Genomic DNA, 72,089 nt, shown 5'->3' with positions numbered 1-72,089 from the left:
GCATCACAATTCTGGACTGCAAGTTACATTACAAAGCTGTAGTGATCAAGACAGTACGGTAGTGCACAAAAAACAGACAAATCAATAGAACAGAAGAGAAAACCCAAAATGGACGCACAAGTCTATGGTCAAGTAGTCTTCAACAAAGTGGGAAAGAATATCCAGTGGAAAAAAGACAGTTTCTCCAACAAATGGTGTTGGGAAAACCGGACAGCTCCATGCAGAAGAATGAAACTGGACCACTTTTAACAGCACACATACACACAAATTCAAAATGGATGAAAGACCTAAATGTGAGACAGGAGACCTTCAAAATCCTAGAGGAGAGCACAGGCAACAACCTCTTTGACGTCTGCTGCAGCAACTTCTTACTAGATGTGTCCCCTGAGACAAGAGGAAGAAAAGCAAAACTGTGCAATTGGGACTTCATCAAGACAAAAAGCTTTTGCACAGTGAGGAAAAAAATTAACAACATTAAAAGGCCACTTTCAGAATGGGAGAAGATATTTGCAATTGACATATCGATAAAGGGCTAGTATCCAAAAATCTATGAAGAACTTACAAAACTCAACACCCACAAAACAAATAATCCAGTTTCAGGGGTGCCTGGGTGGCTCAGTGGGTTAAGCCTCTGCCTTCAGCTCAGGTCATGATCTCGGGGTCCTGGGATCGAGCCCCGTGCCAGGCTCTCTGCTCGGCAGGAAGCCTGCTTCCCCCTCTCTCTGCTTGCCTCTCTGCCTACTTGTGATCTCTGTCAAATAAATAAATAAATAAATCTTTAAAAACAAAACAACAACAACAAAAACCCAAATAATCCAATTTCAAAGTGGGCAGAAGGCACGAATAGACATTTTTCCAAACAAAACATACAGATGACTAGCAGAGGCATGAAAAGATGTTCAACATCACTCATGATCAGGGAAATGCAAATCAAAACCACAATGAGATACCGCCTCACACCTGTCAGAATGGCTAAAATTAACAATACAAGAAATAACAAGTGTTGGCAAGGATGTGAAGACAGGTGAAACATCTTGCACTATTGGTAGGAATGCAAACTGGTGCAGCCACTTTGAAAAACAGTATGAAGTTTCCTCAGTAAGTTACAAAATAGAGCTACCCTATGACCCAACAATTGTACTGCTAGGTATTTATCTAAAGGATACCCAAATACTGATTTGAAGGGATACATGCACCCCAATGTTTATAGCAGTACTATCAACAATAGCCAAATTATGGAAAGAGCGCAAATGTCCGTTGACCAATGAATGGGTAAAGATGGAAATATTATGCATCAAAAAGAATAAAATCTTGCCATTTCCAACAACATGGATGGAACTAGAGTGTTTTATGCTAAGTGAAATAAGTCAGTCAGAAAATACCATATACCAAATAGCATATGGTTTCACTCATAGGTGGCATTTAAGAAACAAAAGAGATGAACATATAGGAAGGGGAAAAAAGAGAGAGAGGAAACAAACCACAGGAGAGTCTTAATGATAGAATACAGTGAAGGTTGATGGAGGGAGGTGGGCAAGGAATGGGTTAAATGAGTGATGGGGATTAAGGAGGGCACTTGGGATGAGCACTGGGTGTTCTATGTAAGTGAGGAATCACTGAATTCTATTACTGAAAACATTACAGTCTATATTAACTAATTAGAACTTAAATAAAAAATTTGAAGACAAGAATATATATATATATACATATATATATGTAAAATAAAAAGCAAAACTTCTAGAGAAAAATGAAGTAGCCAAAAATATTGTGGATTCACTAAACAGACTTCCACCATTCTCCCTAGGTGAAGTAAAAAAATCTTTTGAGGTTTCCCAACCTGTACGTCCTAGGTATAAAATTTCTTCAAAAGCACAATGTACTGGAAGATCTTTTCCAGAATTTAATTTGCTGAGAACAGAAAGGGTAGTGCTTTTACTTTGGTGTTGTTTATGTAGGCATTTGGACATGTGGAAAAACATGGCATCTTTAAGTTTGACAGATCTGTGGAATAATAATGACTAAATTGGGGTGTCTGGTTGGCTCAGTTATTAAGCGTCTGCCTCTGGCTCAGGTCATGATCCCGGGGTCCTAGGACTGCTCAGCGGGAGGCCTGCTTCTCCTTCTCCCATTCCCCCTACTTGTGTTCCCTCTCTCGCTGTGTCTCCCCAAATAAATAAACAAAATATTTTTTTAAAACTGACTCTATCAACTCTCCTCCTTTCCTTGGTGGTTGAGATGATTACGGATCTCCTGAAAACTAATAGAACAGTGGATCTGATTGATGAAACACTAATAGTGTTTAGGTGTTGTGCAATTGTCACTGCATGGAACACACAAGATAAAGAATGATTAAGGAATCACAAACATTCAATGTTTCATTCCCATCCTTTAGCTATATATTCAATAAGGTAATTACAGTAAAGCGTAATATAACAGGATTACTAGCAGAGGGTTAAACAATGGTGGGCCACCTCATCATTTTTCAGCTAAGAACAAGCTACTGAACACATAAGAGATTTAGATACTCTCTTTGACTTTGTATTAAAGATGCTCAGGTAAGATGGAATAGTAGCTGCTACCTGTTTTTAAGGCATTTGTACAAAAGAAAGCCTCGATGCCCTCCACAGAAAACAACAGCAACAAAGCAGAGCTTAGCAGCAGAGCAGATTGATAGCTGCTTCCAGAAAAAGTGCTTCATTTGCTGGGACCTGATGAAGAAATAACCAAACTGATGCACCTTATGAGTTCAGCTACAGCCTTTCTTCTTCAATACCTACTGCAGAGATCCTCATATCACTCTTCCAGGTAAGATACTGAAACTGGCATATGCACAATGACAACTGAAACACAGGTGGATATTCAACCACTATTTGGTTACTGCAAAAGCCAGTTCCATTCTTCCCTTGCTCCAGGGTTCAAGAAATTCTTTTTCCATGTCACTGTGTGAAACAGTGAGTGAATGCTAAAACATGAGAAGCAAAAAATATAAGGAAGGATAGGAATGTTGAGCCTTTTTCAACATTCTGAATATTCTGAATATTCTGAAAATATTCAGAAAACATCCTCTTGGGGCACCTGGGTTGCTCAGTGAGTTAAAACTTCTGCCTTCGGCTCAGGTCATGATCCCAGGACCCTGGGATGGAGCCCCACATTGGGCTCTCTGCTTGGTGGAAAGCCTGCTTCTCCTCTCTCTCTGCCTGCCTCTCTGTCTACTTGTGATCTCTATCTGTCAAGTAAATAAATAAAATCTTAAAAAAAAAAAAAAGAAAAGAAAAGAAAAGAAAACATCCTCTTTAAGACTGCTCAAATTTTCCGATCATGGGATTGCTCCAGTAAAATGCCATCATCACAAGTGCTCAAATCTCCAATCCAGGAGTAGAAAGAGAATTCATGTTTACAGTAGTCAGCCCCTATTGGATGTGAAGAAAGAAAGGATTAATAATATCAATACCTGTAGACTTTGATAAGTTATGAACGTATATTAGAATACCTAGAGCAACCATTAAGAAAACTACAAAGCCATATGCCTGAAAACACTATAAGTAAACCAAGAAGAAACCCTTAAAAGTGTTCAAATAAAAGAGAAACGGAGGAGGGACACCTGGATGGGGCAGTCATTTAAGCATCTGCCTTCTGCTCAGGTCCTGATCCCGGAGTCTGGAATGGAGCCCCACATCAGACTCTGCACAGCAGGGAGTCCACTTCTCCCTCTGCCCCTCCCCAACCCTGTTTATGCTCTCTCTTTCACATAAACAAATAAAATCTTTTAAAAAAAAAGATTTTTTTTTTAAAAAGATTTAAAAGATTTTATTTGTTTATGTGAGAGAGAGATCACAAGTAGGCAGAGGCAGGCAGAGAAAGAGGGGGAAGCAGACTTCCCGTGAACAGAGAGCCTGATGCAGGGCTGGATCCCAAGACCCTGAGATCATGACCTGAGCCAAAGGCAGAGGCTTAACCCACTGAGCCATCCAGGCTCCCAAACAAAATCTTTAAAAAGAGAGAGAAAGAGAAACATAGGAATGAGAAATAGAGAAAACAACAGAGAATTTATAAAAAGTCAAACATATCAATAGTTACCTTAAATATAAATGGTTTAAGCTTACCAATTTAGCTGAAAGAAACTCATTTCAAATACAGTGACATAGATGAGTTGAAAGAAAAAAGGATGGAAAAAGTTGTATCATGCAAACATTAATCAAAAAATCTGGGGCACCTGGGCGGCTCAGTTGGTCTCAGGGTTGTGAGTTCAAGCCCTGCACTGGGCTCCACACTGGATCTGGAGCCTATTTACACAAGAAAATTTGAGTGGCTCTATTAATATCAAAGAAAGTAGACATTAGAGCAAAGAAAGTCACTAGAGACAAAAAGGGACATTACGTAATGATAAAAGGTGAAAGGATAAGTATTAGTCTACCAGGAAGACGTTACAATCTTAAATGTGATTTCACCAAGCAAATGAAGCTCATAGTATATACATAAGCCACAAAACATACGAAGCAGACACTGATAGAGCTGAAAGGAGAAATAGACAAACACACAATTATAGTTGGGGAATGCAACACTCCATTCTCAACAACTGATAGAACTATTTATGCAGAAAATCAGCAAGGATATAGAAGGACTCAACAACACAATCAACCAGCAGATTCTAATATACAACATTCAACAACAAAAGAGTACACGTTTTTGTCAAATACCTATAGAACATTCGCCAAGATAAAAGAGATCTCTAGCCATAAAAAAAATCTCAACAAACTTGGGAGTTAAAATCAAACAGAGCATGTTCTCTGACCATATGAAGTCAAACTAGAAATCAATACCAAGAAAATCTCCAAACATTTAGAAATTAACACACTTCTAAGTAATGCATGGGTAAAAATAGAAAATCTCAAGCCAAAAACACATAATTGAATGAAAATGAAAATATAACAAATCCAAATTTGTGTAATTTAGCTAAAGCAGTGCTGAAATCAGGATATTTCATAACACTAAATGTTGTGTAGGAAAAAAGAAAAGACTTCTTATCAAATCAATAATCTAAGTTCCTACAGCAAGAAACTAGAAAGAGAAGAAGAAACAAAAACCCAAAAACATTCAGAAGAAAGAAAATAAGAGCATAAATCAACAAATTTGAAACAGAAGAAGAAAAGAGAAAATTAATGAACAAAAAAAGTTGGAACTTTGAAAGAATCAATAAAGTTGATAAATCTTTAGCAAGACTAACAAGGAAAAGGGAAGAAAAAAATGAATTACCAATATTAAGACTGGAACAGGGAATACCGCTACAGATTCTGCAACTACTAAAAGGGAGATAAAGAAATACTGTACTTTTATAAGATTGACAACTCAGAAGAAAGGGAATAAATTGTTTAAACACCACAAATAACCAAAACTGTCCCAATCTGCAGATGGCATGACTGTCTAGGTAGAAAAGCCCAAAGAATCTACAAAACACAAACAAAACAACACGCACACAAAACCTCCCAGAACTAAGTACAGTAAGATCACAGAATACAAGATCAACACATGAAGACTGATTGCATTTCTATATGCTAACAACAAGCATGTGGAAACTGAAACTTAAAACATAACACTATTTATAATCACTCCAAAGAAAATGAAATACTAAGATATAAATTTACAGGGGCGCCTGGGTGGCTCAGTTGTTAAGCATCTGCCTTGACTCAAGTCCTGATCCCAGGGTCCTGGGATCAAGCCCGGAATCAGGCTCCCTGCTCAGCAAGAAGCCTTCTTCTCCCTTTCCCCCTGCATGTGTTCCCTCTCTCACTGTGTCTTGCTCGCTGTCAAATAAATAAGTAAATAAAATCTTAAAAAAAAAAAAAAAGCTATACAGTTACAAAACATGTACAGGATCTGTATGCTGTAAATTACAAAATGATGATGAAACAAAAAAACCTAAATAGAAGGGGAGACATACCATGTTCATGCCCTGGAAACTTAATACAGCAAGCACTATAAACACTCCGTAAATTTACCCATGCAATTTCTATAAGAATCCTAGCAAAGCTTTTTGTAGAAATAGACAAGCTTATTCTAAAATTTATATGGAAAGATACAGGCCCTCGAACAGTTCAAACAATCTTGAAAAATAAGAATCAACATAGAGGAATCACTGTATCCAATATTAAGGTTTACTATTTAGATGGCAATTTATAGAATGAGATGCTGGTGGAAGGATATTCACATAGAACAATGAAACAGAATTGAGAACCCAAAAATAGACCCACATAAGTATGACCAATTGATTTTGATAAAGGTATAACAGCAGTTCAGTGGGGGAGGGATAGCCTTTTCGACAAATAATGCTGGAGCAATTGGACATCCAACGCAAAAAAAAAAAAAAAAAAAAAAAAAAAAAATTAACTTACCTAAACCTCACATCTTCTACCAAATTTAACACAAAATGGATCCTGGACTTAAATGTGAAATATAAAAACATAAAACTTTTAGAAAAAAAAAATGAAAGTTTTTGGGAGCTCAGGCTAAGGAAAGAGTTCTTAGACTTGACACCAAAAGTGTGATCTATAAAAAGGAAAAATTGATAAATTGCACCTCATCAAAATAAAAAATGTTTTTTTTTTTGCTCTACAAAAGACTCTCTTAGGAGGATGAAGAAACAAACTACAGACTGGAGGAAAATGTTTCAAAGCTTTGAATCTGGAATGTGTAAAGCATACTCAAGACTCAACAGTAAAAATACAAACAATCCGATTAACACGTGAGACAGGGGGCACCTGGTGGCTCAGTCGGTTAAGCATCTGCACTCAGCTCAGGTCATGATTCTGGGGTTCTAGGATGGAGTCCTGTGTTGAGCTCCTTGCTCGGTGGGAAGCATGCTTTTTCCTCTGTCCCTCCCACAGCTGGTGCTCACTCTTTCAAATAAATTTCTATAATTTTTTTTAAAAAGAGAGAGAGAGAGAATATGAGGCAGGAGCAACACATGAGAGAGGCCGGAATCTAAAATGATTCCTTAGCTTAGGTGAATAGGGGTTACCATCTGAGGCTGAGAATTTAAGGTTTCATATCTTAAAGTATATGTTAAATGTGATTTCATAAATATAATGTGAAAGGGGACTGCATAGATCAGAATGGGGCATAAGACATGAACAAACGGGACGCCTGGGTGGCTCAGTTGGTTGGACGACTGCCTTCGGCTCAGGTCATGATCCCGGAGTCCCGGGATCGGGTCCCGCATCAGGCTCCCAGCTCCATGGGGAGTCTGCTTCTCCCTCTGACCTTCTCCTCGCTCATGCTCTCTCTCACTGTCTCTCTCTCAAATAAATAAATAAAATCTTTAAAAAAAAAAAAAAAAAAAAAAAAAAGACATGAACAAACATTTCATCAAAGAGAATATTCAGAAGGCGAATAAAAGTACATGAAGAGAGGGTCAACAGCATCAGCCATTAAAGGAATTCAGACCGAAAGCACAATGGAATGTCACCACACATCTCAGAATAACCAAAATACAATATAGTGACAGAACCAAATGTTGGCAGACATGCAGAGAAACCGGATCACTCACACATTGCCAGTGGGAATATAAAATGATGACAGCCACTCTGGAAGACAGTTTGGCAGTTTCTTACAAAATTAAACACGCAACCATTCAACCCAGCAACTTCCCTCCTGGATTTTTAACCCAGAGGAAGGAAAACTAATGTTTACACAAAAACCTGTACCCAAATGTTATAGCAGCTTTATTTACCATAGCCAAAACCTATTGTGTCTTTCAACAGGCAAACAAATTATGGCACTGTCGAAGTCTACTCAGGAAAAAAATGAAATTAACTACGGACACACGCAACTCGAATGCATCTCCAGGGGTGTTGTCGGCATTAGAACACTATCTCAGCAATTTGCACTCAAATGGTTCAAGGAAAAACTCTTTGCCCTATTCTTGCAAACCTGAAATTATTTCAAAAGGAAAAAAAGTAAGTGATGGAAAGATCCCAGATTTCTAGTTTAAGCCACAGGGATGAGACTGAAATGTAAGGCTTCATAGCTTAGTGACAGTATATATTAAATAGCATTTCATAAATTGAAAGTAAAGGAGGATTGAAGAGATTGGAGATTCTCTTTTACTACTGCATATTCATTTATTAAGTTTATCTTGACAGATTTCCATATCCTCAGCTAACTTCTAGGAGTTGCCTGTGGTCAGATGGTTTGGTGCCAGAAAAAGATCCAGAAATCCTAAGTCTCATTCCTGGCTTTAATTCTACACAGAGCACTTAATTTCTTCGATGTTTGCTTTTTCATTTATGAAGTGGGACTAATAATTCTAGTCTGCAAAGTACTTTCCTCAGGAGGGTCATAATTTGAGTGCAATTAACTGATTCTAATTTTTCAAAAAATAAAATTCTACCTAATAGTGGAGACACAATATCCTAAACTAATTGTTTCTACAAGCAATAATTTTTTTTAAAGCCATCAATTCATTTTGTACTGATTTTATGAAATGGAGATAAAATTGGAACTAACTCATATAAAAATAATATCCTTTAATATTAGCCATAACAACAGCTTGATATTAATGAGAAAGTTGTGCAACATGAGGAGAAAGGGGAGAAGAGATAAAAACAACAGAAAGTCTGTTCCTACATAAACCTCCAATTTTAACAATCTTCGGTATCCACTCCTTCTGTAAATCTTCTCAGAAAGCAGCAGACAAGAATTACAGGTAGTCCCAGCATGAAGCTAATGAGCTCAACACAAACAATACACTAGATGTGATAAGGGATTCTGCCTTGGGGTATTATTGTCAGACTTTCATACTGAAGACCAAACTTGGGGCCATACCTTAATCTAAAGGGACTAGGCCTGAAGAAGATGCTTTCCTTTGCTCAACATTAAGCCCCTTCCCCCCACCTCTTCAGAGTGTCTCCAGGTTGTTCTTTGGAAGAAAAGACCAGGAAAGCTGAGAAAGAAAAAACAGTTCATACATTCATCTCTCCTCACAGAGAAGCAATGATTTTTATAGCACTGTACAGCAGTTTCTAAATGGTCCCCTTTTCGATGTTAATGTGGGTCTTTAGTTTAAACAGGCAGATTCATAAAATGAAAATAGTCATAAAAATCATGAAATATGCCTATAGTAGCAGAAATAGAAGAAACTAGTGCTTAGAACATGTCTAAATAAAATCCTAGTCACTATTCAGGGTTTGAGGGACCACATGTCACAGAATCATTAAATTTTTTAAAATTCTTAACAAATATAACATACATACAGTGAAGACATAAATTCTAAGTATACAGATTGATGAATAATAAAAAGTGACCACACCTATGTAATCAACAATCAGTTTAAGGTAGTAGTAATACATGAAAAACTAGTTCTTGGTACAAATAGTTCAGAATAGTGGTTAATGGTGGAAGTTATCTGGGTGAAGGATATGCCTCCTGGGGCCTTGAAAGCATTGTATATCTCAATCTAGGTGACAGTTATCACCATGTAAAATTTATCCTGTACATTTAAGATTCATGCATTTTCTCTAAGTTATAATTCAATAAAAAGTAAAAAATGTTAAAGGATTAGTTTTGCCTATTTTTGAACAGTATGTAAATAAAAATCATACTGCATGGTTCTTTTGTATCTTGCTCAAAATTATGTTTGTATGGAAATTCATCCAGGTGGTTGAATATAGTTACCATTCATTCATTTTTGTCAATAGTGTTCAATTGTACAAATATGCCACAATTCATCCATTCTACTTTTCAGATGTATCCAGTTAGAGGCTAAGATGAATACTATTTCTGTACATGTCTTTTGGTTTGTTTTTGAACACATTCCTGCAGGGCATATATTTAGGAATAACATTGCTGGATCTCAGGGTGCATGTATATTCAATTGGATATGCTGTGGAAGAATTTTCTGGCATAGTCATTCAACTTACATCCCCACCCCCTCAATGTATGAGAGTTCCCACTAGCCCCACACCCTTGCCAGTGGTTGATATTGTCAGTGTCTGTAATGTTAGTCATTCTGGTAGAAATGTACAGTGCATTTTATTGTTTTCATTTGAATTTTATTGATTGCTAGTGAGTTTCAGTACTTTTTCATGTATTAGTAGTCATTTTGTGAAACCTGTCCAAACATTTATCCCTTTTAAAGTAGCTGGTCTATATTTTGTCTTACTGATCTGAATGATTTTTTTTAACATTTTAGGTGAAGTCTACACCCAGCTTGGGGCTCAAACTCATGGCCTGAGATCAAGAGTCATATGTTCTGTTGACTGAGCCAGCCAGGTGTCTCTGAAACAGTTCTCTATATATTCTGGATATAAATCCTTTGGCTTGCCTTTTCAGCTTCTTAATGGTATCTTTAGTGAATAGATGTTATTAGTATGAATTTGATCCATCTTATCAATCTTTTCTTTCATGGTTAGTGCACTTTTTGTGTCCTATTTAAGAAATATTTTTCAGGAGAGAGTCCGAGATGGTGGAGGAGCTTAAGTCCTCAGTTTTGTCTGGTCCCAGGAATTCAGCTATCAAATTATGTTGAACACCTGTGTGCTCAACAGAGATCTAAGAGAAGAGTTGCTGCAGTTCTACAAATAGAAATGTGACCACTTTCTGCAAGGCAGGAGATGTGGAGAAGTGAATCCAAGGCAATATATGGGAAGAAAAACCAGGGGGAGGGGAGGGAGCCTCTGTAAGCCAGCTACTAGAAAGTGATACAGCAGCAGAGTGCAAGATCAGAACTTTTAGAAGTCTGCTCCTGGGGGGGCGCCTGGGTGGCTCAGTGGGTTAAAGCCTCTGCCTTCGGCTCAGGTCATGATCCCAGGGTCCTGGGATCCCAGGGTCCCGCATTCATCATCCATCCGGCTCTCTGCTCAGCAGGGAGCCTGCTTCCTCCTCTCTCTCTGCCAGCCTCTCAGCCTACTTCTGATTTCTGTCCATCAAATGAATTAAAAAAAAAGAAGAAGAAGAAGTCTGCTCCAGTAAAGGATGTCCCTGTCTGAAAGGCACTCAGGGTGAAGCAAGGATGGAACCCTCATTGGGACAGTGTGGTCTCAGAATCCTCAGAGTCACAGAAAGAATGGGGCAGGGGTGGGGTGCCTGGGTGTGGCAGAGTTCCAAGCCATGGGAAACCGGCTGCAAACAGCCCAGGAGAGGGCTCTCAGCTCAGTGTTCTCATAAATTACAAATCAAAGCACAGTCAGGCAACGTATCTTTGAGCAAATGCCCAACAAGCAGCAGAGCTGCCTCCAGACCCCCCTTTCCTCCCCACAAGGAATGGCACAAATGCACACCACAGAAGTCTGCAAGGTTTGGAGACCAAAGCAGGGTTGAGCGCTTGAAATAGAAACGCTCAGTCACAGGCTAGGTGAGCACGGAGCTCAGCCAGTGATGGACTGCTTTTCCCTGAGGAGTGATGGACTGCATTGAGGAGTGCAGTCCCAAGTTCTCAGCTCCTCCAGGGTGAGAGACTGAGAGGCCGCCATTTTCATTCTAGTCCTTTAAAGCTGTGCAGAAGCACCTTCAGGGAACAAAAGCAACAGAAAGCAAACTCAGCAGACTACTTAGCCTGGCCCCTGGCAAGGGTGGTACAATTCCACCTGGGGCAAATACATTTGAGAATCAATGCAACAAGCCCCTCCCCCAGGAGATCAGTAAGAACATCCAGCCAAGACCAAGTTTACTGATCAAAGAGAACTGCAAAACTCCAGCGTTAGGAGAAAAGATTATATAGAATTCATGGGGGTTTTTTTTTCTAATGATTCTTTAGGATTTCATTTTAATCTTTTTCTCTTTCCTTTTCAACAAATTTCCTATTTTATCAACTCTTTTTAAAAATATTTTTTAATTTTCGTTTTTACAGGTATATTCTGTCCTTCCAATGTATCTAATTTTATTTTTGTATTTATGTGTTTTTCTTTCTTTACAATTCTGAAGTGTAGTTTCTTCTTATAAACAGACCAAAATACACCCAGGCTCCAGTGTATTGCTCTGTTCTGTTCACCTGTCTGATTATATTCTTTTTATTTTATTTTATTTTATTTTATTTTATTTTATTTGGTTTCAGGTCTCTTCTGATTTGTCTGAGGTATATTTCTCTGTGGTCACTGTTGCCATTTTAGTATTTTGTTTTCTCCTTCATCTGTTCTTCTCTGGACAGAATGACAAGATGGAAAAATGCACCTCAAAAAAGAGAAAAAAAGACAGTACTAACTGCCAGGGACCTAATCAGTATGAATATAAGTAAGATGTCAGAGCTAGAATTCAGAATAATGATTATAAAGCTAATAGCTGGGCTTGAAAAAAGCAGAGAAGACACTAGAGAATCCCTTTCTGGAAAAATAAAAGAACTAAAATCTAATCAGGTTGAAACGCAAAAGGGTATTACTGAAGATGCAATCAATACTGGAGGCTTAACTGCTACGAAAAATGAGGCAGAAGAGAGAATCAGTGATATAGACTCTATTATCTCCATATAAAATTATGGAGAATAGAGACACTGAAGAAAAGAGAGATAAACAACTACTGGATCACAAGGGGAGGATTCGAGAGATCACAAATACCATAAAGTGAAACAATATTAAAATAAAGAGATAAAGAGAAAAGAGGGAGATGGTATATTTGTACAGATTATAACTGGGAACTTCCCTAATCTGGGGAAGGAAACAGACATTCAAGTCCAGGAGGCACAGAGAATTCCTCTCAAATATCAATAAAAATAAGTCAACAACTAGATATATAATAGCAAAGCTTTCAAATTTCAGCGTCAACAAGAAAATCCTGAAAACAACTCAGGATAAGAAGTCCTTAACCTACAGAGGTGGAAACATAAGGCTGGCAGCAGACCTATTCACAGAGGACTGGCAGAGCAGAAAGGACTGGCATGACATATTCAGGGTGTTAAATGAGAAAAATATGCAGCCAAGTATACCAGAATAAAAGAGATTAAGAATTTACAGAACAAACAGAAACTAAAAGAATCTGTGATCACTAAACCAAGCTTGCAAGAAATATTAAAGGGGATCCTTTAAGTGAAGAGAGGGACCAAAAGTAACATAAACCATAAAGGAACAGAGACAACATACAAAAGCAGTGACTTTACAGGTAATATAATGGTACTAAATTCATATCTTTGAGTAGTTACCCTGAATGTAAATGGGCTAATTCCTCCAATCAAAAGACACAGGGTATCAGATTGGATTAAAAAAAAAAAGGGCAAGACCCATTGATATGCTGTATATAAGAGATTCATTTTAGACCTAAAGACACCTCCAGATTCAAAGTGAGGGAATGGAGAACTATTTATCATGCTAATGGACACCAGAAGAAAGCTGGGGTAGCCATTCTTACATTAGAAAAATTCAATTTTAAACCAAAGACTGTTATAAGAGATGAATAGGGATACTACATCATACTTAAAGTGTCTATCCAAAAAGAAGATATAAAAATTATAAATATTTATGCCCCTAACATGGAAGCAGCTAATTATATAAACCAATTAATAACAAAATTAAAGAAACACATTGATAATAATACAATAATATAGGGGACTTTAATACCCCAGTCATAGCAATAGACTGATTATCAAAGCAGAAGATGAACGAGGAAACAAGGGCTTTGAATGACATACTGGACCAGATGGACTTTACAGATATATTCAGAGCATTCTGTTCTAAAGCAGCAGGATACACATTTATCTTGAGTGTATATGGAACATTCTCCAGAATAGATCATATACTGGGTCACAAATCAGGTCTCGACTAATACCAAAAGACTGGAATTATTCCCTGCATATCTTCATACTACAATGCTTTAAAACTTGAACTGAGTCACAAGAGAAAATTTGGCAAGAATACAAATGCATGGAGGTTAAAAAAAAAAAAAATCCTACTAAAGAATAAATGGGTCAACCAGGAAATGGAAGGAGATTTTTTTTTTTTAAAGATTTTGTTTATTTGTTTGACAGAGAGAAATCACAAGTAGACTGAGAGGCAGGCAGAGAGAGAGAGGGAAGCAGGCTCCCCGCTGAGCAGAGAGCCCAATGCGGGACTTGATCCCAGGACCCTGAGATCATGACCTGAGCCGAAGGCAGTGGCTTAACCCACTGAGCCACCCAGGTGCCCCTGGAAGGAGATTTTTTAAAAATCATGGAAACAAATGAAAATGAAAACACAACTGTTCAAAACCTTTGGGATGCAGCAAAAGCAGTCCTAAAAGGGAAGCATATAGCAAGTAATACAAGCCTTTCCCAAAAAACAAGAAAGTTCTCAAATACACAGCCTAACCCTACACCTAAAGGAGCTGGAGAAAGAACACAAATAAATCCTAAACCAAGTAGGAGAAGAGAATTAATAAAGATTAAAGCAGAAATCAATGATATAGAAATCAAAAAACAATGAGGGGAACAGATCAAGGAAACTAGGACCGAACTCTTTGAAAGAATAAGACTGATAAGCCCCTGACCAGATTTATCAAAAATAAAAGAGAAAGGACCCAAATTAATAAAATCATGAACGATAGAGGGGAGATCATAACCAACACCAAAGAAATACAATTATAAGAACATATTATGTACAACAATATGCCAACAAATAAGGCAATCTGGAAGATGGATGCATTCCTAGAAATGTCTAAACTATCAAAACTGAAATAGGAAGCAATAGAAAACCTGAATAGACCCACACCCAGCAAGGAAACTGAAGCAGTAATCAAAAATCTCCCTACAAACAAGAGTCCAGGGCCAGACAGCTTCCCAGGGGAATTCTGCCAAACATTTAAAGAAGAATTAATATCTATTCTTCTGAAGCTGTTTCAAAAAATAAAAATGGGAGGAAAACTTCCAAACTCACTCTATGAGGTCAGCATTACCTTGATCCCCAAAACTGGCAAAGATTCCACCAAAAAGGAGAATTACAGAACAATATTCCTAGGGAACATGGATGAAAATATTCTCACCAAGATACTAGTCAATAGGATCCAACTGTACATTAAAAGGATTTCACGACGACCAGGTAGGTTTAGTCTTGAGCTGCAAGGATGGTTCATCATCTGCAAATCAATCAATGTGATACCCCACATTAATGAAAGAAAGGATAAGACCCATATGATCCTCTCAATAAATACAGGAAAGCATGTGACAAAATACAGTACAATTTCTTGGTTAAAATTCTCCACAGTGTAAGGATAGAGGGAGCATACCTCAATATTATAAAAGCCATATATGAAAGGCCCACAGCAAATATCATCCTCAATGGGAAAGTCTGAGAGCTCTTTCCCTAAGCTCAGGAACATGACAAGGATGTCCACTCTCACCACTGTTGTTCAACATAGTACTAGAAGTCCTAGCCTCAGCAGTCAGACAACAAAAAGAAATAAAAGGCACCCGAATAGGCAAAGAAGTTAAACTTTCATTCTTTGCAGAAGACATGATACTCTGTGTGGAAAATCCAAAAGACTCTACCCCCAAATTGCTAGAATTCATACAGGAATTCAGCAAAGTGGTAGGATATAAATCAATGCATAGAAATCAGTTGCATTTCTACACACTAACAACAAGACAGAAGAAAGAAATTAACGAATCGATCCTATTTATAATTGCACCAAAACCCAGAAGATGCCGAGGAATAAACCTAACCAAAGAGATAAACAATGTATATTCAGAAAACTATAAAACACTTGTGAAAGAAATTGAAGGGTGCCTGGTTCAGTGGGTTAAAGCCTCTGCCTTTGGCTCAGGTCATGATCCCAGGGTCCTGGGATTGAGTTCCGCATCAGGCTCTCTGCTTGGTGGGGAGCATGCTTCCACTTCTCTCTCTCTCTGCCTGCTTCTCTGCCTACTTATGATCTCTGTCTGTCAAATAAATAAATAAAATCTTAAAAAAAAAAAAAAGAAATTGAAGAAGACATAAAGAAATGGCAAAACCTTTCATATTCATGGATTGGAAGAACAAATATTGTTAAAACGTCTATGCTGCCGAGATGGGGCACCTGGGTGGCTCAGTGGGTTAAAGCCTCTGCCTTCACCTCGGGTCACGATCCCAGGGTCGTGGGATCAAGCCCCGCATCGGGCTCTCTGCTCAGCGGGGAGCCTGCTTCCCTTCCTCTCTCTGCCTGCCTCTCTGCCTACTTGTGATCTCTGTCAAATAAATAAATAAAATCTTTTAAAAAAAAAAAGTCTATGCTGCCTAGAGCAATCTATACGTTCAAAGGAATTGCTATCAAAATACCATCAACTTTTTTTCACAGAGCTGGAACAAATAATCCTAAAATTTGTATGGAACCAGAAAAGACCTCAAATAGCCAGAGGAATGATGAAAAAAGAAAACCAAAGGTGGAGGCACAATAATTTCAGATTTCAAATTCTATTACAAAGCTGTAATCATCAAGACAGTATGGTACTGGCCCAAAAACAGACACATAGATCAGTGGAACAGAAAAGAGAACCTAGGAATGGACCCTCAACTTTATGGTCAACTAATCTTTGACAAAGCAGGAAAGAATATCCAATGGAAAAAAGACAGTATCTTCAACAAATGGTGTTGGGGAAATTGGACAGCCACATGCAGGAGAATGAAACCAGACCATTTCTTCACACCACACACAAAAATAGACTCAAAATGGATGAAAGACCTCAGTGTGAGACAGGAATCCATCAAAATCCTGGAGGAGAACATAGGCTGCAACTTCTTGCTAGACACATCTCTAAAGGCAAGGGAAACAAAGGCAAAAATGAACTGTGGAGACTTAAAGATAAAAAGCTTTTGCACAGCAGTGGAAATAGTCGTCAAAACCAAAAGACAGCTGACAGAATGGGAGAAGATATTTGCAAATGTCGTATCAGATAAAGGGCTAGTATTCAAAATCTATAAAGAACTTATCGAACTCAACATCCAAAGAACAAATAATCTAATCAAGAAATGGGTAGAAGCCATGAACAGACATTTCTCCAAAGAAGACATGCAAATGGCAAAGAGATACATGAGAAAATGCTCAGCATCGCTCAGTATCAGGAAAATAAACTCAGAACCACAAGGAGATACCACCTCACCCAATCAAAATGGCTAAAATTAACAAATCAGGAAATGACAGATGTTGGCAAGGATGCAGAGAAATAACAGTCAGGAAACGACAGATGCTGGCAAGGATGCATCTCTTACACTGTTGGTGGAATGCAAGCTGTTGCAGTCACTCTGGAAAACAGTATAGAGGTTCCTCAGAAAGTTGAAAATAGAGCCACCCTATGACTCAGCAATTGCACACTGGATATTTACCCACCAAGTTACAAATGTAGTGATTCAATTTATAGCAGCAATATCCACAATAGCCAAACTACGGAAAAAGCCCAGATGTCTATCAACAGATGAATGGATAAAGAAGATGTGGCAATGGAATACTATTCAGCCATTGAAAAATTGAAATCTTGCCATTTGCAACAACGTGGATGGAACTAGAGGGTATTATGCTAAGCAAAATAAGTCAACCAGAAAAAGACAATCATCATACACCTTCACTCATGTGTGGAAATTAAGAAACAAAACAGAGGATCACCGGGGAAGGGAAGGAAAAATAAAACGTGATGAGATCAGAGAGGGAGACAAACCATCTCCCTTAATCATAGGAAACAAGCTGAGGGTTGCTGGAGGGGAGAAGAGCAGGGTCTGGGGTAACTGGGTGATGGACATTAAGGAGGTCATGGGATACGATGAGCAGTGGGTGTTATATAAGACTGACAGATCACTGAACTCTACCTCTGAAACTAATAATACACTATACATTAATTAATTTAAATAAAAATAAAATAAAATCTTTTTTAAAAAAAGGCAAGCAAGAAATATCATCAGTATGTTAAAGCAAAGCTATCATGTCTCTTACTGCCAGGAATGAGGCATAGCGTTATTCGTATACATAACGCTATGTATACGAAACTGCATTGCAAAATATTAGACCTGAAGGGGATTTCTTTGATATGAAGCCTCTTTGAGAGAGAATCATCAAGGTCCAGCATATTTGTGTACATGACAGAAGCTCACATTGAAGAAAAGCTGCAGTGGAATGGAGTCTGTGTTCCTCAGTTCAGAAGACAGAATTAGGAGCTCGGAGTAGCAACTACCTCATCTAAAGAATTTACTCCAAAATCTGAATTAATTTTCACCATTCCATCAGATAAAGGCTATTTTGATTCCGTAGCTACGAAGAATGAGCATAGCAGCATCCTTTGTAAAAAAAAAATAAAATAAAATACTTTGGAAGCATTCCTAATTTATTTAAAATGCGAGGGATGCATTCAGCAACAAAATGCTATGACAAATCATGACAAAGAACCTAAAGAATTGTCACCAGAGACTTTCGTGAAATCCAGAGCAGCAGCAATTCCTGGTAGGACTGTCTTTTCCTGCATTGTACCTGACACTGGACAAGGAAACTATATACCTGATCGATTCAGGAAATCAAAGTAGTAAAACTGCCAGCAACAATGCGGCCAAGTGATTAAAAGAAGGCTGGTTGAAAATTTAAACACCCTCTTTACTCATTAATCTCCAACTGCTAAAGACAAACAAAAAGCAAAATTAACATGATTGTAAACTAAGCACTTGTGTCCTGTGGCTACCGTGTTAGCCTGCTGAGAGGGAATGGGCTGATCAAAGCCGGGGAGTCGGCAGAGAACTGTGGATAAGAGCTGCTTCAGCGCACAGCCAGGATCCATTACCGACCTGGTTCAGGAACAGGTGAGGACCGTAATTAATCCTGCCTTCAATTTGGAGAGAAGCAGGAAACCTACATGCTCTGTCCACCGAGTTTATATGTTAATCCCCCGAGCTCTGGGAAGAAGTTTTTAAATTGGCGTAAAGACTTTTCCTGCCTTTCCGAACATGTAGGAGAGAAACAGCTGGGAGGGGTTGCTGAGGTCCCTAACTTTAGGCAGTTAAGCCGCATCCCAGGAAAGCCATAGATTGCTACCTTGTTTGGTTTGCCACTCCTAAACGCATAGAGTTTAGGTTCTTCCAATGAAGCTAACAGGTTTTATAATGCAAGAAAAAACTTGGAAACACAGGGGACCTCACCCCACAAACATAAACCATGAAAATCCAGATACTTGGAATTGGAATTGCTCTTCAGAGCAAACTCATCTAATCAATGGACTCTTGAATTGCTTAAAGCATATCCAGGACTTTACATATTATTCTAGATACAGAGAAATGAACATGTACCTGCCTTGTCTTATCTTTGGATCAAATTCATATTAAAAAAAATAAATTATACAAACAAGAGGTGCCAGGGTGGCTCAGTTGGTTAAGCGTCTGCCTTCCGCTCAGGTCATGATCCCAGGGTCCTGGGATTGAGCCCCACATCAGGTTCCCTGCTCTGTGGGGAGCCTGCTTCTCCCTCACCCTCTGCCTGTTGCTCTCCCTGTTTGTGGTATCTCTCCCTCTGTCAAATAAATGAATAAAATCTCCTTTAAAAATTGTACAAACAAAATATCTGCACTGGCAATAGATATTTCACATTAAAAACACTGAGGACTTAAACTAGTAGCAAAATAAAGTGGAACCACAGAAAGAAATCTTTCTTCTACAAGCAGGCAACAAATTATGGTTGTAAGCAGAAGATGCTAAAAGATGCCCTCTGACACCCCTAATGTGCAGTAGTAGAGGTCACTCTGTGACAGAAGGCTGAAAGCAAAGAAGTTTGAGAGGTCTGTTAGAAAGGGCAATGCTTGGGTGCCCGTCCCTCTGAGACATCCTCGGTGATGGGCTGAGGCCCCAACAGGGCATCAATTAGCTATCCAAGCACAAGACCTTAAAGAGTAAGGTCCTTTTCCCAAAGAAACTGCACACAGTGGTAGAGATGAAGCTTCACTAGGACTACATCCCCCATTCTTCTCTGCCACCCCCCGCACAATTCTATAACAAAATGATTCTACATTTTTGAGATATCATTACTGCCAGCTTCTTTCCTCTTTATCAGGATCTGATGTCCTACTATTAATAATTTGGTTGGGATCTGTCTTAATTAGTTTGGTCTTTTGTAACAAGACCATACACTGGGAGGCTTAAAACACAGATATTTGTATCTCACAATTCCGGAAGCTGGGAAGTACAAGATTAAGGTAGTGGCAGATTCAGTGTCTGATAAGAGCCCTCTTCCTGGTTTTACAGATGGCTGTCTTCTCACTGTAACCTTGTATTGCAGGGACCAAAGACAGAAGCAAGCACTCTCCCGTCTCGTTTTAAGCGCATAATCTCATCATGAAGGCTCTACTCTTGTGATCTAATTACCTCCTGAAGGCTCCATCTCTGGAATTGGAGGTCAGGGTGGGGAGTGGAATCAAAAAGGCACTTTGTAACATGACCCATGTCAATTTCTGAAAACTTCCAACTCCTATTTGTTCAAAATCAACTGAGCAGGACTGGACATGATGAATTCATTGACAGCAAATTCAACCACCTACTTTATTTTTGTTGTTCAACGTGGGTAGGAGTCTCTGCGTGGTCACTATCTACCACAAGACAGGGCTTAGGGTGAATTCCACATGGTCATTCATCTTAAGTTAAGGAACAGGCGTTAATGGGGGAAATTATAAGCCAAGAGTCAGAAAGAGAAGATAGCATAGTCTAGGGTTTTCCAAACATCCCAGAGAGAGGGATGCTATGGCTAGGCGTTCTGTGTGTTCCGATGGAAGAACGTGTCCCCAAGGTGGTATCTTCTTAGAGTAAACTTGTGAGAAAGCAGCCTCGTCAGAATTCAGAGCCAGGGTAACTGAGCTTAGGGGCTAGCTGCCCAACACCTGGGGATCTCAGGAGCCCTTAAGAAGTTGTAGCCCCTTTTGCAAGGGGTAAAAGCCCTCCTGGGAAGCTGAGTGTGGGCACAGCCGCTCCTGCTGGTAGAAGGGTAAACCCTAGTTCTTTCTGGCACAATATGTGGGCCTCCCCAGCCTCAGTCCCCAAGGTCATTTCTGGATGATCCTACCTGAAGTACCATACTCTTTAAGTTATATTTTATTAGGTATTAGTCATAACCTGCTGATGACCAGTGTGAACAATACTCTGCTACAACCATCTGCCAGGTTGAGTTAATAAAGGTGGTTCAGAGATGAACGCTTTCCAACGGAATACTTACATAACATTCAGAATATTAACTTAGAGACAAAAGGAAAAGTGGAGATTGTCTACCAACTGGGACAAAAAGATGAAGAGATGATGAGATGAATAAAGACATAAGGGAAAATAATACTGGAAATCAATTCCCTCAACAAATCTTTATTAAAACTTAAGTTCTGAGGATGAGCTGGTGAGGAAGACCGATATGCCCTACTTACTTGTTCTACAGGCAGCCCAATAGATGTTTAAAAAGCTAAAATAATAATTTTGAAAGATTTTTCCCCTGAATTACTTGCATGAACATGTTAACATTCTCCCAAGTTGCAATTCTGTTTACCTGAACAAACAAACAAAAGAGCTGACTGATGGATGGAACAGAAGAAATTTTTAAAGTAAAAAAAAGAAAAAAGGACTTAATCTGATCTTTTAAAAAGTACTCAGAAAAAAAAATTTGATGTTTATTATGTTCGAAACACATTTTAGGGAAAAGACAATCATACAAAGGCCTATCTGAACAGAATTTTTAAACTTCAAAAATAAGAATTTTACAAGTGTTTAAGACTCACCAGGTAACAATAAAGCACCATCTACTAAGCTTTGAAGGACATGTTTTCAAATATGCCAAAACTAGGAAAATGCACCTCTTTTCTGAATAACCTATTTTAAGCTCATTCTAGAGCAAGAGATGATCAGAAGGAAAAACTCAAGCAAAGGGAGGTTGCAGCTGAAAGAGACCAGCAATAAGTCACGAGAATATTTCATTTGTAGGGGCGAATCTGGATTACTGGTGTAAAGACAGTTATGCTACAAGAGAAATGGACAAAACATTTGAATTCCCTGAGTAAGAAATATAAATGGCCAGTGATATACCACTGATCAGGGATGTGTGAAACCACAAAGAAATACCACTTTCCAAGCTATCATACTGATTTAAAAATAATTTTTTTTTTTAATACTAGCCAAGGAACCAGCTTGACAGAGGAACCCAAAGAGCAAAGTTGGGCCAATTTTAGCATCAAAAGAACCATGACTGTAATTGAAATATGCCAACATATTAGAAAAAGGAATAAAATAAGCTAGCAAATAAATAAGAACTTCTTTGAAGGTGGCCATTAAATAACAACAACAAAAAAGGAATAAAATAAGCAAGCAAACAAGTAAGAACTTCTTTGGAGGTGGCCATTATACCAAGTTCTTAACTCTGGAAGGGAAAGGACTGTTTTTCCTTTGCAGTAGGAATCATATTGCAGAATAACCTAATAGTCCTAGTCAATGAGGAAAAGCTCTTCTCTCCAGAAAAATGCCCCCTATAAATGTAGACAGAGTTGGAAACTCACAATTTGCAACCCCTAAGGAAATGATTAAGGTAATATTATCAACAGGTGATGAAACCATTAGGTGAATGGTGGATGGACATCAGGATATTCACCTAGTGTCAAAGTTATCACCCCACGGATTACTATGTAGTTCCAAGATGACTATCAGCACATAAACCCTGTGGTCAATCTTACTATCATCAATGATGAGATTACCAGAGGTTCATAACGTGACTCTTGGTGTGATGCAGTGTTTAGCCTGAGTCTAATCAAGTCTTCAGATTCAGCTTCCAATAGGTGGTCCTCTTTAAGCTTCCCCAAATCTCTTGGCCCCAACTATATTTCAATGATCTCTGTGTATGTTTGTCCTCCTCCACTAGACTGTGAACTGTGAAGGGCAGGAATTAAGTTTCCTTAGTGCCTTACACACAGTAGGTATTTTTAGTTCTACAACAGAAGAATATCATTTATATTTGATTGTTTCCTCACTAAATTCCAAACTTCGTAAGGTTAAAGATTACATCTGGTTTTAGGCTCCATTAAAGCACTGGTGCCTAATAACGTTTGGTTTTCAATAAATATTTTTGAATGAATGAATGAATGAATAATTTTATAAGTAATCGCCTCTATGGCTCTGAGTCACATTCCGAGAAAAGGCAGCTTCTTGACATCCTTTTCTTTGTAATGATTTAGTATATTAAATTATTTCTTGGATTAATCCTCCTATCGCAAACTGCTAGCGATTGTCCTTTCAACCCCCACCTCAACTGCCAGAATGTCATAAATCAGGGGGAGGTAGAGATGAAATGAACAGATTAGCCTCCCATTTACAAGCTTGGTTTTCCCTGGGATGATTGTAAAGTCACACGTTCCTTGGTGTGACCCTATCACGACAAAATCTCCACGAGTTGATTGATTACGTATGATTATGACTAATTAAAGGTGAAAGATAACGGAAGAGTTAAACTAGTATTTGCTAGGCAAGGTTGTGATCTTTTAAAAAACATAGTCTTTCATTAGTGAAACAAGGAAAATATGTTCCTAATCACATTCCAAGCGGTTTGCTTGGATTGACAGTCCCACGGACAAAGGAGGGGACGAAACGCTCCCTTTCGACCGGCGTTTGCAGCCAGAGCTCGCGCCCCCTGTGGGCGGGGCCACCGAAGCCTCCCGGGACCCAAAGGAGGAGGGGGCGGGGTCGAGGGCGGGTCCAGGCCTCCAGGGGCGGGGCCGCAGCGGGCGAGGGGCAGGCTGGGAAGCGGCGCCATATTGGCGTCGGCCGCGCTGTATTGTCATAAATAGAGCCGGTTTTGTGGTGTTTTCACTACTCGGTTGGATGCCTCGGCCGTAGTAAGTGAGAAAGTGAGCGAGCAAGCGAGCTACAAGCGACCGGGGGAAAGTCGACAAGAGGAGAAGGGAAGAGCAAGAACTTGACTCCAGAGAGAAAGATACTCGCCGGTGTGGGAGACGCAGGAAGCGATGAAAGAGATGTCTGCGTAAGTGGTGGGGGACGGCGGTTGGGGGCGAAGCAGAGAGGGGTGGGTTGGGGTGGTCGGCCCGGGACCCGGTGTCCGTTCCCTCCCCTCGCGCCTTGTCGGGAGCTCGCCCGAGTGGTCTCCTTCCCCGCTTCTGGCCGGTCGGCAAGGGCACCTCCCCTACACCCGGCGGCTCACCTGGCCACCCCTGCACAGACTCGGGGACTCCTGGAGTCCCCATCTGCCTTCTCCTGTCCCACCTTGGATGACGCCCCCAGACGGGGGAGCGGCCGGAGAGACGCGGGTGTCCGCGGGGAGAAATTGTCGGTCACTCTCCTGCCCCCAGCACTGTCTGAGCCCGTCTCTGCTCCTGTCTGCATTGGCGCAAATACCATCCCCCTACCTCCCCCTCCTCCCTCCGGACCGGCTGTCTCCTGGTCTTCAGGAGTGAATGACCTATCCCAGCCCATGCGTTTCGTTTTAATAAAAAGCTAGGATCTTTTCGCCCCCCCAAGCTTCCCCCACCGACCCACCGTATACTAGCGGTCTATACCTCCTGCTCACACTTTGATAAGTCAGAAACGGTTTCCGTGTTTGGCAGGATTTTGTTGTCGCTCCTAATATTTTGGTTTATTAGGAAATTATTTAATTTAACCAGAAAAATGCAGAGAATAACATAATCATCATTTGTGTAGCCACCATTCATTCTATTCCCAAAGCATAGAATTCTTTATGTGTGGGGGGGTGTGTGTGTACATACATATCTTTATTTAAAAGAACTCAAGCATTACAGATACCGTTTTAAGCATTCTCTTACCTCCTCCTATTCCATTCACCTCTCTTCCCAGAGTTCCACACAGTCTTGAACTTGATGTTTATTACTGCTTTTTAAAAAATGCTATTACAACATATGTAAGTGTCCATAATAATGGCATTGTTTTACTTGTTTTTAAGCTTTTTATAGCTGGTTTCATACTTGTCATTTTGCAACTTCTGTAGTGCAACATAGTATCTTTGAACTTTGTCCGTGTTAATATTTTCAACTCTCATTAATTCATCTTAACGACTGTATTGTATTCCATTGTAGGGATACACTTTAGCTTAGTCCCTTTTCTGTTAGTGACTGTTTGAGGTTGTTTCTGAGTGTTTACTGTTACAGTATGGCAGTGAACAATCTTGTACATGTTTCCTTGTACACTTGTACTAGAATTTCTCTAGGGTGTTTACTTATAAGTGAAATTGATGAGTTGAAGGGAATGTGGGATTCTTTTGGTCGGCTTTCCCTCCTATTCCCCTCCAGATGAGGGAGGTTCAGAACCATAGATTTGGAATTTATGCGCTATCTAGTACCGGTAGGGTAGGAAGCTTGATAACCAATTTTTTCATCACATAGATAAGAAAGGGGGACCCAAGATCATAGTAGCAGAACAGACGTATTTGTTGAAGGGAGAATGGAGTGGTAGAAAGATCTTCGGTCTTGGAGTTCAGATTTTGGCTCTTCCTATCTCTTGGATCTTGGGTGCTTACTTATAATCAGTCTGTCCCATCCATTTACCATACATATTTAAACACACACAGACAATACTAAAATAGCTCTCTTAGAGGCAAAAAGCTAAATCTTTAAAAAGAAGTTACTTGAAATAGCTAATTGAAATTTTGTTTGTTCCACAGGAAGATTAATACCAGAAAGAAATGAAAGTCACTGGTATTGGTGTTTCCCTTTTGTTTCTTTGAATCTTTTCAGAGGATATATAGGTTATTTTATCTTCCATTTGATTCTCCCTCCTTACCTAATGAAATCTTTAGCTAAAGAGCATGCCTAAGAACTTCATAGCAATAAGATTTTTGACCAGTTAAAAATTAAAAAATAATCACTACTGTATTTTTGTGTGTTATTTATTATTATTATTATTATTTATTATTTTGTGCTAATTTATTCATTTAAAAGACTTCTTTTATATTTTGAGATTACATTCTTACCGTTGTTAATGGTCCTCAGCATCTAATGGTGAAGATAGATGGTAGGTTTAGTTGGTTATTGCGTATGTTTATTTTTGCTTTACTTTCTTAGCAAAATAAAAAGTTTTACTAACCCATGTTGGTCCCAAAATTTATTTGGAAATTATTGAAAGCGATTGTACTTTATTCAAGACTATAATTTCCTGATAGCTAGAATGTTTTGGAGGTTGGCTTGTATTGTGCCGATAAAAGTATAAAGAATGTCGTAGTTATTTAGTGTGAAAATGGTCTGAGTACCAATCTAAATGAAGAGGACAATTAACTAGAGTTACAAAATGTTAGGACTATAAATTCTGATTTGAGCAAAGGATGTTAATATAAGTTTCTAAAGGACAAATAGAGTCGCGATTTCTTTTTAAAAGCCAGGATATTTCACAAGGACCTTCTAATGGGATGTTTTTGTTTCTTTCCTGAGGGGGAAAGAACATTGTTATTACTCAGAGCTTTCTTTCAAGTGGCTGACTGCTTTTCAAAGATTGAATATAGATGGTACTTGACTTAAGTCCACAGGGTGTAGTGGAGGTGGCCCTGGCCCAGCTCCCATTCAGGCTTTTTGCATTTGAGCTAAGTGGTGCTGGCACAGTTGTCCTGATGCCAACACATGCTGCTTTTGGCTTGAAAAGACATCCTAACCATGAAAGCTGGAGGCAGTATGAATAGCCCTTCATCAAAATAAACACAAAATACCCTTTTTTCCCCTTAAAAAAAAAAACGCCTGCTGCAACTGTTAATACTAAGTAAACTTTTAAGGTAGCTAAATTAATGAGTGTATTGAGAGATTAACTATATCAGTATGATATGATACTTTAAATTTTTTTCTGCTGTTTCATTTTTCTTGAACAGAAACACCATGCTGGACAGCCAGCGTCAACAAAAGCATTATGGAATCACTTCTCCAATTAGTTTGGCATGTCCCAAAGAAATTGATCATATTTACACACAGAAATTAATTGATGCTATGAAACCATTTGGAGTGTTTGAAGATGAGGAAGAATTGAACCACAGGTATGTCATTTAAAAATGCAAAATATTTCATAGTACGTTATTTAATCATTAATTCTGCAAATGTAAAGTACTTCCCATGCCCCTGCCAAGGGATGCAAAAAAATGACAAAATGAAGAGAAATTTTGGCCCACTTAGAGCTTATATTTTAGGTGGAGGTTATGGGAAAAGACTGACAATAAGCCAGATAAATAAAATAAACAGAGTGTTACAGATGACATATGCTGCTGAGAAAAATGAAGCTGGAAGTGAAGGTTATTTGAAAGGCCTTATTGACATTTAAGGAAAAATTTCAAAGTGAGAGAGGGAACTATATAGATACCTGAGGGAAGAGCACTCTAGCAGAAGATGAGAGGCAGGAGTGTACCTGCTATATGTAAGGAATTACCTAGTAAGGTAACCTGGGTATCCAGAGCAAAGTAAGTAAACGGGTGAATGTGGGCTCAAAGAACTTGAGGTGGGAAGTTGTTTGGAGGGAGAGCTAGGTCACTTAGGACCTTGTAAGTCACTGTATAAGTTTTGGCTTTTAGTCTGAGTGAAATCAGAAGCCATTAGGTTTTTGAGCAGAAGATTAACATGATTTACTCATGTTTTAACGCAGTCACTCTGGCTGCTATATTGAGAATAGCCTGAGAGGGATTGAGGGCACAAGTCAGGAGACTGGTTAGGAGGCTATGATAAAAACCCAGGGAGGAAAGGATGGAGGGTTAAATTAAGGGGGATATTAGTGGAGGTGATAAGAAATAGAATTCTGGATATATTTTAAAGGTAAGGTTGTTTAATGACTGGAATATATGTGAGAGACAGAGGTTAAGGATGATGCCAAGGTTTTGGATCTTAGCACCTCAAGGGATAGAGTTCCATTACCCGGAGAAGGCTGAGGGAAAAGCAAGTTTGGACATCTCAGGAATTCCATTTTTCATATGTTATCCTTGAGATGTCTAAACTCTACTTTTCTTCTTTCTTCTTTTTTTTAATGTGGATTTAGATATGCTATTGGTTGAAAGTTTGGTTTAATATCAAACTGCTGTTTTTAAGTAATATTTTTTTCTTTTTTTTAAAAGATTTTATTTATTCATTTGATAGAGAGAGAGATCACAAGTAGACAGAGAGGCAAGCAGAAAGTGGGGGGGAAGCAGGCTCCCTGCTGAGGTAGAGAGGCCCAATGCAAGGCTCTATCCCAGGACCCTGACATGATCTGAGCCGAAGGCAGAGGCTTAACCCATTGAGCCACCCAGGCACCCAAGTAATATTATTTCTTAAAAATTAGTCAATATTTGAAGCTGGGGTGGCTCAGTCCGTTAAGCGTCTGCCTTCGGCTCAGGTCATGATCCCAGGGACCTGGGATCCAGTCCTACATCAGGCTCTCTGCTCAGCAGGGAGGCTGCTTCTCCCTCTCCTTCTGCCTCTCCCTCTATTCATGCTCTTTTTCTCTCTTAAATAAACAAATAAAATCTTTTTTAAAAAATTAGCCAATATTTAATTTACCTGTTTTTATTATCCAAAGATCTCTGACTATAGATGGGAGAATGCTAACCTCTATCACCACATTGAGTTTATTTTATTCCATAGTAAGGGCAAGAAAGTTGACAATGCAGTTGGCCTCTGCAGACTTATTGAAGGCAATTTTGATTTTTTATTAAACTTCTTGAATTTTCAGGGTAGCTCAAAGACCCACATAGTATCACAATCGTCATTTCTTTGGAACTCTTGGGGACCCAAAGCATCAAAGAGATGTGCCATGTATTGACAGATGTGACAGTATTAGCCTATTTATAATGTGCTTTTACTCTGGTGCCAACATAAAGATTCTGCCTACAGTTTAACTACTTTTTTAAATACTGTTTTTGGGTTTTCTTAGTTTTGATCTAAAGCATGTTGTTTTTTATTATAGGCTTGTTGTTCTTGGTAAATTGAATAATTTAGTAAAAGAATGGATTTCTGATGTCAGTGAGAGTAAGGTAAGACTCTAAACTCGTTGGATTCAGTTTCATTATGTCCTGATCATTAGTCCTAGTAATAAGATGCAGGAGTTGAGAATAATCTGAAATAGACTTTTTGGTATACTTGGTAATGAATTGTTCTAGACAGTTAAGTCTCTAAATAATGATAATGAGATAAATAAATGAGAATTTACCCCAGTGTCTAGCTACAATCCTACATAGATTTCCTGCTTGAATTACATGTGGTGTACCAAAATTTAAATATCAAGGGATTTTACTTTAAAAGCCAGATTTCAGACATCTTGTGAAATACCAGATCTGGCAACATTGGGCCTGCCTTGTGCAAGGCAGGAATAGGCTTGAATGGTTTTGGGCTCCTGCCCTCCAGTCCCTTGTGGCCCCACCAGTCCTGCTCTCTCTGACATAGCACCTGTCATATATCAGTCAGTTTCTGGGTTTCTTATGTGTACCCTCCATTTGCATACTTGCCTGACCCCTGAGATATAGGAGTTTGCAGATCCTAATTTATAATTATGCAACCTTTTTTCCCTCTAGTAGCTTATTTTTCTTCTAAAACAAGTTACATATTTCCTACTTTCTTAGAGATTTTGGATGTAATTGAATTTTCATATGTTTGGGAATCATCACTGAATATTATTTTAGTGGCTGTACTTAATCAAAGTAGGGTGTATGCAACTGGGTGATACCATTTGCCCCTTCACTGAGTGACCCAAACTGTTGTATTTTAAGTTTTGTTTGCTTTTTATCATTTTTATAGTTTTCCCATCTTTTTCCCTTAACAGTTAGCTGAAAGTTAATATATCACAGCAGTCAGTGTGTCTCTCTGTAAACTCTCTGCTCCTTAATCTACCTGGATTTAGAAATTAAATAAACACCTGTTAGAATTCTTTCTTTTTCAAATTTTAGTATTTCTTTCTGTGCCTATGGCACATGTTTAAAATTGGTTCTTTTCGACAGAATAAGGTCATGAGGGACTCTGCTAAGTCTGCAGTCATCAGGTTTAAATAAATGGTCTTTATGTTGTTTACTTTTGCTGCCAAACAGCTCTCTGACTCATTTCTGAACTCTCAGCAGGGTTATCAGTAGTTGAGATTTTCAGATAAGTTGAATTCTGAGCAGGTGAAATGCTAGTCATGAGAAACAAAAAAAAATTCATGTTTGTTTTTCTGCTACTAGGTAATCAGCTCCATAAGAAAAAAACCTGTCTTGGTCACCTACATAATCTCAGGACAGAGCTCAGGCATTAAATAAATGTTAAAGAAATCTGTTGTCCCTCTCTGATCAGCCCGTAAATACTATGGGTGTGCAAACACTCAAATTGCTAGAATTATTTTAAAATCATAAGCTTTATGACTTTGTGTAGTCTTTATGTCAACTATTTTGGTTCTAGCAAGGTCTTTGCTTCCATCCCTATTCTAGAATGCATTTGAAATAAATGAAGTAGTATTATTCACAAAAGAGACTATATTAATTTGTTGAGAGATGTACCTAACTAATTTTATTCAGGGTTTCTTCACACTTAACAGAAAATTCTGGTAATATTCTGTTTCAAGGTCAAAAGGTGGTTTTTTTTGTTTGTTTTTTGTTTTTATTAAATTGCTTTTTCTCCCATGTTACTCATATTAATACTTAAATCTGCAGAAGGCAATCGCTGGCTTACATTTAGTTTCTAGGCATAAAAATTTAAGACTTTGCCATAATTTGGATTTTCTTTTTAAGCAAAGTGAATAAAATATCATTAAAAATATTTTTTTAATTGTTTTTTAATCTTCCACTGTGGATAAAGTGATTTTTTTTTCATTTTCTGTATCAACTATTCCTTTGATTTGTGCATATTTTAGTCCAGAAAATATCAGAAGGGTTTGAGTTAGAGCAAAGATCATTTGACTGTTACATGTACAACTGGGATATTTAAGCTATAAGCCATCTACAACTCAAACAGATCATTTTAGTTAAATACTGTGGTTTGTGGTAAAAATATTTTACTTTGATCGGTGTACCACTTTCTCATTAATTATGCAAGAATCTTGCTTTTCAAAGTAGGAAAGTAAACTAAGATAGAAATTAGGAAGGTAAACCAAAAGGTCCTATCTTCTCTATCCTTTTGATTCATATTAATACATTTACTGACTTCTTTCTAGTTCTAAAATAATGTGTGGTAGTCATAAACATTAATATCCATTCAACAGAAGAAGTAACAAATATAATATCCTGTTACATAGTTAGTTTTATTAAGTTAATTAAGGGATATTATTCTTTGAAGCTCGCACTGGGCATTATAAAAAACAAGTGAGATAGTAGATACAGTTCTTATTTTCAAGGAGTTTAAATATAGTTGAGGGGATGGAACATGTATTCAGGGGGATAAGGTCAGTAATAAATGTAGTATAAAAAAGTTAAAGATAATAGTGCAGGAGCACAGAAGGAAAAGAGCTTCTTACGGAAGGGGTGGATCATCAGAAGGCTTCATGAAAAAGGTGGAACTTGAACTTTGTAAAAACAGATGGTATTGAGATACCCAGAGAAGATGGGCAAGCATTTGAGGTGGGGAGAATGGCAAGTGCGGTGGAAAGGATACTGGATTATGTAACATGTCGGCAGTTGGAGATTCAAAAGGGAGTATCAGGAGACAAGGCAACAAAGATCCTGTAAGAGTACATTGTGGAGATTCTCAGGATCCAAGGATCAGTTAGTCAGAGAAGTAGTCAGAGAAGAATGTGTTAGCAGTGTTTGAGCAGAAGTCAAAGAAGAATGCATTAGCAATGTTTGAGCAGAAGAGTTATATAATAGAGTAAGAACATCAAGTGAATTTTCTAAAAAATGGAATAGGAGAAAATAAACGAGGTCAAGAAGGTAGCTTAAGATTCTATTAAAGCCTAGAATTAAGGGCACAGTAGTTGAATAAAAAGGAGGTGACATGTAGGGATATAAGCTAAGAATTGGTAAGCCAAGAAGAATAATGACTAGGTACAGGTATTAAGGAAAATGAGGAACAGAAAGAGAAATCAGAAGAGATACTTGGTTTATCATAGGAAGAATATTTTGTTTTAAGCAGGATATTGAAGTGGACCAGGATGTATGAGTAGAAAATACCTGATGGGAAGTTAGAATTGGCTCCAGAGAAAAATGAAGAGTAGCCTTATAGTTCTGGTACAGTCCAAAAGCTTTCATTAAAGATGTTAAATTACCTCGTACAAGGAGGTCTTTTCAAGATGACCACTTTCTTGCAGAAAGGTTGCATAAGTTCAATCAAGAAATTAAGTGTATTTTTCCCAGAAACTAATGGGGAAGTGGAATGAGTTAAGTGTATGATACTATAGAGAACTGAAAGTGCATTAGTTTGGTAGTTAAGAGCTCCTTGGTGACAGAAGGATGGAGTCAAAGACAGGCAATTGGAAGGGGACAAGTAGGGTCAAGTGATAAAAAATGGTTTTCTTAAGAGAGATGTGTGCATGTATAGTAGGTATGAATTTGTTTTGTCTTCCCTCTAGGAATACTCTCATTACTTCAAGCTGCAGCCCAAAGAGCTCTGAAGTACTTTCAGAAATCTCAGTTTCCCAAAGTTGACAAATATATTATATATTGGTAGTATTTAGGCAATTTTTATGCTAAATAATTTCAACAATCAAATGCCATTTGTTTAATTTAATTTAATTTAATTTAATTTTAGAATCTCCCACCTTCTGTTGTGGCTACTGTTGGTGGTAAAATTTTCACGTTTGGCTCCTATAGGCTTGGAGTACACACCAAAGGTAACTGCTTTTCTGTGTTCTGATAAAAACTTTCAGTAACAAATTCTTGTTATTCATAATTAGAAGTACAGAAGAAAAACCCATTATCTCACTACTCAGAGCTAATCATTGTTAATATTTTCCTGTATTCATCTTACATATTCTGAACATAATGTTTTTATGTGTTTTAACAAAAATATAATGCATACTTAATATAGTCTTAATTAGAAATACTTTGATTTACAGGAGCTGACATTGATGCACTTTGTGTAGCTCCAAGACATGTGGAGAGATCTGATTTTTTTCAATCTTTTTTTGAAAAACTGAAACATCAAGATGGCATTAGAAACTTAAGAGTAAGTATCCTCTGGTATTTAATATTTTGAACTTGTTAACAAAAACTTGGGCTTATGATTTTTGATATACTTAAGAAGTTGCTATATCTTTTTAAAATAACAGATGGTTAAGAACATGGACTTTATAGTTAATACAGACCTGGGTTTGAATCTAGAATCTACGACATATTAGCTCTTAGATTTTAAGTTACCTGTGTTCTTTGAGCCTGGTTTCCTCAAAGCTGTAAGATGGAGATGTAGTGATAAATTTTTTAAAGGTTTTTCTGAGGGTCAATGAGATAATTGACATTAACATTGACTAATATTTGATAAGTGGTTGATGCATATCAAATGATAGCTATTAGTATGTGTAAGATTCAGTTACTCACTCTCTGTGTGCATATCTAGCCATTCATTTAGTAAATGAAATTTCAACACCAGTGATTTGTCAGATACTGTCCTTAGTCCCACAAATTCAGTAATGAACAAGACATAGTTTATGGGAGGGAGAGATTAGGGAAACTAAACAAACATAGCTTTAACGCAGTCTAAAGTGCTAGGGTAAGTTGAAAGGATCTGCATTATTTGGGCATTTGGGAATGGAGAAGGAGGTTAAGAATTTGTTAGGTTGGGGGATTAAGAAAGCTCAGAAAGAGTACATTTCTACTGATTCTAAATTACATTGTATTAATAGATTAATCATGAGCTCTGATTATATTTTAATTTCCAACACTAGTTTTTTTTGTAAATATTTGGTGTTCAGGTTTAATCTCAACAAATAGTGAGTACCCAAATGATGGCAGTTCTGTCTGCCAGTTTCTGATGAGTATCTTTAGGAGGATAAATAAATTGGTTAATTACTGACATGACATTTTCTCTATCTGAAGTAACACAGTCACAGGGTAAAAGCACTTATTTACATGGAATGTGATACCAAGAACATTTTCTTTTTAGCAAAGGTATTCACATCATTGGCAGTTAGGAAGGATAGAGAAAGGATTACACCTTTAGAGGATTATTTACCTGTTTTAATTGTTGTCCTCTTCTGTAGGCTGTAGAAGATGCCTTTGTACCTGTTATAAAATTTGAATTTGATGGAATTGAAGTAAGTGTTTAACATTTTTTCTGACTTTGCAACTGAATTAATACATAAGGCTTTTTTCAGTTTTGTTTTGTTGTTTTTTTTTTAAATCAGACCAACAAAGACACATATTTTAAGGAATCAAATTGTTTTTAAATAGTTTCTTACCTTTTTTCTCCTGTATCTATTGACTTCTCACTATAGAAAATGAACCAGCTTCCATCCCTACCCCATGATTTTTATAGACACCCTTCTGGTTCCTATAATCTAAAATAATTGTGTTATAATTTTGATTGGATCAATATTCAGTGTTTACATTATTATCTTATAAATAATGTTTGAAACTGAGCACAAAGTATACTAGATTATTGTTCTTTGTGGCATTTTGTTTCTTGGGAATTAATAATTGTTTTGCCTTTTGTTTGCTTGGTTTTTATACGTAACACTAATTAAAAGTCAGTCTCTGCTAGCTGTCTGAATCTTCTCTAAATAGATTTAGATTTTTCAGGTGTTCCATCATTATCATCTTAAAAAAATATGTGAGTCTTCTCATATGTTGGATTCCACACCAGTTGTTCTCGATGAAGGAGAAACAGCTGGCATCCTGGATCTTTCTTTACTATCATCCTGGGATTTCTTTTTGCCTTTGTCTAGAGTTCTCTTCTTTTTTGACTTACTGTCATTTTAATGTCATTCATCCACTAGCTTCCTGTGAAAGGCACATATTTTTGAGATCCTGTGTGTTTAAGTAAAATGTCTTCATTTTGTTCTTACACCAAAATAATAGTTTGGCTGAGTATAGAGTTCTAGGTATCAGAATTTTGAAAGCCTTGCTTCATTGTCTTCTACCTTTCATGCTGTGTGGGAAAGTGTGATGCCATATTGATTTCTCATCTTTTGTGACCTGTTTTGTCTCTTTGGACACTTAATATGATCTTTTTATTCCTGGGCTTCATAGTTGTAAAATTCATGGTAACGTACGTTGGTATATGTCTTTTCAGCCAAATATGCTAGGCACTCAGTAGTCCTCTTCCACTTTGGAAATTCCTGTCCTTTCAATTATGGAAATTGTATTGAATTCTATTGGATTTCCTGCCTTTCTTTTCTCTCTTTTTTCTATATATTGAACAGCCACATCTCTATATTTCTGCTTTGGGGGGTTTTCTCATCTTCCAAGCTTTCTAATGTTTTCCATTTCTGCTGTCATGTTTTTAATTTCTAAGAATAACTTTTTTATTTTTCTAAATGTTCCTTTCTATTTATGTATGTATTTATAGCTACCTATCCTTTCCTGGATATAATATTTTTTTATCTCTGCTTTCTTAAATCTGCTAAGTCTGTTACCACTTATCCATCTTCTTCCATAGTTTTTGCTGTCGTCTCCTTTTATTCCCTTCATCCTAGTGGGTTATGCCTTTAGAAAACAAAATTAAATATTAAAAAAAAAAAATTTTACTGGTGTTTTAGTGGGGTTTCAAGAGGGAGTGAATGTAAATGTGTGTTGGATCTGCCATCTTTATCTAGAAATTCATTCATAAGATTTTGATGTTCTTTTTAATGCTTGGCATATATGCTAAAATTAAAATGCTTTCCCTTAATTTGTGACTTTAATTACTGTCACACAACTTTGCAGTGATTTTCCCATGTGAGATTGCCTACATAATCTTTTTGAAGTTTTGTTAGAACTTCCCAAACTAATAATTAGAACTTTATACTTTTGAGGTTGGGTGGGTGGGGGGAGAATGGACTAGAAGGAGAAAAAGTAATATTTTTCTCTTTTTTTGCATCTTTCCAAAGATTGATCTAGTCTTTGCAAGACTGGCAATTCAAACCATATCAGATAATTTAGATCTAAGAGACGACTCTCGACTGAGAAGCCTTGATATAAGGTGTATTCGCAGCCTAAATGGTAAGCTTCTAAAAAGAAATCTCAGATATCTGCTTGAAAACAATTAGACAGATCTATTTTGCAGAACTATTAATGGACTTTTTAAGGGATTGGATTAACTCAGTTAAAAATGATGTGATTTTCTTTATATAGATAATCTGAGCACATTTAGGCATTTTAAAAGACACACATTTATTTGAAATGTTTATGTTTATAGTGATGGTGCGCAAACTAAATGGTCTCAGGATGCCTTTGCGCTCTAAAAAGTTTATTGAGAAACCCCAAAGATCTTCCATTTATGTAGGTTCTATCTGTCAATATATACCATATTAGAAATGAAAACAAAATTTTAAAGCATTTATTTCAAAATAACCCATTCTAAGTGAATATAAGTATGTTTTTGTGTGAGACTGGCTTTTTTCTTTTTCTTTTTCTTTTTTTTTTTTGGCATGTTTGCAAAACTCTTTGGCTTAATGGAAGATAGCTAGATTCCTGTATCTGTCTTTTCAGTCAATTCATTTCTTGTAATGTTTTGATTGAAGCACAGGTAGAATCTGACCGCTTAAAGATACATAATTGGAAAAGGGAGGAGAATTTTAATAGCCTTTTCAGAAAATTGTGGATATTCTTTGATAATACAGCAAAACTTGACCAGTGACAGTATCCTTTTTCTTTTCATCAGCTTTATTGAGGTATAATTACATGTCATAAAATTTGTTCTTTTTTAGAGTCGTATTCCCAGAGTCGTATGCTACAATGCAATTTTAGAACATTTTATCTTCAAAAGATCCCTCTTACACATTTACAGTCATTCTCCTTTCCAACCCCAAGTCCTAGGCAACCACTATTCTACTTTGTGTCTATAGATTTGCCTTTTCTGGACATTTCATGTAAATGGGATCATGCAATATGTGGTATTTTGTGTCTGGCTTCTTTCACTTTACATAGTGTTTGTGAGGTCTGTCCATGTTTGTAGCATATATCAGAAGTTTGTTCCTTTTAATTGGTTAGTAAAAGTGTTTTTTTAAAGGTTAATTTGAATATTGACTCTAAAGCCACATCAATTAACTTTTTATACTCTTACGTTAAAATCTATTGGTCTCTCTTGTTCTTTGAATAGATCTTTTACCCATGCGTGATTTTGTACTGTCATGCCTTGGTCATTAGGAAATTGCTGGTTTACAAAGTTATTTGGATCTTCAAAATGTTAACACACATTTCATTATAAAATATCCAGGAAAATCACATTCATTAATATCACCCAGTCTCATCAGAAAAGTCTTTAAATATTGGAAAGATGTCAGTCTCACAGTAGCAGATACTAGTTGTCCAGAATTCTAATTTTACTTGAAAGCTCAAATTTTATTGGTAACAAGTTTTGTCATTTGTTTTCCTTGAAGTGAGGGGCTCACTTTGTTCATTTTTTAGGATTCTTCTAAGTAAAACTGGTGTTCCTTGAAAAAAACAGGTAGTTCAGCTTTCTTTAACTTGCTCAAACATTGGATGGGTTCCTTTCCTGTTTTCTAACTTAAAATGTGTGGTGGTGAAAATAATTATTTACTAGTACAGTTTGTTGCTAAAGCTTTGGTACCAGTAAGTTTTAGCTACCACTGCTTTTGCACCACTAGCGCAAATGTTAACACAGAAAAGAGGCAAAGCTTTATTGTTATTATAAAAATAGGTTTGACAAACTTAAAAAAAAAAATAGGTTAACCTAGCATTCCCAAGGGTCCAAGACTTCTCTCTGAGAACAAAACACTGGCTTATAGTGTCTTTTATCACTGCATTTTTATTGTACTTTCAGAGTACAACAGTAAGTCACAGTGTTTGTGAAATAAGGTGGATGTTAAAGCAATTGTTATTGCTTTATTGTTTTGTTTTATAAGTTGGGGACATTTGATTAGCAGTAAAGACAAATGGTGAAAAAAGTGAAACTTACTCAGATCCATCTCTTATTTTAATATTGAATTACATTAGCCATGTACTTTTTAATTCTTTAAAAGCAAAGTAATTTCTCATATATGTGCTAAATTTCAAATACATAGAGAAAATAAGCCCACATTTTATTATCTTTGGTAGTTTTAGCATTTGAGAATCTGGAAATTAGAAGTATGTCTGAATTAACTAGATTTTGTTGCATAATGATAAATGAATGCTTTATCTTTTTCAGGATGTAGAGTTACTGATGAAATTTTGCATTTAGTGCCAAATAAAGAAACTTTTAGACTCACCCTAAGAGCAGTCAAATTATGGGCAAAACGTAAGTATCCCACATCTTTTTTAAGTTTGCACTATAAAATTACAGTTTTCAGTTACTAATGATAGAAGCACATATGGAAACTCCTGAGTCTTTTTATACTGTTGGGAATTAAGGTCCAGTAGATTTTGGAGAATCCTGTTTTTCACGTACAGTGGTTATGGTGCTCTGAGGGGTGACTACCCTCCTATTCCTTGGTTGAAAACTAAAACCTCCTGACTTTTCATCTCCAGTTTTAGCCAGGCAATCAGAAGGAGTTAGAACTGAAAGAGTGAAACCCTTACTATTCTTCAAGTTCTCTGTGGGCAGGACCATCTTACTCATTTTTGTCTTCCCATTACCAGCAGCATGTAGTTTGTAGTAGGTATGCTGTAAATTTATTAAATGAAGAACCTACAGTGATAGTTTCAACTTTTTTTTTAATGTTAAGACTTTTTTCTAATAAAGCCTGGAACTAATTTATATATACACATAGGATATGGTTCATAAAAGGCCCAATCCTGAGCTGGCATAGCACATTTTCTATTATTTGTAACTACATTTAAGTAGTGCTATACTTCTGGCACCAGGTTTTACCTAGTCTAAAACCACACTCTCTAATAAAACTTTTTGTGATGATGGAAATATTTCATATCTATGCTATCCAAAAGTAATCATGTAGCTATTGAGCACTTGAAATGTGCAACCAAGGAACTGAATTTTAAAATTTAGAATTTAAAATTAAACAGCGTCTTAGAGAAGTAAAAGCATATGTCCACACAAAAATTTGTGCACACATAGGGCTTATGGGTGGCTTAGTTTTGTTAAGCGTCTGACTTCTTGATTTTGGCCCAGGTCGTGATCTCGAGGTCTTGGAATCAAGCCCTGCTTTGGGCTCCATGATCCGGAGAGTCTGCTTCTCTCCCTCTGCCTGTGCCCCACCCCCACCCCCCCCCCCCCCACACACACAGACACACACACACACACTCTCTCTCTCTCTCTCTCTCTCTCCCTCTCTCAAATAAATCTTTTAAAAAAATTATGCACAGATATTTTTAGCATTCTCAAAAAGAGACAACCTTATGTTTATAAACTGATGAATAGATAAACAAAAGATGATATGATATATCCATTATATGGAATGTTGGAATATTACTTAGCAATAAAAGGGACTGAGGTAAATCCATTTATGTGAAATGTCCAGAATAGGCAAATCTATAAAGATAGAAGAATAGTCCTTGCTCTCAATCCTTGGGAGGATTGAGAGCAAACAGGAGAGGAGTGACTGTTAACGGTTTCCCTTTGGGGTGATGAAAGTGTTCCAGAATTGATTATGGTGGTGGGTACACAACTCTGTGAATATACTAAAAGCCATTAGTTTTTAACATTTTACGTTGATGAAACCTGTGCTATATGAATGATATCTCCATAAAGCTGTTAACCAAAAAAATGCTACATGTGATTTGTGGCTACCATATTGGAAGTACATATCTAAAAAGACCTTTAAGCAAGTAGGATTTGTCCTTGGGCTCAGTTAACCTTATATAGTCAGGATAAAGTAATTTGCAAGAAAGGGATATCACAATTTTTCTTCCCTTACAGATTAGATTAAATACCATGTCTTGTCAATTCTTAGATGCATATTTTACATACTTTAACATATCTGAAATTGACATTTTTCTATCTTTCTTGATTAGTGGGACATAAAATAATGCTGTATTATATAATTGAGGACCCAATAGGTTTGATGAAATATGGTAATACTTTTTTATAGATTGCTCTAAGAAACAATTTAAGAGAAATGACTAATACCAATGGTATATTGTACTTTATGGAGAGAGATTGAAATTGTGCAAAATACTGAAGTTAGTCCAGATTTACGCTTGATTTTAAAATGCCCATGAATATGATTACTAATGAAATGTTTATTCCTTGTACTTGTAAACCCTCTAGATATCTTTCCTCCTTTCTTTCATTTCTTTCTCAACCATAGCTATTGAAAAGAGGGAAATTCCAGTGTTATATCAATAGAGCCTGGTTCGGCAGTCAGAACTGAGGCAGGGAACTGAGGTGTCTGTTTTGGAGAAGTAGGGGGACGAGATGCAGCTTATAGTTTACTAATAAAAGGTCTGCTTATTGATTGTATAATGTTATTTCCAGAGGGGAAAGGATAACAAAGAACAGTTGTAGGAACTAAGTTATCCCATTACTTGTGGTTGAATGTCATGGATGGTAGATCCTAACAATAATTAACAAATATATTAATTTTCTAGGACGTGGTATTTATTCCAACATGCTGGGATTCCTTGGCGGTGTCTCCTGGGCAATGCTAGTTGCAAGAACTTGTCAATTATACCCAAATGCAGCAGCTTCTACTTTAGTTCATAAGTTCTTTTTAGTTTTTTCCAAGTGGTAAGTATTCATATGCATACTTTATTTACTAGTTTCTGCCTTTACATAAATTTGTTCAGCAATTTAAGAGAGATGCATAGACTTTTTCTCTTGTCTTCCGTTCTTCTTAAATTAAAAGTTTAAAGACATCAAATTTGAGACAATGATGAGACACCGCATGGTGCTTTCTCCTGGGGTTGGGAGAGATCTGTAAATGTAGGCTTTTAGCTTGAGAGTAGTCGCAATTTTTTGCCTTTGATGACTAGCTACATATAGATTAATGTCTTATATGTAAAACGGAAGTGATAATCATAGCTACTATGTGGATTTATTAGTATTTTCAGTAAAGTTAGCCCTGTTGCTATTAAGTTATCAGAGTTAGATCCATGTAAGCAAATAGAAGGAAGGGGAAAACTCAGATTTTTTTTTTTTTAATTTATCTATTTATTTTAGAGTGGGGAGTGGGCAGAGGGAGAGAAGGAATCTTAAGCAGTGTCCATGCCCAGCGCAGAGCCTCATGGGCTCAATTTCATGACCCTGAGATCATGACCTGACCTGAGCCAAAATCAAGAGTCAGACACTTAACTGACTGAGGCACCGAGGTGCCCCTGGAAAATTCAGATTTAAATTAATTACAGCTTAATGAGCTAAACAGTATTTGCCCTTTCAGAAGACACATTTAAAATATAACCACTTTGTATACTTGCTTCCCTTGCCTGTTTGTTTTTTTCAATACCAAATACCCATCCACAATGTTTGCTCTATGAAAGTTAAGAGAGATTCTGATGATTTTTATGTTTCATAGAGTTCCTGAAGTGAGATCCTTTGTGAATTAATTTGCCTTATTTATGTTAGGGAGTGGCCAAATCCTGTGCTGCTGAAGCAACCAGAAGAAAGCAATTTGAATTTGCCTGTTTGGGATCCTCGGGTATGTGACTTATTACTGAAACTGAACCTTCTAGGCAAAGGATGATTCTCTAAATTGCAATCTAAAAATAATTCTTCTTATTCCTGCTCATCTTCCTTCTGTATAGCTATAGTTCTTTCTGTCTGCTGTGTTTTTTGGTGCAAGTGATTGGTATTTCAAATTCTGATCCAAATGTTATGTCATTAAAAATCACCCATATGAAAGTAGATGAGTGGGTGTATCAACCAAAATGTCATAATCCATTGTTAAAAACTCTTATAAGTAATTAGAACTAATAAAGTGCTGAAGTATATAAAAGATTTACTTTGCCCTGCAATTTAAAGCAGACTCGTGGTTCTAAGCTAGCATAACTCTCACCTTGCATTTTCATTTGCTTTTAGAGTGCTCCTTCCTCTGAGTTACCTATAGGGAGTTGCACATTGAGTGGGTGCAGAAAGAAGATTAAGAATCATTGGATTAATAATGCTTTTTGCAGCTATGATACTGTATTTTCTTGGTTCTAAAAGACCATTATGTATAAGATACACCAGTTTAACAGCTTTTCAGAGGAAAAATGCACTTTTACAGAGGTGCCTTTGAATATCAGACATACCTGACTTCAGAAATAAATGTAGTTGGGGAGGGAAAATGTACTTCTTAGAATTGGGGAAATGTAGTATTAAATTTATATTTCATATTCTTCAGACTTTTGGGGAAATGAAGTGAGGACAACTGAAATAGGAGAATAGATCAATTATTCTGCTTCTAATTTCACAGGTAAATCCATCAGATAGGTATCATCTCATGCCCATAATCACCCCTGCCTACCCACAGCAGAATTCTACGTATAATGTGTCCACCTCAACTCGAACAGTAATGGTAGAAGAATTTAAACAAGGTAAACCTGTTGGCCCTTTCCCACAAGTTTTTGATTTATAACAGTTTTATTCTAAAGTGCAGTTATGCCTGTTATTTCTAAAAATTCTTTCAAATATGTATTTATTCTTCCAGTAATGGTTTTCCAAAATATAGTAAGTCCAAAATGGAGCCAGCCCAATCTGTTTGAAATTGATTTTTGTGTTCTGAGAAATATATATATATATTTTTCCCTTAAGAGTTTGGTAGAGTTTGATTTTGGGATAGAGTGATACAGAAGCTGGTAATAAAATAGCCCGTTTTCAAAATCAGTCTCTCTCTTGTTTTTAATTTAGGTCTTGCAGTCACAGATGAAATCCTTCAAGGGAAATCAGACTGGTCCAAACTACTTGAGCCACCAAATTTTTTTCAAAAGTATAGGTATTTGAAATTTTGTATTTTTTGTTTGTGTGTTTAAAGAAGAATGTCAAACTTACAAAGTTAATATGTGGTGGGTGACTTGGTCACATATATTTCAAGTGAGGTAGAGAACAGGTTAGCAGAAATCCTAAATGTTGAGTTTGTGTTCTCTAGTAGTATCTAACCCAGTATTAGTGGTGTTTGTTTTAGTGAATCGTTTTTAATTGTAGGGTCTAGAATTAATTTTTTGAAAATTGAAGCATGTTCTAATTTTCATAAGCTGTGTGCCTGCATTAGTTCTTTTGTTCAGTGGGAGGAAGAAAGAACAAGTAATGATGGAAGAGCAGACCCTAACTATGTTTCTGGCTTTTTTTCCCCTCTAATTATGGCTAAAAATTCTTCATAGACATTATATAGTATTGACTGCCAGTGCATCAACAGAAGAAAACCATCTAGAGTGGTAAGACTGATATTCAAGTTGTGTACTTACTTTGTAGTGATAACATTTTTATGATGTTTTACCATTTACAAAGCATTTATCCTTAAAATTATTAAATCATATTGTTTACATGACTGTGTAGCATCAGCGTTTAAGAAATGCTGTCAAATCATGTTTCAGACTTAGAAGTAACATAAAATAACGGTATGTGTATAGTCTTTGCCTTTTGCCACTTCTCAGTCAGATTTAAGCAAAATTTTGAGGCACTTCGAATGATTCTGTTACCTCTTACTGACTTCCATCCTTGCCATCATGTTTCCCCATCGTCTAGAAGGAAAATACATTTTTTATATTCTTTTAATTTAGGAGATTAGTGGCATGAAAGCTTCTGTCAGCAGATAAGGGAAGCATTTTTGGTCAAGCAGCAGTGCATGATTTCTAGTGAATCCAAATTCATTCCCTCTGCCTCCAGTGTACTGACATCCCTAACTCTTTATCAGGCAGCTTTTAGGCAAGCCACCAGAAATGGTTTTGCTTTCCTCAGGTGTGACTTCTGGGAAGGGAAACATGATACTGTTTTATTTTTGATTCCAAAGTTTAGTGCTTATTTTATTGGTAATTAAAGAGACACTGAAAAGAATCCTATCTCCAAAATGGAGTATTTCATTTGTAGGGGTGCCTGGGTGGCTTAGTTCGTTAAGCTTCTGATTCTTGGTTTTGGCTCTGGTCATGATCTCAGAGTCATGGGATCAAGCCCCTGGTTGGGCTGCATGCTCAGTGTGGAGTCTGCTTATCCCTCCCCCTCACCCCCACTTGAATACAGCGCTCTCACTCTCAATAAATAAATAAAATCTTAAAAAAAAAAAATTTCATTTGTCTATATTGGAAATTGGGAAACTATGGTCTGGGCCAAATCTAGTTTGCCATGTGTTTTTAAAATAAAATTTTATTGAGAGGGTGCCTGAGGGGGCTCAGTCGAATGAGCATGTGACTCTTGATTTTGGGCTTGTGAGTTTGAGCCCCATGTTAGGTATAGAGATCCCTAAATAAAAAGTAAATGAACTTTAAAAATTTTAAATAAAGTTTTCTTGAAATAGAGCCATGCTTACTCATTTATATATTGTCTGGCCCCTTTCCTGCTATATGGCAGAGTTGAATAGTTGCAACAGAAACTGGCCCACAAAGCCTAAAATATTTACTATCTGCCCCTTGTTAGAAAGTTTGCCAACCTCTCATTTAGATAACACTGAACAGTAACCCAACATCCCATATATGTGCTGTTGAAGCACACACAGTTAAAATGTATAGGCTTTTTCAAGCGTTTGAATAATGTAAAAATGTCCTTGTAGTTATTCTAATTAATGAAATTATTGTAAGTTAATATAACCGACACTAGTCCACTTAGAAAACAGTTGCAGAAACCTGATGAAACTTTCCATGTTTTAGTAGTATCTGATCTGAAACTTTTATAAGTGTAATATCTAGTACCAATTTTATGAAAATATGAGCACATTTATCATGAATTAGGTGCTAGTTATTAGCGCTTTTCCCCCCCATGTTATTTAAACATATCTTAGTTTTAGCATATAGACATAATAGTTGAAAGTGAAAAAGTATTTAGAACCAGATTAACCAACAGTTTTTCTTCATGCTCCAATCATGACTATTTTTATGGTCTTAACAGTTTAGATTGGGAATTCACTGAATAGAGCAGTTCTTTTAAAAGGGGAAGGGGGAAACACAGAAATTGACTATGTAACTTATAATTTACTTAAATGGTATTTTAAACAGTCCGTAATATATTGGACTAAATTTTTTTAATGAACATGTAAAGCATCATAGCTAATATGCTTTTTGGGTTACTTAGATGTAGTTTCCAAATTTAAAAAGAAAAATTTTGTTCACTGTTCTATTTCAGGGTTGGATTAGTGGAATCTAAAATTCGTGTGCTTGTTGGAAACTTGGAACGAAATGAATTTATTACTCTTGCCCATGTAAATCCCCAGTCATTCCCAGGAAATAAGGAACATCATAAAGAGTAAGTTAATTATTAATTATTGTTTAGTACTGTATTTCTTAGATAATGTTATTTAACAAAATATGCACGGTTTCAGATCAGTTGTAAGATTGACATTTAACTAGCACTGATGGGGGAGGATGATACATTATTTGAGCATGAGTGGTGATGCATTAAAACTAGTAGATGCTGTGTTGGTAGCCCACAGACCCCAGCAGAAAATCCATCGTAAAATTTGGAGCATCTTTAAGTAGAATTTTAGTATGTAGTTTACAAAGCCATTTAATCCTCTTTATAACAACACAGGATAACTGATTGGTACTGCTGTGGTCAGTTTTAAGAATTTAGCCAAACCATTACAATTTGTATTTATGGTGCCAAGTTTGAATTACCAAATAACATCTGTAAAACTGTGAAAAAAATTAATACAAATTTAAAATTTTTATTTTATAGCAACAATTACATATCAATGTGGTTCCTTGGAATAATTTTTCGGAGAGTAGAAAATGCAGAAAGTGTTAACATAGACTTGACCTATGATATACAGTCATTTACTGATACAGGTAAGACTTTGTCATCATGGAGCTGTGGTTCTCAACCTCGGCTGTATCTGCCATGTATCTGCCAACCTCTAGGTATCTGCTATGGATCTGGCTAACTCTGTTTTTCATTGGTTAAATGAATATGGTACATCCCTATTATGAAAACCTGTGCTGCTATTTAAAAAAGTAAAGGCATGGTGAAACTATCTCTAAGATATTAAGTGGGGGGAATGTTGCCAAACAGTCTGTATGGTGCACTACCATTTCTATAAATAAGTAAAAAAAATAAATAAATAACATATTAGTGAGCATGTTTGCTTATAAATACATAGAATACTTCTGGAAGGATATATAGTTTTTAAAAGAGAAGCTGACAGAACTGGTTGCTTTAGGTCAAGGGGCCAGGTATGTCTAGGGGATAGGGCAAGGAGACTTCACTCAGTGCCCTGAACTGTTTGAGTTTTGTACCAAATGATGGTATTATCTATTTAGAAACAAACAACAAAAAAAAAACCCATACAGGTGATTTTTATTCTCATTCTGCACAGATAGAAGCACAATCATAAAGATGATTTTTGTATTTTTTACATGTACTAACAGTTGTACAGCTTGCTGATTATGTTTCAGAATCAGTGAAAGAGTGTCTTTCACGTTTAGCTCCCTAATGACACCTTTCTGGAATATCTTAATGTATCTTATAAATTTGGAGTTGTCTTAATCTGGAATAGTGTACATTCATACTATTAATATTTTTGGCTTGGCTCATCTGAGTTTTCTAAATTCTTCTAAACTAGCTTTCACATTTATCATGAAAATGCAGATTCCTGTACATCACATCAGCTCTACTGTGTCCCCCACTCTGGGAGTAGAGCCAGAGAATCTTCAAGTTGAACAAGCACTCCTGGTGATGCTTTTATACGCAATCTGGAATGCAAACATAAATTTTTCCATTCTAATTTGGGCTCACTTTTCCAAAAGCAGGAGGTTGGGAAGCTCTGTTTATTATAGATTTATAGAATGTTCTTCTTTAGAAAACTAAAGATAACTGAGACCCCCAAGAGATTAGATAATTTACCACATGTCACAGTAGTTACTGTGCAAAAGAAGCCTCTTATATGTGTCTTCAGTAAGCTTATAATCTAATTTGGTATTCATGGTTGAACATACATTACACATTATGCATACATACATAATTTGTGTGTTAGTAAACTGACATTCTTACAAGATCTGAAAAGCACTAGAAATGGCACTCTAGGTCAGTGTGTGTTTCAGTCTCAGTAAGTTGTTCAGGGCTGTTGAGCCTCATTTCCCTGCTTGTATAATAAGGATGTATTTCTAGGTAGTTCTTGACAGTCTGACATCCTGATTAGTGTAGTAAAAGAAGCTTCATAGAGGAGAAGAGCTCAAATTGCATCTAGGATATTTAGTGTAAGGATTAGCTTAGACTTGGGCAAGTAATTATGAGAAAGAGATGGTCTTTTGGGAAAAAAACAGAAAACAGGATTTGGAAGAAATTCATGGGTTTATTTTGTTAATGAGATTGAATTATTGGAAAATTTTAGAAGTTGGACATGAGAAAACTAGTTGGTTCTTATATTTTTCTAAGACTTTATTTCTTTAGAGAGAGAGCGCGCACTTAGATAAACATGTGCACTAGCAGGGAGCAGGGAGGGAGAGAGAATCTTAAGCAGGCTCCACACCTGACACAAGCTCAATCTTAGGACCCTCAGATCATGACCCAGGCTGAAAGAGTTGGATGCTTAACCAACTGAGCCACCCAGGCGCCCCTAATTGGTACTTAAATAGGATTGGGATATGGTAAAAATGTTTGAGAAATAGTTGTTTGAGCAGGGTGGGTATGTGTGTTTGTGAGATAATGGGGAGATACCAAATGCATTTTAGAGAAAGAAAACAAACCTTTCCTTTCAGGAAGAACTTGCCCATTTAACATATTAACATTGTTACAGTGTACAGACAGGCAAATAATATAAACATGCTAAAGGAAGGAATGAAAATTGAAGCAACTCATGTTAAAAAAAAGCAGCTTCATCACTACCTTCCAGCAGAGATTCTTCAAAAGAAGAAAAAGGTGAGTTTGTAATCTTAACTTTCCAGTGTATGGTTCCACTCAGACACATGATCCTAGGACTAGATTTGCATTTATAATAGCCTCCCAAACCTATTGAGAAAAAAGGAAAGAAAGGTACTATTCAATCAAGAACTAAAATCCCTCCTTTATTAGTCACAAAAGCTAATTCATTTTATGTACTTCTGAATTGAAACCACTAATTATTTTCATTTGCTTTTTGAAATCCTAACTGCTTTCCCCTCTTCCAGCAAAGTCTTTCTGATGTTAGTCGAAGTTCAAGTGGACCACAATCCAAAAGATCATCTCTAGATAGCAATTGTTTGGATAGCTCCAGGGACACTGATAATGGAACACCTTTTAATTCCCCAGTGTCTACAAACAAACCTTCCAAGCCTGACGTTCCTCCTTCAGGAGAAACAGAAAGGTCTGTCTTTCAGAATTTTCAGTCTTCAGTTTGGGGATGATGTAAACTTTTCTGTACCTTTAGCTAAATATCTTGTTAATATATTTTATTTTACCAAATGCTAGTCACTTTCTGGCTAGAAATACTTGGCAATTTGTTGTAATCCTTGGGACATGGGGTAGGCTTATGAAGATATAGGATTAGATCAGTACACAGAAATGCACAGGTTTTTCTCTTTTCTCACTTTTTACTTGGTCCTCTGCCTTTCTTCCCCTTTTCTCATCCTCCAATGAAATGTTAAAGTGGAAGTACTTGAAGAAATAATCCTGAATGTTAAGTGTTTTCAATAAGTAACACAGATTATTCAATGGTAATTCAAAACTTTTAATAGGAGTAATGCTGAGCCTGCTGCTGTCATTGTGGAAAAGCCACTGAGTGTCCCGCCAGCACAAGGACTATCTATCCCAGTCATTGGTGCAAGTAGGTATCTGTACTTGTGTTAGTAATTATTTTACTACTACATATACATTTAAGGACTAGAATTTTTCTTTCCTTTTCAGAAGTTGATTCTGCAGTAAAAGCTGTATCACCCCCAGCTGTGTGCACCATTCCTACTGTAGTGGGACGAAATGTCATTCCTAGAATCCCGACACCCCACAACCCTGCCCAGGGACAGCCACATCTTAATGGAATGTCAGCTAAGAATGTTACACACAAGAGATCCCGTTCGCCATCTATAGATGGGTCTTCTAAGAGGTTGAAAGACATAGAAAAGGTAAAGCTACAACCTTACTGGTAATTCTGTAGTTCTTTTATTGTTTGTTTGTTTGAAGTTAAACTAGCACTAGAGAAATTAACAATTCTCCATAGCTTAGTGCTCCTTAGGACTGTCTAAAAAGAATATTTGCCCAAACCTTAAAGGAATAATACTGATTGTTCGTCCTAAATTGAAATTAGTAATAGATCTAATAGATCTTGACTGATTGGTCTGAGTTTCTCCTTGACTTACCCAGAGGTCACTGTTGGTAACTAATGATATTTATTAGGTTAAAATGTTGAGGTCTTCTGCCTCCAGTAGGTGGTGGTAAGACTACTTTGTTACCATCTGCTTTGAGTTAACCAAAAAGATCACTCCAGAAGTTAATGGCAGCAGCTGAATTTAGTCTAATTTAAATTCTTTTCCCTCACCAGCCCTTGTTTGCAATATTTTTGACGAAAGCCTTGTCACTAGTTTCTCAGCTTATATAGATTATATGGTTTTTGTAGGTAATAGTCGCAATTCATCTTAACGTTTATATTTTAGTTTATTCGGCTTGAATCAACGTTTAAGGAATCACGTGCTCCTGAAGATCGAAAAAGAAAAGCAATGGTAAGTGTATTAATAATGTGCCTCAAAATATTTTCAGAGAGCTATGTATCAGGAAAAGTACTGCATTTGAAAGAGGATCAGACAGGTCTGTGAAGTTTGGGTTGTGTTTTTTGTGGGTAGAAATAAGCGTACAAAGGAAAGAAAGTTTTCATTTGAATATAATTTTGTTTTTAGGATGCCATTGGAGGAGAATGCATGCCTATTCCAACAATTGATACATCACGCAAAAAGGTAACAAAGTCTTATTCATAGGTAATCTTTCTACAGTTACAAAAAGCTTATGATCCTTGTACTGAGTGAGACAACAGGATAAGATTTTGTCCCTGTCCTCAAAGATCAGCAGTATAGTTGGGAGTTGGGGTGGAATTGCAAACAGTGTCTGGTCATTAAATATATGTATCTCAGAAGGGAGGAAAAGAGGAGGTAGTTTAAGACTTCATTACTTATTTAGCCTTTATTTTTAAAGAAGTTTAGTGCTCAGCATAGTAATTGCTTACCAACACTTGATGGTATATTTTTGTTGTACATCACTGCTTACTATTAAAACTTAGGCTTGGTACTTATTAATATTTTGGAAGAGCCAAATGTATCAGTATTCATAGTAAGTATCTTTAAAACATGAGCTAAAGAGTCCCTAAATCTCAATTTAAAAATTTATTTTTCAAAGAATTACCACTGAAACTAATAACATGCTGTTATTAAGCATGGTAAGTTAATAAGCAGGTGCTCAAAAATCAGCTGTGTGTGTGTGTTCATGTGTTCAGAGACAGCTCTTCTCTGAGAGTTCACAGTGAAAAAAAATGGCTTGTTTTCACCCCGTTAAAGAGTAATGTACTTGTCAACAGTCAACTTTCACCCTGCCAGGTACCTCATGATGTATTGGCCATTTTATTTATTTTATTCATTTTTTTTTAAGATTTTATTTATTTGACAGAGATTACAAGTAGACAGAGAGGCAGGCAGAGAGAGGAAGGGAAGCAGGCTCCCTGCTGAGCAGAGAGCCCGACGCAGGGCTCGAACCCAGAACCCTGGGATCATGACCTGAGTGGAAGGCAGAGGCTGTAACCCACTGAGCCACCCAGGCACCCCATGTATTGGGCATTTTAAAACAAACAAAGTATCATACTTCCTAATAGTTGTAGAAGTCATAAAATTTCTTTTAACATAAAGAGTAGATTACCAAAAAAATGGATGTGTAATTATATATAATGGAAGAAAAAAGTTTGATGTGGGTATTAAGTATAAAAGCATGAAATAACATGCCTGGGTCTGGATTTAAAATATTTCCAGTATAAAGGGCAAGGGTATAGACCTAACAAATGTAGCAAAATTTTAATGTCTGAGTCTTGGTTGTGGTATTGAAGTCTTCATTGTCCTCTTTTATGTATGTCAGACATTTTTCATGTTTTTTGAATGGATGTGGGTAGGATGTAGGTTTAGCTAATGTAACATAGGAGGGGAATTAACTCACATACTGCTGCCATCACACAGCTCTCTGTATTTAGAGGTCTCTGTCTCAGTTGCTCAGCATTGGCCTTCATTGTGTAATCATTTTAGTATCCTCGACCCCCTCATCTAGACGCCTCTGAATCTCACCATCCCAGAAAAAACCTGGTCTGGCTACAAAGTCCTGAAAACTTAAGTATCTCACAAGTAGGGTTTACAGTGTTTTTCTCCATGAATGTATTACAGAAATTAACTGGATATCCAGTTTTCCTCTGTAATACCCATTTTTCACTTAGCACCCCAAGAGTTTCCTGCTTAGTGACCCTGCTCTTTGAGGAGGATCATGTTCTTTTGCATTTCTCAATCCAGAAGGGGCAAGTAATTTAACAAAGTCCTTTTTCCTATACATACACTCCTCCCACTTGCACCTTTTCTCCGTACCTCTGCTCTTCACCTCCAACTCTATTTAAAAAAAAGTCCCCCAAACAAGGAAGTGTCTGTGAATGTTGGAAGAAAATATCCAACACATAAGTGAGTGTTTAAGAGCCTAAGGGATATGGAGGAAAACTCAGTTTTGTGACTGATTTACTAGTTGGGACTTGATAATATATATTTGCTTTTTCTTCTTTGTTTCTGTCCTTTTCTAATAGAGACTACCCAGTAAAGAACTACCAGATTCATCATCTCCGGTTCCAGCAAATAACATCCGAGTCATCAAAAATTCCATTCGACTGACCCTTAATCGGTAAAAGCAGTGCCTCCTTACTTAAGTGAATATGCAATCATTTAGTGGCATAGATGCAGCCACTCTTTAAAATAGATGTGGCTGTCATACATAAAATAAGGTGAAAGTTTCAGTCATCGGACTAACGACCTTGAAGTGGTTTTTGAACTCTCACACTTTGACCTGCAGATGCCGTAGCATTCTCTCATTGATTGCTACATGCACTTCTGTGAGGATCACCTGCTATCAAATTGTCATCTACAATATTACGGCTTTGCGTTGGAGGTTTTACTGCCTTAACTTTCGATGCTTGTTTCTCTGTTGTGGGAACCAGTTCTTGGCTCTTTGGACACGGATAAAACAAGTCCTGAACTTTTTCTTTCTTTCTTTTTTTTTTTTTTTTTTTTTAAGTCTTATGTTATAATCATTGTATAGTACTGAAAAAGTTGAAAACGAAACAAAAAAAATTGTCTTGTAATTTTCCAAATGTTAACACATTTACTTTAGCATTGAAGCCACTTTGTGAAACCTGAGATAAATGAATGTGAGGTATCTTTTCTGCTTTTTTCATTTGTGTAGATGTACTTATTGTCTATTCTGTTGATTTAAATTATTTTTTTTCCAGAATGGCACATGGAATATTTAAATTTCTATTTTTTTTGTGTGCCTTTCTATCCAAGTGTTGCATAGTTACCAGGGAGGATTAGTCCAGTGATTACATTAAGAGTTGGGCACCATAAATTCTCTGTATTTTGCCTCCCATGGAGGCCTTTGAAATGCATCTTTATAAAGAATCAGAATATAACCAAGATACTGAAAGTCAGTATATGAATGGTAAAATTGTTACATATCCTAGCTCATGCCATTCTTGTTAGTTGACTGGTATTTTTTACTGAGGAGCAACTCATTCCAGCACCAACAATAAGATACCTTGAAGTATGGCAAAATTGTATTTTTAAGGTGTAAAAATAACTTGGCATGGTAATTCTTGACCATTACTTACCCCACAACTTCAAACAGTTTCTTCATGGACTAGGCATGCAGAAATAAGCAGTGGATTTTACTGAAACCTAAAGGCATTTTTGAATGACATTGTTACCAACCATTAATTGGCTCAGGACCTTTGTAATTTTTATTTAACTGTATGAGTTGTCTTTTTTTACACTGCTTTTTTCAATGCATTTCTTAATATTTTTTAAGTTTCATGAACGCATGCTCAGTTTATTAAAATCCATAACCATGTAATTCTTGTAATATGTTGATTCAGTGTTTTGTAAATGAAGTCGTATGTATTTTCAGAGTATTTTTGTATGTACTGTAAGATACCATCTTTTCAAAGAGAAAACTTTAAAACCTTTACTGTCTCTCTTTAGTCTAATTTTTTAAATATGGATTATGCTTGAATTATTCTTAAATGTATAGATTGCACAGCCAGGAATGCTAGTATTTATTACCTTCTTCAACTGTCACTCGGCAATTTAGTAGGTTCTGGTAGGAAAGACACAAAATGGTACATTTGAATAGTGCAGGGAAAATACTCGGTTATATATTTTATAGGACTTGTGGGACTCACTTAGCCCAAGGAGTAATAATCTGTAATCTCTTGCAGGCCCCTTACCACTGAGTTGAAATGCTTGGAATTCTGATAGATCAGTATCCTTCACCCTTACCTGTTCCCTGATCCCTAGGTTGCTGAAATGGAAATTCTAGCTTTTAACTCTTAAAAGGAAAACTTAGAAGAGCAAGGAAGAAGTAATGATTGTTCCATTATTCACTTTTTACATAGCAAAAGACAAGAATGAAATCCTGTAAGTCAAGGTGTAGCTCATTAGGAAAGTTCTTTTAGCTGACTCTTTTCCTCTCTTCAGATATTCTAATATTTATTCCATAAATACTCCTTAAGCAAAAGTAAATGGTTATGAAAGGACTAATAACTGTCACCTGACTTCAGACTTTGAAAAATTCTTAAGATTGGAGTAAATTTTATATATGTGATATGTTTGCATTTCTCTGTTTAATATCTACATATTTTCCCCTTTGATTATCAGTCTTCAGGGTCTCTAAGAAATTCTGTTTACCCTCCTTTTTTTTTTTTTAACAAATTCTTTAGAGTGTTTAATAAGAAAGCTACAAGCCTAACCAAGAACCCCAGTATCACCTTTTCTCTTGTTTTAAAGGTCCATTCAGCATGGGGTTGAAACCTAGCCAAATGGTTCTGTGTTAAACACCTCAAAGATCTCATTCTTCAACTGTTTGGTAACTGGGGAGTTGATGAGATGCTTTTTGAGATGGTGGGTTTGGTCAGAAATGAAGTGTTTCCTATCCTAAACAGGAGGTAGGACTTTCAGTACATTTTTGACCGTAGTAGGAGAGCTCCGCTGTATTGGTTCCAAGTAAATAAAGGGGCTCTGGGATTGTATATTATGTTCAGAGGCACTAAGTAAATGTGACTACGAGTTTGAAACTATACCTAGAAATATATTTTATAAAGTCAAAATAATTTCCAGTATGTAGACATGTTCATTTTCATGAGGGTATTAAATTTTAATCTTAGAGTTCAGGACTGGCTCTGAAGAATAGTATTTATCAGAGGAAAATAATTGTCTACTAGCTTAAATCTGAGGGACTTAACTCATCTGAGGGGGTACCTGGCTTAAAACCTTGTAAAACTGGGACAGCAGAATGAATTTTAAAAGACTATTGGTGCTTACAATGAGTGTCTTAAGGCAACAATCTAGTAACATTATTAAAATGCTTACTTGACTACAGTAGCAATAAAGTGAAGATGGACAGTGGCCACTTGGGCTAACCTTATTCTGTGTTCCTCAGCTTTGAAGTAGGAATTCCTAACTTGGGGATCATGGGCCTTTGGGAGGAATCCTTTTTAAATGTCTATTAGAAATTTTAGTTTATATGCATTTTTGTGGGGAGGGAGATTCATAAATTTTATCAGCTTTTCAAAGTGGTTCATGACCCCTTAAAAAAAGGGGCGGGGGTGATGGGGCATTGTTAGATTCCATAGCTTTGCAAGATTGAATAATCCCAGACTCTGAGGTTTTTTTTCCATAAGATTTTTCTGTGGTACATTTCTAAAAATATACTATGGCTCTAACTAGTAAAGTGGGCTGTTGGAGGATTCTGGAACACCAAATTTCTCTCTTGAGTTTCTTTATATATTACAGATGAACCTTAATCAGTATTTTAAAAAATACTATTGAATTTATAAATGTCCTCATGTTTACTTAGATTAACAGGGTCAAACTTCAACAAATTTCAGCCTAAGATTGATCAGACTAGAATAGTTTAGAATGATAATTAGAATCATTAAGGATCTTTATCCTTTTATTTCAGTAGCATTAAAGTTCTCTCTTGTTCCTTCATGTTTATGGTTAGAGCAGAACGGATTGAACAGACCAATAAATAGAACTTTAGTTTTAAAAAATGGTGTGTGTATGTGTGTGTGTGTAAATAACTACCTATTAAATCTCCCAGAACTTAGAATTTAGGTCATGATGATAGTGGTAAGTAGTGCAAATGATGAAAGAAAACAGGTCTTAATAAATTCCTTTGAATTTTTTAAAAAGAATTGTACAAGATCAGATCCTTCCCAAATTCCCAGGTTTTTCTGGATTTTTCTGATAAGATTTTATATTTGAGGTTAGTTGAACAGAATATTATCATCAGACTTACTACAGTTTTTAAGCTACTGATGCATTTTCGCAAAGACTTATGAAATTACCTTATAAAGTACTTAGGAGATCTTTGAGGTACATGGTGCTACATCATTCCACAGTATTATGTAAAATGAATGCTGCAGCCGCTGTTCCTTTCTAGATAGTTCTTTGTGTAGTTCATATTAATATTTCCTGCCTTTTATTTGGATTGTCTTAGTTGTACACACAAGCCTCGCTTATCTGGAATAAGTAATCAAATAAACTTGCTTTGCTAAATAGGTGTTGATTGGTATTATTGGGGAGTAACTCAAGATAACCTTAGTTATTTCTCAAAAAACTGATAGCCAATTTGGTCATTTATCACCCAGACTCTTTTTAGCAGATAATGGTATCCAGTATCTGCTTAATATGAAAGCAAAGCTCATACTCAATTTGTATCACAAACATTAAACATTAGCAAGCAGTATCACATGGTGTCATCTTCCTTGAGTACAGGGGCAAAATCTGTCACTTACCCACAAAAGGCAACCAGAATTCTCTATTAATGTCTGGACAGAGGTGCATTTAGCAAGCAGGCCTTGGGTACTGTCCACAAAAGTACAAGTTACAGAGTACTACATTCCTGTTAATTTAACAGTGATTTGTTTTTAGCCAATCCACGTATCTTGAATACTAGTACTGAATTCGCAAATAACCTGTGTCTACATCATTTAAGATTATTAGCTAGCCATTCATGGCTCCGATAGAAACACATTTGACATTAAGCTAATTAGCAAAGCCTCCTGTATATATTGAGCTATGGATAACAGAGGGGCTTCTAGAACTTTAACAGAATTATCACACTATGCCGAAATAGTTTTGTTTTTTTGTTTCATGCTGAAATGTTTTAAAGTAAATTAGGTGCTTTATGGATCCCAATGCACGAAGTTATTAAGGTAAAATAAAATGTACTGCTTTTAAAGCACATGTTCTAAAAATTACCTTTCCAACTATATGGTCCCCAAAATAGCATACTTCTAAACCCTTACTTGCCGTCTCCCCACTGCTGACTTTTGGGGCCTAATGGCTGCACAAAGCCTTCTGATAACCTGGCCAGAGTAAATCATTCTACCATCCTAACATGTTACTTTCACCTTTCAATATTTCAGTTATTCTAACTTTCATATTCAGTTGTTTCCCCTGAAGAGGTTGTAGGTTTGAGAGTAGTAACATTTACCCAAGAATCTTTATGTAGTGTTGCTCAGATGTTCAAGAAGAGAACAAGGTCCTGTTTGGTTGGCTTTGTTTTGTTTTTTAATTTGATTAAGATTATCTAGGAGACCTGATGATCTAAGTTTTAGAGGCAAACAAAATTCAGTGAAAATCATTAACACACATTTTACAAACCATTTCAACTGTAACACTTAGTGAGAAATAACATTTTATATTGCAAGCCAGCACATGTATACATATATACATCAATGTGTGTATATATGTATATATAATTTTGATATGTGTGTATGCACATTTTATAATTAAATTTCACACACAAAAATGCTTTCCTTACCAAGTGTAGCATGGTTATTTTGAAGTGCTAATGGTGATTTCACTAAAGATTCATGACCTCTCCTGAGTCAAGATCTACGGTTTGAAATATATTGCATAAGGTGTTCTCTATCCAAACAGTCGTTTCTTTTTTTTTTTTTTTTAAGATTTTATTTATTTATTTGACAGAGACATAGCGAGAGAGGGAACAAAGGGGGCGGGCGTTGGTGAGAGGGGGAGAAGCAGGATTCCCGCTGCACAAAGAGCCTAACACTGGGGCTTGATCCCAGGACCCTGGGATCATGACCTGAGCTGAAGGCAGACGCTTAACAACTGAACCACCCAGGCACCCCCAGAAGTTTATTTCAAACTTGTATCAACTTTCTTTATTCAGTCTATCCGTACTAGGATGCAAACTGTTCTAGCAAAATAGTACTGAAAGGACGGCATAAGTCATGGGAGAAGTAGGTGAAGTACAGATACTCATTTCTCCCAAGGAAAAAATCTTACCCTCCCCCAAAAATCTTTATATCAAATTGATAATAAAGAAAAAAATATAGAAGTTAAAACTCAGAGTAAGAATTGAGACATCTGGTTGGTATTTACTTCAGTATTGGTCAGTTGACCTCACCTGGCCAAGGACTGCCTTCAGTCCCTGGAGGGTGGACTGGGGTAAAATGAAGGACAAACATACCTTATAAACCAAGAGTCACTCAAGTAAGGTGTATAAGTTACCAGTTTAAAAAGTTCTGTTATATGATGCTGGGAAAACTGGACAGCTACATGCCAAAAAAATTGAATCTGAACCACTTTCTTACACCATACACAAAAATAAACTCAAAATGGATTAAAAGTCTAAATGTGAGGGGCGCCTGGGTGACTCAGTGGGTTAGAGCCTCTGCCTTTGGCTCCGGTCGTGATCCCAGGGTTCTGGGATCAAGCCCTGCATCAGGCTCTCTGCTCAGCGGGGAGCCTGCTTCCCTCTCTCTCTGCCTGCCTCTCTGCCGACTTGTGATCTGTCAAATAAGTAAAATCTTTAAAAAAAAAAAAAAAAAGTCTAAATATTAGACCTGAAGCCATAAATCCAGAAAAAAACAGACAGCAGTCAAATCTCTTGGACGTCAGCCTTAGCAACATTTTTCAGATATGTCTCCTTGGGCAAGAAAAATAAAAAAGCAAAAATAAAGTAAGGGGACCACACCAAACTAAAGTCTTTACACAGGAAACCATCAACAAAACAAAAAGGCAGCCTATGAAATGTGAGAAGTTATTTGCAAATGATACACCCGATAAGGGGTTAATATCCAATATATATAAAAAACTTATACAACTTAATACCAAAGTGTGTGGGGGGGGTACTAATTCAGGGCTCCTGAGTGGCTCAGTCATTAGGTGTCTGCCTTGGGCTCAGGTCATGGGCCCAGGGTCCTAGGATCAAGCCCCACGTGGGCTGCCTTGCTCAGTGGGGAGCCTGCTTCTCCCTCTGGCTGTGTTCTCTCTCTCTCTGTCAAAGTATTTAAAAAAAAAAAAAAAAACTAAACTGATTCAATTTAAAAATGGTTTAAAAATGGGCAGAGCACCCAAAGAGGCATTTTCCCAAAGAAGACATACAGACTTCACAGACACTTGAAAAGATGCTCAGCATCACTCATCATCAGAGAATTGCAAATCAAAACTACCATGAGATGTCACTTCATACCTATCAGAATGGCTAAACCAAAAAACACAAAAAACAAATGTTGACAAGGATGTGGGCAGAGAAAGGAACACTTGTGTACTCTTGGTGGGAATGCAAACTGGTGCAGCCACTGAAGAGAACAGTTGGAGATTCCTCAAAAACATAAAATGGAACTACCATATATATTGTAATATATATACCATATACCAAGAGAACTACCTAGTAATTGCACTACTGGACATTTATCCAAAGAAAATGAAAACACTAGTTCAGTATATGCACCCCTATGTTTACTGTAGCATTATTTACAATAAACCACTCTGGAAACAACCCAAGTGTCCACTGATAGATGGAAGAAGAAGATGTGAAATTACACATACACACAAAGATATAGATAATGGAATATTACTCAGCCATAAAAATTAATGAAATCTTGCCATTCATAACAACATGGACGGAATCTAGAGGGTATTATGTTAAACAAAATAACTCAGGCAGAGAGAGGCAAATACCGCATGATTTCACTTATACGTGGAATCTTAGAAAAAAAAAAACAGAAAAGAAGAAAGAAACCATAACTACAGAGAACTGGTAGTTGTGAGAGGGGAAGGGGTGGGAGTGGGCAAAAGTGGGTGAAGGGGAGTGGGAGGTCCAGGCTTCCGGTTATGAAATGAGTAAGTCACAGAGATCAAAAGTATAACATAAGGAGTATAGTTAATGTAAGGGAGTGATGAGTGGTGACAGATGGTAGCTGTACGTGTTGTGTAGTGTAACATACAGACTTGTCCGATTACTATCTTGTACACCCGAAACTAATGTAACATCGTGTGTCAAACTATACTTCAGTAAAAATAAATACCCCTTCGGCAGGAAAAAAAAAAAAACAAAAACCAAAACATTCTATTGTACACAGCTGTCATATAATATCCCAACACAGACCAGGAAATCAAGGATATAAGAGACTGGGGATTAAATAGTAAAAGCATTACTATCTTCTGAGAAATTCCAAACCATTATTATGAGAGTGTTGTACATTTTGTAAGTATTTAGGATATGCCTTTTAAAATATTAATGGAGTTTGGGGCGCCTGGGTGTCTCAGCAGGTTAAAGTCTCTGCCTTCCCCTCAGGTTATGGAGATTGAGCCCTACATCAGGCTCTCTGCTCAGCAGGGAGCCTGCTTCCCTTCTCTCTCTGCCTGCCTTTCTGCCTACTTGTGATCTTTGTCTGTCAAATAAATAAAAATAAAATCTTTTAAAAAAAATTAATGGAGTTTAATCTTTGCGGTGATCCTATGAGGTAGCACTGTTCGATATTTTACAAATGAGGACATTGAGGCTTTGAGAGATTACGCAGCTAGCTCCAAATTGCATAACTCTTAATTGGCAGACTCAGGAAGCATGACTCAGAGACTAGTGTTCAACTTTATCTCCCGCTTATGGAAGAAGTTAGGTGGAGGTATGGATCAACTCTCCGCCTCCTTGCGGAGCAGAGAGCCTGAGTTGGGGCTCGATCATCCCCAGACACTGAGATCACGACCTGAGCTGAAACCAAGAGTTGGACACTTACCCGACTGAGCCCCCCCAGGAACCCCAAGTCTGGAACTTTTGAGGTTTGCCTGGCCAGCAGCAATAATGGTCATCTGTGCCAGGCTGCAGGGAGCCCACAGCCAAGGCAGGAAAGCCCAGTTCTAGCCCCGCTCAGCCACTTCCATCGGTATAAGTGACACTCAACCCTGCTCTGTTTGTATTCACCCATCTGAGACACTTGCCCTTCAAACCTCACAGGGAAGCTGCAACATGAATGTATTCCAGCAGACTGGCAAGGCTCTACAATGGGAGAGATGGACACGTTCTCCCAGAATAACATCCGTGTAGCCTTCCTAAGCCATCAGTCTAGGTTGGAGCAGAAAGAAAAGGGATCCAGGAGAACTATCAGTAAGAAAAGAAAAAAATGAAAATGAAGGTTTATCTGATAGGCTCATCCATAGAGGAGGCGAACATTGCTCTGAGAGGTGGAGAACAATCAAGTAAACTTTTTAAAATGACACATTAGTTTCAGGGAAATGAAAAAGCTAAATGAAAATGAAATGTGACTGGACTATATCACAGGGCTCTGTTGTGAATATTCATAGTCCTAATAGTATCAACAGAGAACACTGAACTAGCCCCCAGTTCTATCGACACTGAGAAGCGGGGTGAGGTAGGGGGGAGTGGGTAGAAGACGGTGACATCCTCACCTTTGGCGGTAGTAAGTAGGTAATTCCTAAAACTGAAAAGTCTAGAATACTGTAGGCATAGGATTTAGAAATAACAGGAGAAAAGTCTTAAAAAGTTGCAAACAGCTCCCTCTGGGGAGCAGAAATCAGGAATGGGGAAGAAGGAGAAGGAGGACTTTCTTCGTTTCTTAAAAGGAAGACGGACAGAATTTGGTGACCTTCTAACCTGCATGCAGTAAGAGAACGTTGTGGGCTTTGGAACAGACTTCTGCTCTGCCTCCGACTGTGTGTGGGACCTTGGGCAAGTTGCTAAAACTCTTTGGGTTCCAGGTTACTCATGGGTGAGGTGGGAATATCAGTACCTACTTCACAGGAGATGAAGTAGAGGGAAGCAGTTAGGAGACTCTGTGGTCAGACGGCTCGGCTCAGAATCCAGCTCTCACTGACGTAAGTGTGAGAAGCTGTGAAAATCACTTCATTTCTCTGGGCCTATTCTCTCTCTTGAAAAAATGGGGATTAAAATAGAACTTACCTCAAAGAGTTCCTAAATGGACTGAGAGAGACAAACCAGATGCTCCTGGCACATAGAGGAGTTGAGTAACACAAACAAAAACCTGTGAAGCATGAGGAGGGTTATGCAGAATAACACAACAAGCCACTATGCATGGTGTCTGGTCCCCCAGTGGGCACCTTCTTCTCCTAAAAACACAACAGAAGAATCCAGGAAGAAAGCCACTGCTGGTCTCCCCAGCCAACGAAGGTACTAGATCTCTCCCTCCCATGCAATGATGTGGGGTAAGTGGTCCCTGCTGGGCCACCAAGCCCATCTCCAAAAATATTTCTCACAACAGCCGTTTTATTTGGAGAAAGTGTGTAAGACGCATTTAATTCTGATGGAGTTTTACACGCGTGACCTTTAGTCTGCTTCCGGGTGGGCACAGGTCAGGCTGAGAGGAGAGCCCATTAAGGCCGGCCCTGCCAGCCCAGGGCCCAGAGTGCCCAGCAGAGAGGGGGCACTTGCCCTGCGTCCAGCCCTGTTGAGGAAGGCCTCAACAACCTTCCTCTGACTTCAGATCGGACTGCAGCTGTAAAGCCAGCCACAGCAGGGCTCTAAAGTCACACACAACCCCAGATGCCCCTAACCCTCCTCATTACTCCCACCTCCCTAGGGGAGAGAGTGAGGCCAGCCCGTCTAAGCCGGATCCCAAGTCACTTCCTGCCCGGGCTTCTCAGCAATTCAAAGAACTTCTAAGTGCAGGTTCTTTCCAAATAGATTGGTTTCTTGAAACTCACAAGAAGCCAAACACCAGAAAAGAGGGGATTTCTGAAAGCCACCCACTAGGATGGCAACTGGTACTTGGTAGTTTCAAACATGAAGACAAGAAGAAACAATCGTCGTTGATTAGGCTGTATCTCATCTCCTTGAGCACAGGAAGTGAAGGCGAGTGAGTCTGATTTGCAGGAGGCCCTGAGGTTGCACCAAGCTGCAGCTCCTCCAGCGAGGCCCACTCACTGTCTGCAGAGACAAGACACCCGCTGGGCCTGCCTCCCGCTAAGCACACCAGAGGGAAAGCACCACTAAATTCCCTGTGAGCTCTGAGCCCATTAGCAGCAACAAGGTCACCAGGTGAAGGGGATGGGGAACGGGGGAAGGAGGGAAGGCAGGAGGACATTGGTTTGACAAGGCTCAACTGATGGGGCCAGTGGGAGACAGCAGCCAGGACTCCGCTCACTTCTCAATATTTACAGAGACCCTGATATTCACTAGGCATCGAACTAGGCATCTAGGACACACACAAGAATTAAACTTGTCCCTATGCGGAAGGACACTGCAGACTAGCAGGGAAGCTGGCTGAGGTCTTGGTTACACTTGGATGAATGTTGCAGGGCAGTTAGGAGTTGTCCAGGCAGGCAGCAAGCTGGGGGCGGTGAGAGGGCAGCAGGAGAAAACCTCAAGTGCAAAGGACGAAGGTTCTGGAGATCAGCTGTTGCTGTAAAGGTGTGTGAAGGGAGTACTGGGAGCATTTTCAGGAAAAGGTAGAAGAAGCTGGAGATGGGGGCAGAACACACCCCCCCCCCAACCTGGGGATGGGAGAGGCAGAGGCAGGGAGATGGGTCCTGGGAGGGTACAGTGGACCAGAAGAGTGGACGGTGAGAAATACTGGCCTGGAGTCCAGGAGGGAGGCCTTGTCTGGATGTCCAGATTTCACGGTGTGGCAGGGTTCTGTTCAGAAATATTTGTTAGGGGGCAGCTGGCCTCGTGAGAGGGGTTCTCCAACTACAGATACAAGGAGGGGGAGGCTCATGTGCTCAGTCAACACGGGGAAGGAACAGAGCACCGCCTGGCTCCCCAGGGCTCAAGCCCTCTTGATCGGTCTGGCCAGTCTGGCCGTGCTCACTGAGGGGCTTCTCTGGGCCTGCAGTGGCTTGGTCTGGAGAGAGAGCGCCTTGGAGCAAACCCAAACCCACGGCCTCTGATCACCTTTATTTGGAATAAAGTGAGTGTTTTGATCTCCATCCGTCTTCTACAGACTCACAGGGGAGAGAGTGTTACTTGTTGAAACCACTTCCAAGCTTTCAGCGATATTAATGTAGGTTTGGTTTGCGGTCCTTTTCCATCGCCTGCATTCCAAGCAGGCGGTCGGGTCTCTAGGGCTCCCTTTCCTGACACATTTTTGCAGGCTGGTTGTCTGTGCTTGGTGTCCTGGGGTGAAGGCGATGCCAGCATCCTGAGAAGGGATCAGAAAATGGACCCTGGGGCTGGGGTCCCCGAAGGCTGGGGTCTGGATGCTACTCTGTGTCAAGTCTCCAGAGAGGGCGATCGATCAGTGCCGTTAGGAAGGCTGAACCCCGGGTCCAGGAGCACCTCCTTGGCCAAAGATCCCTCTGTTCCAAGCTGCAAGGGCACTGGACCTGAAGGGACCATGTGGCAGGACCAGGGAACATCTCAGCACTGATCTGCCAGAACCAAAGTGTAAGTTTCTGCCTAGAGGGACCTCCTAGGAGGCCAGGGGTGGAAGGGCGGGCATTCCACAACTACTGAGTTTACTTTCTTGCTAGCTCAGTAGAAGGGGGGGGGCTCCGTGCAGGCTGAAGCTGAGTCACACAACGCCCAGAAGTGTGCTTCCTTCACCTCGGGGTCGGACGACCAGGATTCATGGCTCCAACCGTCGGCTTCGGAATACAGAGGTGCTGGGAGGGCTCAGCATGGGAATTCCGGAGTGAAGTCAAGGGGTGTGGATAAAGCCCGGACAATCTCAGACTTGGCGGTCCGTGAAGAAAGAATGAGCAGTTGGCAAGGCCGGAGCCCCTGAAGAGGAGAGTGACCAGCATGAAATACTGTGGAGGTCAGCGAAGAAAAGGATGGAGACGTAGGCCTGTGATGTGGCATTTAGGATGACCTTAGCAGAGAGGGCTGTGGAGGTGGAAGTCAACGCAGGGAAGAAAGGTCACGTTCTCAAGAAGAGCAGCAGAAGGAGGAGAGATTAGGGGTCACAGATGAAGGTGGAGGAAAGGCTTATTTTTAACTCGGGAGCTTTCTGAACCTGCTCTCTTGTTAAGGGGAAGGAGCCGACGGAACCACGGCAGAGCCGGATGGAGAGGACAGGAGTGTTTGCACACACGGAGAACCAGCTCAGGCAGGAGGGAGGAAGGAGCGGGGGACGTCGTGGTAGGCAGTTTTGGAGGCTGTTTCTTGGTGACCTCGGCCTCCTGGTACGCGTGCCCTCGTGTCACCCCCTCCCCTGTAATAGGGGCTGGACTGGTTGACTCACTTCTAACACACGGAATGCCATGGAGGGGACGGATTGCCACTTATGATATCAGGTTACAAAAAGACTGTGGCCTCGGTCTTGTGCCCTCTCATCTCGCTCTCCCTCGGATCATGTCACACACACACACACACCCCCGCCCAGGGGGTGATCAGCTGCCAACCAACCTGTCAGGCAGTCCTCTGGAGACGCCCATGGCGGTGACCTCAGAAGATGCTTCTTCCGCCTGGGCAAGCTTCAAGGCGACTAGAGCCCCAGCCAATCACTTGATTGCAGTCTTACGAGAAACCCTGAAGGAGAGGCAGCCAACTAAACCACAGCCAGAGTCCACAAACCGTAAGATAGTAAATGTTGCTTTGAGCCACTGTGTGTTGAGTGCAGCAGAAGATAATGAAGAAGAAGGAGATCATCTGGTGTGTAGGGACGACAAACGTCTGAGGGAGCATGAACCCGAAAACCTTTCCGTGTTCTGTGCTGAGAACAAGCTGACAGAGGAACAAAGGTTTGGTGTGGCCGCCATGGAAGATGGGAAAACTTAGCTGGCTAGTGACGCGTGCGAGAATGGACCACTACGCTTAAAAACCCATCTGGGACTGGGGACCTCAGAGTTGAAGCTACTGCGATAGGCAGTTAAGGAACTGCTGTCCAGCTACCTCCGCGCTCTGAAAGAGCAGAGAGAGAGGTTGTTGAAGAGGCCAGGATGGGGAGTTTATGAGAAGACGGAGCAGAAAGCCAAAGAGGCAAATGAGTTGCAGATGCCAGCAAGAGCTGGACTGCAGTGAGGGAACCACAGGAGCCAGGGGTGGGCGGGAGACAAGAGTTGGTCGGAAGGTCACGGTTAGACGGGCAGAAGATGGTGGTCTCAAGGAAGCCGATGAGCTGACTGACAGAGTAAAGAGTGAGAAAACCAAAAGGCCCCAGGCTTGGGTTCAGAGGGGAGCGGTTCTAGGTAACTGGATGACTCAGGATGTACCCAGGAGTGCAGGGAATGCCCTCTGCCAGCTACCCCCACCCAATTCAAGCCAGCCTAAGCTCCTGCCACCCTGTCCCCCTGAATGCCATGCTTCCCCCACTAAGCACACCTAGGGTTCTGCTCTTCCATGTCTGCCTGGATCGCTCTCCATTCCTCCCGGTTTATCTCCCAACATAGCCCTTTTATTTCTCCCCAGTGCATTGCTTTTCAGCTCTCAAGCTCCAGCTCACGTTCTGCTTCCTTAGTGAGGTCCTCACAAATATCTCCAGTCCGAATCAACCCCTCGCTACCCCCAGCCTGCGCTGCACCTGGTACAGCCCTATGGTTCAGCAGACATTAACCTTCTGTTGATAGGGTTTTCAGTTTTCTCCACTGGAAAGTCCGTCCTTGGAGGGTAGAAAGCAAGAGCCAGGATCTTGAAGTCACTGATGTTCTTAGCAGAGCTGCTGATTCACAGTCCACGCTCAGCTCTGAACTGCTGAAAGCAGTTAAATTATAAGGCTGAAGACCCTGAGCGGACAGTTGAGTCTGCTGGAGGAACTGTGAGGTCAAAGAGGCAGTAGGAGGCTGCCACTCTCTACTCAGCACGGTAGCAACCATGGACCAGGGTAGACCTTCCGCAGTTTGGGAAACTAAGGCTCAAAAGTTCAGACACTTGTCCATGACTTGTGCCTTCACTCCTCCCTAGACTCCCAACCAGTCTCAAGTCTAGGTTCCATGGTTGTGCTGACGACCCTGAGATTTCCTCTCCAGCCCAGACGGTGCCTACACTGAGCTCTAGAAACAATTCCCAGACTGCCTAGGCAGCATCTCTACTGGACTTCTTAATTGTCAACATGGTCACAAACAAACTCCTGATTCCTCCCAAAAATGTGTTGCCCCCCACTCCCAGTTGTCTTCATCCTGGTGAACAGTGAGTGACTTCCCTCTGTCAGGACTAAAAAGCGGACTCCTCTTTCACACACCCACACTCCAGCCCGTCAGCACCTTTGGATCCCACCACCGCAGGGTGTCTAACTGTGACCACCCCCTCCCTCCTGCAGCCCCACCCACCTGGATTAGTAAAGCCCCTGCCTGTCTCCCTGCTTCCACACCTGTGCCCTTCAGCCTCTTCTCAACACAGTGCAGGGGGATCCTTCCAAATGTAAATCCAACCCCTTCACCCTTCTGCTTAAAACCTCCCAGTAGTGCTCCCCATCTGAGGAAAAGCAGCCATGGGCCCTGCACGATCTCACCTCCTGTCAGTTGCTGTTCTGATCATTATAATAGCTTTTTCAGATTTAATAACACATATATACAATTTATGTAATATGTACAGTTGAGTGGCTTGCGGCCTGTCCACAGAGCTGTGCAGCCATCCTCTCAGTGAATTTTGAAGCACTCTCGTCCTTTTGAAGAAAACTCTTTATTCTAGCACCCGTACTCCTCAGTCTCTCCTTTCCCTATTTTCTGTCATAAATGCGCCTATTGTGATATTTCCTATAAACGTGTCTGATTTTTATCTCCTACTCCTGCCCCCCCTTCCTCAGACATCTCCTTCCTACTTCTCCCCCACACCGCCCGACCTGAACACTCCCAGCACCCTATTTATCTCCGGGCCTTTGCACAGCAGCTCCTGTGCCTAAAAGCCACGCTCCCCTGATCTCTGCGCAGCCACACCTTCCCCTCTAAAGGTCTCTGCTCGAGGGCCACCTACCTCCTCAAGGAAGCCTTCCCCTGACCTCCACATAAAGCAGCCCTCCAACCATTCCCATACCTCCCACACTCAATTTTTTCCATATCCCTAATAATTATGCATAATATATATCACAGTATATATCATAACTATAAATATCACACATTTGATACATATACTTTTAAGTTATGTCTCCCTGACACCCAGAGAATAGAAATTCCAGAAGCAGGAATGTTATCACTTTTGTACCCTTAGTACATTGAGCAGCATGGGAAATACACTCTAAAAATATTGTCCAACGAATGGCAGAAATAGGATTTGAATAGGAGTCGGCCAGGCTTCAAAATCTATAGCCTTAAATAATATACTCTGCGGATCTTGGAGAAAGGCAAGGATTTGAGCAGGTGGACAAGGCAGAAGGTCTACGGTGCACGTCAGTGCGGTGGATGCTGAGGTAGGTCGCCTGGCTTTCCTGTCAGGATGCGGCATGCCTTACCACAGCTGCTGGGAATGCTGGCAACCAGCAGCCCACAGCTGCACCCTTGGGGCTCGCCGTGACCTAAAGAGACAGCCTCACCCAAGACCACTTCCCCTTTCCAGCTCAGCCTGTACCCAGTGGTCAGTGTAGGGGTTACAGGCTGCCTTGAGTGCCATTTTTAAAGGGCCATTCCAGGGGCACCTGAGTGGCTCAGTGGGTTAAGCCTCTGCCTTTGGCTCAGGTCATGATCTCAGGGTCCTGGGATCAAGCCCCACATCGGGCTTTCTGCTCGGCAGGGAGCCTGCATCTCTGCCTACTTGTGATCTCTCTCTGTCAAATAAATAAATAAAAATTTTTTTAAAAGCGGGGGGCTGTCCCATATGATCCAGTAATTCCACTACTGGGTATTTATCTAAAGTCAACTAAAACTAAAAAGAAATATATACACCCGTATGTTTATTGCAGCATGATTTATAATAGCCAAGATATGGGGAGCAACCCAAGTGCCTGTTGGTAGAAGAAGATGTGATTGATATACATACATACATACATACATATATATATATATATATAGAGAGAGAGAGAGAGAGAGAGAAAGAGACAATAGAATAGAATATTATTCAGACATTAAAAAAAAGTGAAATCTTGCCATTTGGGACAACATGGGTGGACCTAGAGAGTATTATGCTAAGTGAAATAAGTAAAAAACAAATACCATATGATTTTACTCATATGTGGAATCTAAGAAACAAAAGGAAAAAGGAGACAAAAACCAGAGACGTGGTGGTTGCCAAGGTAGGTGGGTGGGGGGAATGGGTGAAATAAGCGGATTTAAGAGTACCCTTCTCAGTTGCCTAGGTGGCTCAGTTGGTTAAGCCTCTAACTCGTGATTTTGGCTCAGTTCTGATCTCAGGGTTGTGAGATCAAGCCCCTCACAGGGCTCAGCGCTGGGTGTGGAGCCTGCTTAAGATTCTCTCTCTGCGCCCCTACTCTCCCCCACCAAAAAAAGAGTATACTTATCATGATGAGCACTGTGCACTGTTCAGAATTGTTGAACCATTATATTGTACATCTGAAATTAATACTGTATGTTAAGAACTTTTTAAAATGTGGGCTATACATACACAATGGAATGTTATTCAGCCTTAAAAAGGAATGGAAGTTTGATACACACCACAACATGGACGAACCTTGAAAACCTTTTGTTAAGTGAAATAAACCAGACGCAAAAGGAAAAATAATAATAATAAAAAAGAAAGGCCATCCCAGCTTCAGAGCTCTTGCAGTATTAGGTGAAGCCTTTGTGACAGCATCCAAGTTCAACTTTCCCCATGTCCATGCTGCTTCCTTCCCTCCCCACGGGTGCTGATCTTGAGAGCGCTCCCCAGTAAGATTTGGGCACATCAGTCTCACAAAGCCTGCTTCCTGGGGAGCTCAACCTGTGATCCTCAGAACAAATCATCCAATAGCTTTTTTTTTTTAAGATTTTATTTATTTGACAGAGAGAGAGACGAGAGAGAGAGATCACAAGTAGGCAGAGAGGCAGGCAGAGAGAGAGGGGGAAGCAGGCTCCCTGATGAGCAGAGAGAAGGCAGAGGCTTAACCCACTGAGCCACCCAGGCACCCCATCCAATGGCTTTTTTGCAAGGCAGAAGGATCTTTGGGAAATTGGGTGCAGAAAAAATAAGCTGGGCCTCTGAAAGTCACAGCACAACCAGATGAACCAATCCTACCCGTATCCACCAGAACCCAGCTGTCATATCCCTTTTACCACAATGACATGGGAAGGAAGAGAATGTGGTACACACAGCCCTGGTTTCCCTCCACAGGCCTGGAGCATCCCTCACGTGAAAAACAACCCCATCTTGGTCAAGTAGACCTGAGCTTCGGCTGTGTGTGCCATGACCTCATCCTGCTGAGCCGAGCGTACAGTGACTCATAAATCATCAGGCTCAATAAAAATTTCCTCTGGGCTACATACCCCGCCCCCACCCCAAGGCCAGTGGTTATCTCCACCTTCCCCTTCTGGAGAGCGGCTGCTGAGTGGGAGAGAAGTGGGAAGGGGGAAACAAGTCAATCAAGAAGTGACAACCCCAAGGGGGCAGTAATATCCCTGCCTGAAGTCTAGAGAACTTTTAAAATCACACTTGCCTGTCAGCAGGGAGCCTGCTTCCTCCTCTGCCTGCCTCTCAGCATACTTGTGATCTCTCTCTCTCTCTCTCTCTCTGCCAAATAAATAAATAAAATCTTTTAAAAAAGAAGAAAAGAAAAAGGAAGAGGAAGGAAGGAAGGAGGAAGGAAGGAATAAATTAGGGGACTGCCTGGCTGGCTCAGTTGATGGAGCCTGCAACTCTTGATCTCAGGGTTGTGAGTTTGAGTCCCACACTGGGTGTAAAGATCACTTAAAAAAATTTTTTAAATAAAAATCTAAAAGAAAAAAAAAGAAATTAGGGGTGTCTGGCTGGCTGTCCATAGAGCCTGCAACTCTTGATCTCCAGGTTGTGGGCTTGAGTCCCACCTGGGTGTAGAGAGAATTTAAAAATAAAATGAATGAAATTTTAAAAAATAAATATATAGGGGCACCTGGGTGACCAAAAAGCCTCTGCCTTCGGCTCAGGTCATGATTCCAGAGTCTTGGGATCAAGCCCCACATCGGGCTCTCTGCTCAGCGGGGAGCCTGCTTCCTCCTCTCTCTCTGCCTACTTGTGATCTCTGTCTGTCAAATAAATAAATAAAATCTTAAAAAAAAAATATATATATATAGAAACATACTGCAATGTGATATAGTTCTATGTGTATTGGTTCTTCTAATAAATAATTTCAGCTTGTAAAAAAAAATAAAATGGATGAATGCAAGAAAGGGAAGGAAGAGAAGAGAAGAAAAGAAAAAGCAAAGGAAAGGAAAGAAAAGAGGGTGAGACCCTCCCTAGTGTGAGAGCAGCTTGAGGACAGGTATCAGTTGCCCTGAGTAACAGTGAAGGTCAGAGCTCACTTTGGAGAGACAGAGGGCCAACCTCTGGCTCAGAGCACTTTATGCACACTCACTAGTGTCCCCACATAACCCGCACTATGAGGTAGGTACATAACCACCCCCATTCTGCACCTGAGGAGACTCAGGCGCAGAAAGCTTGAGAAAGGGTAGGAAGCTGGCTACAGCCACACAGCTCAGTGGGTAGAGCCCACGCCCGGCCTGGGGGTGTGAGTGATTCAGGGCTGCAGGCCACCCCAGGGGCTTGGCGGGTTGCACTTGAGTCCCGCTGACCACACACCCCTCAGGAGTGAGCAACCCTGGTGACAGAGACCACAAGTGAAGAAGGGCAGAGGCTTCTCTGCAAGCCTCCCTCCTTCCTAATTGCCAAGGCCCCTGGCATCTCCGCCTGGCTCAATTCATGGTGTCTGCTTTCTCTTCGATGCATTCATTCTTTCCAGATTTTTTACTTTCTTTCCATTTGCTCACAAGGGAAGGCCTGCTGGGGCGGAAACATCACGCAAGAGTTCCAGGAGCACAATGGGTGCTGGGCTGAGGAAGCTGTGAGCGTGGTGGCTATATTGTGGTTCCTTAGCTTCCTCCAGGCAAGATCTGATCTTACATTACGCCCAGCAGGGTGATGGAGACATTCATCACTTCCGCCTTCAACAAAAGGTGCTAATAAAAGAAACTTTTCCTCTCAAGCATGGGCCAGTTGGCCCCTGTATTGATCACAGCAAGAGCTCTACGGACTCTGGTTACTGACTTGTCCTTTCAAGTCTAATTGTGTCCTTACAACCAAGCCCCGGCCCCACCCAACACACACACAGACCCTCAGCTGTTCTCCTCTGGGCGTCTCCAAGCAGCTTTGCTTATTCCTGACTTACCCTCCTTGACCAAAAAGCAAGGAGACCCCCTGAGGTTCCAGATTTTGGAGACAGGAGACCATCTAGGTTTAGACTAATGTTGCGCAAGCTGTTTTCATGATCACTCCCTAAGGAGCCTTGTCAGATGTTTTTTTTTTTTTTCCCCTAATCACCTTTCTCCCCCCAATGTTATTATATATTGGTATATCTCAACTATTACAACATTGTACCATCCAGTGAGAGCTTATGTGCCAGGCAACAGATCAGATACTGTGAGAAACTTGAGAATGACTAAGATAGTCCATGCTCTCAGGAGGCTCATCCTCTGAATCAAGCCCTCCCAAACCACTCAGGTGGTACAAAGCATGGGATGAGAATTACACGTAATTTCTATTTGTCCTATGTTACTAACCAACAGCTAGTCCTGAGAAGGTAGTGAAGACGTCGTGGGTGCCTTTATGATTTGCTCCAGTGTTCTGGGGACAGTCTCTGACGATGGAGGGAGTCAGCCAGCCGAGCTAACCAGCCACTTCCAACCAC

The 72,089-nt window shown here is 39.0% G+C and overlaps 1 protein-coding gene across 1 annotated transcript; it reads left to right on the top strand.

Annotated features, from left to right (window-relative positions):
* The first annotated feature begins 23,639 nt into the window (after positions 1 to 23,639).
* Positions 23,640 to 53,084, top strand: PAPOLG (poly(A) polymerase gamma). Its single transcript, XM_059406020.1, has 23 exons — positions 23,640 to 23,889; positions 26,731 to 26,892; positions 28,785 to 28,851; positions 32,525 to 32,606; positions 32,832 to 32,941; positions 33,972 to 34,025; positions 35,799 to 35,910; positions 38,060 to 38,149; positions 40,399 to 40,537; positions 41,372 to 41,444; positions 42,201 to 42,321; positions 42,635 to 42,719; positions 43,105 to 43,158; positions 45,056 to 45,175; positions 45,608 to 45,717; positions 47,664 to 47,785; positions 48,034 to 48,209; positions 48,580 to 48,668; positions 48,749 to 48,963; positions 49,492 to 49,557; positions 49,732 to 49,788; positions 51,654 to 51,748; positions 51,917 to 53,084. The coding sequence occupies exons 1-23, from the start codon at positions 23,873 to 23,875 to the stop codon at positions 52,149 to 52,151; spliced, it is 2,451 nt and encodes an 816-aa protein (XP_059262003.1). The 5' UTR covers positions 23,640 to 23,872; the 3' UTR covers positions 52,152 to 53,084.
* The last annotated feature ends 19,005 nt before the right edge of the window (positions 53,085 to 72,089 follow it).

Source organism: Mustela nigripes, chromosome 7, assembly GCF_022355385.1.
Source record: "Mustela nigripes isolate SB6536 chromosome 7, MUSNIG.SB6536, whole genome shotgun sequence".
In the NCBI taxonomy this organism is placed as follows: domain Eukaryota; kingdom Metazoa; phylum Chordata; class Mammalia; order Carnivora; family Mustelidae; genus Mustela; species Mustela nigripes.
The sequence above is the reverse complement of the archived record's forward strand: the minus strand, read 5'-3'. Positions and strand labels throughout refer to the sequence as shown.

What these genes read in the sequence shown, in the direction of transcription:
- PAPOLG (XM_059406020.1), top strand. An exon ending in TTGAATTTGATGGAATTGAA is followed by an intron (nt 34,026 to 35,798) that starts GTAAGTGTTTAA and finishes ATCTTTCCAAAG; the next exon opens with ATTGATCTAGTCTTTGCAAG. An exon ending in AATTTTTTTCAAAAGTATAG is followed by an intron (nt 42,720 to 43,104) that starts GTATTTGAAATT and finishes AATTCTTCATAG; the next exon opens with ACATTATATAGTATTGACTG.